Source organism: Castanea sativa, chromosome 5 (genome assembly GCF_040712315.1).
Source record: "Castanea sativa cultivar Marrone di Chiusa Pesio chromosome 5, ASM4071231v1".
NCBI classification, from domain to species: domain Eukaryota; kingdom Viridiplantae; phylum Streptophyta; class Magnoliopsida; order Fagales; family Fagaceae; genus Castanea; species Castanea sativa.
Genome location: NC_134017.1, coordinates 29101443 through 29173531, shown reverse-complemented (window position 1 = coordinate 29173531; position 72089 = coordinate 29101443). Strand labels below are relative to the sequence as shown.

The 72089-nt window shown below is 32.9% G+C and overlaps 5 protein-coding genes and 1 pseudogene across 12 annotated transcripts; 1 reads left to right on the top strand and 5 right to left on the bottom strand.

Annotated features, from left to right (window-relative positions):
- The first annotated feature begins 13925 nt into the window (after positions 1-13925).
- On the top strand, positions 13926-16677 carry LOC142637220 (putative expansin-B2). 2 transcript variants are annotated; one of them, XM_075811502.1, is made up of 5 exons: positions 13951-14186; positions 14298-14410; positions 15688-15881; positions 16148-16167; positions 16264-16677. In XM_075811502.1, exons 1-5 carry the CDS (start codon positions 14012-14014, stop codon positions 16473-16475), a joined length of 714 nt encoding a protein of 237 aa, XP_075667617.1. In that variant the 5' UTR covers positions 13951-14011; the 3' UTR covers positions 16476-16677. The 2 variants fall into 2 exon arrangements, with proteins under 2 accessions (XP_075667616.1, XP_075667617.1); XM_075811501.1 differs by having other exon boundaries at positions 13926-14186; positions 16148-16675.
- Positions 16678-18658: 1981 nt separating this feature from the next.
- LOC142635035 (putative mediator of RNA polymerase II transcription subunit 26c) lies at positions 18659-23902 on the bottom strand (annotated as a pseudogene).
- Positions 23903-28241: 4339 nt separating this feature from the next.
- On the bottom strand, positions 28242-31235 carry LOC142633857 (triphosphate tunnel metalloenzyme 3-like). 2 transcript variants are annotated; one of them, XM_075808107.1, is made up of 3 exons: positions 30422-31234; positions 28510-28945; positions 28242-28353 (listed from the first exon to the last, which is right to left on the bottom strand). In XM_075808107.1, exons 1-2 carry the CDS (start codon positions 31018-31020, stop codon positions 28915-28917), a joined length of 630 nt encoding a protein of 209 aa, XP_075664222.1. In that variant the 5' UTR covers positions 31021-31234; the 3' UTR covers positions 28242-28353; positions 28510-28914. The 2 variants fall into 2 exon arrangements, with proteins under 2 accessions (XP_075664222.1, XP_075664221.1); XM_075808106.1 differs by lacking the exons at positions 28242-28353; positions 28510-28945 and adding an exon at positions 29235-30317 and having other exon boundaries at positions 30422-31235.
- A 13881-nt stretch (positions 31236-45116) lies between these two features.
- LOC142637169 (uncharacterized) lies at positions 45117-47537 on the bottom strand. The gene is made up of 3 exons (XM_075811447.1): positions 47473-47537; positions 46218-46789; positions 45117-45319 (listed from the first exon to the last, which is right to left on the bottom strand). Exons 2-3 carry the CDS (start codon positions 46782-46784, stop codon positions 45206-45208), a joined length of 681 nt encoding a protein of 226 aa, XP_075667562.1. The 5' UTR covers positions 46785-46789; positions 47473-47537; the 3' UTR covers positions 45117-45205.
- A 906-nt stretch (positions 47538-48443) lies between these two features.
- On the bottom strand, positions 48444-57263 carry LOC142636351 (SAGA-associated factor 29 homolog A-like). Of its 2 annotated transcripts, none has more exons than XM_075810541.1 (10): positions 57029-57263; positions 56677-56865; positions 53015-53108; positions 52827-52903; positions 51685-51794; positions 51450-51535; positions 50344-50397; positions 49364-49517; positions 49167-49180; positions 48444-48755 (listed from the first exon to the last, which is right to left on the bottom strand). In XM_075810541.1, exons 2-10 carry the CDS (start codon positions 56792-56794, stop codon positions 48653-48655), a joined length of 810 nt encoding a protein of 269 aa, XP_075666656.1. In that variant the 5' UTR covers positions 56795-56865; positions 57029-57263; the 3' UTR covers positions 48444-48652. The 2 variants fall into 2 exon arrangements, with proteins under 2 accessions (XP_075666656.1, XP_075666657.1); XM_075810542.1 differs by having other exon boundaries at positions 51685-51791; positions 57029-57238.
- A 7775-nt stretch (positions 57264-65038) lies between these two features.
- Positions 65039-68627, bottom strand: LOC142633407 (F-box/kelch-repeat protein At3g06240-like). 5 transcript variants are annotated; one of them, XR_012843901.1, is made up of 3 exons: positions 67314-68627; positions 66259-66845; positions 65039-66154 (listed from the first exon to the last, which is right to left on the bottom strand). XR_012843901.1 is itself a non-coding variant. In XM_075807642.1 (2 exons), exon 1 carries the CDS (start codon positions 68545-68547, stop codon positions 67327-67329), a length of 1221 nt encoding a protein of 406 aa, XP_075663757.1. In that variant the 5' UTR covers positions 68548-68627; the 3' UTR covers positions 65039-66845; positions 67314-67326. The 5 variants fall into 5 exon arrangements, 2 of the variants coding, with proteins under 2 accessions (XP_075663757.1, XP_075663756.1); XR_012843902.1 differs by lacking the exon at positions 66259-66845 and having other exon boundaries at positions 65039-65415; positions 65479-65645; XR_012843903.1 differs by lacking the exon at positions 66259-66845 and having other exon boundaries at positions 65039-65374; positions 65479-65645.
- Positions 68628-72089: the final 3462 nt, after the last annotated feature.

Genomic DNA, 72089 nt, shown 5'->3' with positions numbered 1-72089 from the left:
GAACTTGCCGTGGTAGTGCTGCTCTTACACAATATAAAAGAATAATTCATTGTGTATACTAGAGAGGAAAGTCTCACACGAACCTCACAAGAAGAAACACATTCTCAATTCACAATCAAAACTCATTAAATAGTTTATCCCAAGCAAATTAAATGTATCATATACAAATGAGAAGTCCAAAAAAAGAGAATTAAATATTAAATTTTTTTAAATGAGAATCAGCCTATTAAAACAAAGACATAGTTCTAAATCCACTAGAAGCATTTGTCTACAATTATTAAATTTAGAATAACATCAAGCTGAGTTAGATGTATAATCCCTCCACATATTAGTTGCTATTGAGTTTCTTAAAATTGCTATTGAGTTTCTTGAAATCTCTCCTTGGGCAGCGTCCTCATTATTTCTCTCTTTGGGCATTAAGCTGTTCATGGGGTTTAGGAATGTTTAAAATTTCTTCGTCTACCTCATGAAGAATTCCATCATCCAGATCTGCAACAATCAAGTAATTGTGCAAAATGCCACATACTAAAATTAATTTTTTTTGGGTTTGAACTCCGTAAGACGGCTCATTTGAGCTTGCTATAATAGGAAACCTTTTCTTCAAGACTCCAAATGCTCTTTCAATCGCATTGCGTAAGGATGCATGTCGAAGGTTGAATAACTTTTTAGGATTTTATGGTGAATTTCTTGAATACTCTTTTAAGTGATAATGAACTCCTCTATAAGGTGCAAGAAGTGTGCTCTTTAACATGAATCCAGCGTCAACAACGTAATATTTACCTATAGGAATGACATGCATCATTATGTTGTTATACACTAATGGCTAATTTTTTTTTTCTAACAAAATTACCTTGGGGGACTTTTAGTTTATCGCATCTACCTAATGCATTTTTTAAAATTCTTGAGTTTGACGTAGTTCTCCTTCCCATCTAGGCAAAACATATGTAAATTTTAAATCAAATGTACATGCCACTGCACATTTTGTGTTGGGTAGTCCTTTCTACCATGATATCTTGGTGCATCTTTAATAGGAACTTTTGCCCGAATGTGCGTTCCATCAATTGCCTCAATGCAATCCTGGCATGGGAAGAACTAAAATTGTTGAGTACTTACTTCTATATATTAAAATCTTTATATATACCACAATTAAGCTATTAGAGTATAATACTTTTTTTTTACCTTGAAATATGGGAAAAACCTAGAACTATTGAGTATTTCTACTAAAGTTTGAGATCCATCAGGTTGTTTTAAAAACTTATCTTCTAGTTGTATCACAGATCTTAATACCTAATGGAAATGATGGTTTATAGTCTCACCAAAGTGATAGAAAAAAAGACATTTCTTGATGCTTTACACCATGTGATAATATGTAAAGAAATTTGGCAACTTGTTCTTCAATCGTTGCTCGTTGTGTTGGTTGGAGGCCACCTTTTTTACGTAGCATGTCACACAAATCTAAAAAAGCTTCAGGCCCCATGCATATAATATCACGACACTTTTTATTTCCAATTATCTCTCTCATTAGTTCATTGCGAATGCTTTGTTTTCTAACCTCAACTACTAATTGAGTAAGTTACTTGTCTCCTTTGAGGCTTCCTTCGAAGTAGTAACCAATAGGCAACTAGACAATCTACCTAAGCAATTGCCATTCAACATCTCCATTCCCAATCCCATAATCCACGTCTCCATTCCCAAATTTGCAATACATTTTCCTTTTATTCACTTGTCTATCCATCTAATAAAATTATCCCATGACAGCAAAGCTATTACAATTCATGATATGCATAAATACACTAAGCTATTACAATTTAGTGTGTTTTGTCAAAAATATTGGTCTATGTACACATTTTTTTAATTTTTCCAAAATTTTCATCATAGCCATGTTTAGATGTAATTGAAGATATAAGAACTGATAATGAATAATTAGAGAACTGGAAGGCATTTCGGAAAGTTAATGAATAATATAGTAGATAAATTATGCTTTACTTTATTAATGACTCATTGATTCTTAGTAACTACAAAGTGTGTAATCTATTATATAAGAATATAAAACTTAGAAAGTATTTGGCTTGCTAGTGAAATGCCACTTCTTGGTTATAGTAATGACTGAACGTAAAATCAACTGAAAGAACCAACTTCATAGCAACGAACAACATGCAAACACAAAGACATGTTCAATGCATGTGTGTGTGCACATGCTAGAATATACACACAATCAAAGAAACTCAACTGTGCAGTATGTACTATATCCAGCATCAACAACTTTACAAGACAAATAAAAGTGTCACCATTACTAATTGACAAACCATGTTCCCTATGAATCACAATATAAACTACGAAAAAATTAAAATCAGAAAGAATATTTAACATTAAAATTTTAATATAAACTACGAAAAAATTTATATGTTTCATATTTGTGATTATTAAAATAATTTCAAAAAGAAAAGGCATAATTTTTGTCATCCTAGCACTCAGGCAACAATTAAACCCATATCTTTTCTAACTTTGAAATGGTTCTAATTGACTTGAATGTTAAATAGGAAAAACATATAAAATATAATATGTATCATAAAGAAAACAAGAATAATAATGAGATAGCTGTATAAGCAGTGTAAAGCTTACATGAAAGTAGAGAAAAGGAGCAGAACCATTATTAAGACCAATATTCAAAGTTTTATTAATTCTTTAACAAAATATGATATTTTCTTTACTTAAAGTAGCCACTGTCCCAAATATGCATAAACACGCTTTCAGAAGCCAATTGCTGCACAAACTCATGTGAGTTTAATTATACACAATCAAACAAGAAATTTATCAAACACATTCTGAACAACTCTTTGAATCTTTAAAATTCTAGTAAAAAAAAAAAAAATCAGAAACCCATTCACAAAAAACAAGAAATTACCCAATAAAAATCACAAACACAAACCAATAATAAAAAACCTGACCATAAAATCAAACTTTCACAGAATAAACAAGACGGAAATGCACTTTTGGTCTTTACATTTTGGGTCAATTCCCATTTTGGTCCCAAAATTGATTTCGTTACTAATGTCATCCCTAAAAAAAGAAAATCGTTTTTAAAATGGTCATTGCCGTCAACCAACTAATGGAAAAATCCTACGTGTCTAACAGAATGCCCTACTTGCTGACATGACGCTGACGTGACCATTAAAATATTATTAAAAAAGATTATTTGACATTTTTAAATGCCATGTCAGCATTTGAATTAATAAAAAAAAACCAGATCAGAGTATTTAAACTAAATTAAAAAATAAATTAAAAAACGAACCTTAAATCTAATTAAAAAACAAACCTTTAATTTCTTAATTTTAATTTAAACTGAAAATACAAATTTGATTTAAACTGAAATTCTAATTTCTCAATTCTTAGTTTTAAAATTTTTTATCACAATCCTCTGCACCAAACCCCAATCCCAACCCCACAAACCCAAGTTCCCCAACGCAACATCAAATTTTCTTAGTCACCAACATCACAACATCAATTTAATCCCTCTCTTTACCCATTGTTCTCTCACTCTCTATCTCTTTGATTTGCTCCATACCCAGACACCCATGGCCAAATAAAACAAAACACTCTCTTTTATCTACCCATAAGCCCATGGCCGAAGACTCCAAGCTCTACCTCTCACGACCACGAGCCACCGAGACTCGATTGATGAGGACGACGATGAGACAAGGTGGCCGAGGAGTTGTTTCGTGGTCGGGATGGCGTTGTTTGACGAGTGGCTGAGGAGGTGGATTATGTCGTTTTGGTGTTGGGGTTGGTGGGGTGAAACGATGCTGTTGGTTTTGAGGAGGCAAAAATGGCACCATTGGTTTTGCTCCAAACCCAGATTTGCTCCTGATAAGAACATAAAAAAGGAAAGAAAAAAAAAACCATTCAAATCTGGGTTGGTGTTTCTGTACAATTGATTTTTGTGGAAGAATTTGTGTACAAATTTTGGAATATTTTGGGTTTCTATTCTTTTGTTCTTGGGGTTGAATATTTTGGGTTTGTTGTTCTTGTGTTGTTCTTGTGTGTTCATGATCAAGATGAATTTGGAATAGGAATTTGATAATTTGAATGTGAAATTTATGAGTTTATGGGGTTTATGAGTTTATGGGTTTGCTGGAGATTGGTTGGTTTGTTGGATTTATTTCTTGTTTTCTTGGTATTGATGGAGATTAGATTTGGTTGCTAGGTTTGTTTCTTGGATTTGGGAAGAAAGCGAAGAACAAACTGTTATGTTCTTACGAAAAGATAATGAAAAGTAAAAAAAAAAATTAATTAAATTAGATTTAAGGCTTTTTTTAAAAAATTTAATTTATTTTTTGTTTAAATTTTTTGACATGGCTTTTAAAAAAAATTAAAATGCTGATATGGCATTTAAAAATGCCAAATAATCTTTTTTAATAATATTTTAATGGTCACGTCAGCAAGCAGGTCATTCCGTTAGACTCATAGAATTTTTCCGTTGGTTGGCTGACGGTAAGGATCATTTTAAAAGTTATTTTCTTTTTTTAGGGATGACTCTACTGGCGAAATTAATTTTGGAACCAAAATGAGAATTGACCCAAAATGTAGGGGTCAAAAGTGCCTTTTCGCCAATAAACAATCACAAAGCCTAGGTTTGACCATAGTTCATCTATATATCATGAACTAATAGGATTGCAAGTGTTTAGATAAAAATAAACAAGAAACACAGATCCATATATAGCTACAATATACAAATTTATGCAAGTTCACAACTTAGACTCACTCAAGCACTTTATCAAACATGTTATGAGTAATACTTTGAAAATTTAAAATTTAATTTAAGTAAAAAAAAAAAGCCCTCAGATCGGAAACCCTCCCATAAATAACATGTTATTACCCCATAAATCACAATTAATAAGAAATTACCCAATAAAATTACAATTTTAAGAACATAGTTATTTGATCCAACTCAAAAGAAACCCATGAAACAAATAGAAAAACAGAGTTTACCTTTGAAAGAGAGAGCTAGCTGTGAGAGACAATTGAGAGTGAAGAAGTTGTGTGTGAGAGAGAGAGAGCCAGCGTGAAGAGTGGAGAGACTATTGAGAAGGAAGAAGTCGTGTGAAAGAGAAAGCCAGTGGAGTCTTCAGATTTGAGAGAAATTTGAGACTCTAAGAGAAATAATAATGTTTTACAGAATTTTTTTAGTTGAAGATAGTTTGTAATTTTGTTAATATGGTAAGAGTAAATTGGGTAATTCATGTGATCAATAATTTCTGTACTCTACTCTCCTTCAAAATCTTTCCAATTTGGGGGAATTAAAAATGAGGGGTTAGAAGTAGTTAAAACCCCTCCCCCCTTTCTTAAAAAACATTTAAACAAGGTAATTTAATTACTTTCACTCCCTCTACTCTACTCCCCCTCATTCCCTTTACATCCAAATAGAGCATAAATTCCATGTTAAGTTTAATTTCATTATATCATTACCATCTAAAAGATTAAAAATTAAAAAAAAAAAAAAAACTGAACTCAATTTGATGATCCATATCTTCTCCATCTTGCTTTTGGTGTCAACCTCCTTTTCTATTCACATCCTTTCTTGTTGTTAGGGTCATATTTTTCATGTGTTGACATATCCTTTGACAAAACACATTTTTCTTGTATTTGGGTAGCTCTAAGTGGTTTTTAAAATATCATGAAGAATGTCTTAGGAATTTATCAAGTGGTATTGTTAAAGACATAAAGACTGCACTAAGAAACAAGTGAAGAAGAGTTGAAAAAGTGAATCTCGACGCTAGCTTGACGCTAGCTCAATACAAGCTATCTATCGAGAATTAAAGAAGAGTTTTAATACAAGCTCGACACTTCTAGATCTAAGCTTTGCATATCCAGAATTTTAAGATCTGTTTTTCGTCCAATGATGACTTGGATTTCTAGGGTTTCATTCACTAAACATCTAGGGGATATAAAAACTTTATTTTAAAATCATCACAAGACACATACTCAATTAGAGAATCTATACACTTATTATGAAGCTAGTGCATTCTTATGCGTCTTAGGGTTTTGTGACTAAGTGCTTCCTTCTCTATAAGTATATTAAAGAACTTTGCATCTAACAACAAGCTTCAAGTTACTAGAAATTAGTCACGTACTAGGATTTGTGCAAAGGGAACAGGTCTCTACAAAATTAAGAAAAAACAGGGATTGACTTAAGGATTCAACTGTAGGTTAATACTTTGGATAGACTAAGTTTGGGGTTAGATTCTTTGTACTTGTAATCTCTTGATTTTGATTAGTGATTCTTGGGAGTAATGACTTGAAAATCACTCGGTGAAGTTTTTGGCTTATGAGAGGCTTTTCCCATTAGTTAACAAATCACCGTGTCAATTTATTTTCTGCTGCACTATAATTTATTTGGTGATTTGTTTATACCTCCACAATTTACATATAATTTGACTTAATTAATTAACTTGGGTAATTGAATTAATTAACTGAGGTCAATCTATAACCTAACACCTATGTATTGAAAGAATCACATCGAGTCTTGTGTGTCTCTTAACTTGTTCAAGCCTGACAAAGCCATCAAGACATTACCCACCAATTTCTTTAAGGTTGACCAAAAAGCCCTCTTTGACCTCATCTTGAGATTTTTTATTTTTATTTTTATTGATTATATTGTTCTTTTTTTTGGCTAAAGTAATTTTGTTTTGATAGGAGCCTTACTACAAAAAACTGGGGCTATAGTAACGGTTTTAAAACCGTTGGTATAGGTCTTGGCAGTTTTGAAATCCTATCATGACGATTTTTTAGAAGTGTTGGGATATCCTTTATCAGCAATTTCAATTTTCAAACCCCATACCGGCTTTATTAAAATAATGTAAGTTACTATAGTAGGGGCACCTTTAACAATGGTTTTAAAACTGTCGCTATAAGACTTTTTATATTTTTCTCATTTAACATTTAATGGCAGTTTTCGGTACCCTATTCTGGCGCCTTTTTGCTTCTTAAAACTGTTGTAATAGGCCAGGCCTACACTTGCAGTTTCAAAACCGCCACTATAGGAAATTTAAGGAAATAGAAATATATCGTACCAACGGTTTTAAAACCGTTGTAATAAGCCAGGCCTATACTGGCAGTTTCAAAACTACCACTGTAGAGAATTTAAGGAAATAGAAATATATCCTATACCAGCGGTTTTAAAACCGCCGCTATAGGTATAATTTTTAATTTTTTTTTTCTAGGCACCTATATTGTTTTCTTGCATTTTGCTTTAACATTGTGTTTATAGGTAATCAAAATACATTACCAAATACAAAAAAGGATCCACTCTAAACCAACCAACTATTTACATATACCATATAAGCTAATATATGCCAAAATAATACATTCCTCAAGTGTAGATTGTTATGCCCAAAATAATACATTCCAAATGTCTAGAATGTTATAATAAAGTTTCCAATAAACTTTATTATAAATATCAAAGTTTCCAATTAGCTAGTACCAAAAAAAAAAAACCCACAATTTACATATTTCCTAATGCCTATCCCCGGATGATAAATCCACATCACATGGAGAATGGACATCCACGTCATCATCATCACCATCCTAAAATATAATAAACACACAATGAATTAGTTCATTTAACAACAATGTTGCTAACTGAATGACATAATATCACTAGTCTATTAGCACTTGAACACATTAAATAAATACACGAATAACATTATATGTTATCGACAACTAGGTCTTGATATACAAGTCCAATCCTAGTTAAGGCTAATGTTCTTTATAGTGCAAATAATGTAACATTTAGTTAGTCTATGGTAGTAAATTAATCTAAAGCCTAGTCTATATTTCAAGCGAATAATGCCCATAATTCGTTATAGAGATAAATACAAGAGAGAAAATCGGCTAAGAATAAATAAGAAACAAATATAAGTTAACCATTTTTTTCTTCTTTTTCTTTATCTGTATAGAGGAGGAAGCATTTCCACCCGCACAACCTGACCATTGGGAGTTGGGACCACAGACCACCCTATGTTGGTGAAGGTTGATGCATGCATGGTTGTCAAAATCCTGATCTGGATCTTACAATCCTACAATTTTATAATCCCACCTGCCTAAAATGATCCGAATCTTTCAAGGATTTTTACGATCGTTCAGGATTGTATGATTATGACCATCCCAAACGACCTTGGTTTCTTGTAATCTTCTTTAACTAGACATGGAAAAATGGTCAGGTCAGGTCGGGTCGGGTCAATCGGGTTGCGGGTAAAAAACGGGTCATTTTAAGCTCTTTAAAAAGGGTTCGGGTCAATCGGGTTGCGGGTCAGGTTGGGTCGGGTTGATTCATATTTTTCACATGATTTATATATATATATAGAAAATAACATGTATTTGCCATTTGGGCATTACTTGAACTCACCACTTATATCATGAATGAACTGCGTTTATTAATACTTATTTAATAATTTTAAAAATATACAAATCCTAACATTGTTATCTAAAAAAAATAACACAAAGATAAGTAAAACAAATATACAAGTTTTATTTCTACACAATATCAACGTCCCAAAATATAAAACAAAATTACAAATGACTTATTGGATAATTCATTTGACAAAGAATAAAAACATATAAGATATTTACAATCTTGAAAATTAATCATATAATCTATTGTCAATTGTGATTGACACTCTATTTCAATTTGAGATATACATGAAAGTTTGATTGTTTACTTATTTATAAACAGTCTCTTTTATGAATATTATATCATTATTAAGTAACACACACTCTAGGAAATATCATCATTTATTTTGAAAAGTCGTTTATTTTGAACATAAATTGTTAAATAATATGTTTAAGCATTCATAATTTATGTTAATTTGATACTTTGGTTTCACTATTTCCATACTTGTGAATGATTCTCATACATGTCTATTATTTTAAATTTATATTTATAACTGTACTGTAACCATATTATCTTGGCATGTACTTTGCTATTTGATATCTACAAATCTTTACTCATTACAGAATACTCAATCATTCATCTTTCAATTAATTTGCTTGCAGTTATGTAAATGTCTCAATTGTTTCCTTAAAACTCACAACAAACAATTAAACAAATAGTCTTAATTTTATTTATTTTTTTTACCAAAAAAAAAAGTTTTAAAAAATGGTTCTGGTTCGGGTCGGGTCGAGTCGGGTTGACCCGCAAAAAAAACATTGGTCGGGTCACGGGTCAGCCTGTTTTTGCTTTGGGTAAAAAAAATCGGGTTCAGGTCAGGTACTTTTCGAGTCAGGTCGGATCGGGTCAAAAAATTCTGACCCGTTTTGCTATGTCTACTGGATCATTTGTGCATTCTAATTTTTTCATTCTTATTGTTAACTTGTTCATTTTTCAAAAAAATCCTATTAAATTAGGTGTTACCGAACCCATTCTTTTTTTTTTTTTTGGCTCTCGCGAAGTCAAATATTTTGCCTCATGTGGTTTCTAATAACCTCGAGCTGTAAAAAACTAGTTATTGCCCAACTCATGGCTTTTTGCATATTGGTAATACATTGAAAACCCTATTGGCACGTTTTCTTTTCAAAAAAACCCTATTAAATTAGGCGCTACCGAACCCATTCTTTTTTTTTTTTTTTCTCACTCTCGCGAAGTCAAATATTTGGCCTCATGTGGTTTCTAATAACCTCGAGCTGTAAAAAACTAGTTATTGCCCAACTCATGGCTTTTTGCATATTGGTAATACATTGAAAACCCTATTGGCACATTTTCTTTCTATGAAAATCCTTAGAAAATAAAGCTAATGACAGGTGCCTTAGCATAGAGCTATTGTGCGTGCATGACTAGAGAATCCTGAGATGAATTAAAATTCTGAGCTACTTTTCATTAAGCAATAAAAATACAGTATGGGTCTGTTTGGATAGAATTTATTGCTGAAAATTGAAAACACTGTAGCAAAATAATTTTAAAATGTGTGAATAGTACCGCGGAACCCATTTTTAATGAAAAAGTGGCTGAAAAGTGAAATTTGTGGGTCTGTGAACAGTGCATGAATGCACTGTTCATGGAAGACTTGATCAAAAACCGCGGCTGGGAAGAAAAAAAAAAAGGCTGAAAACGCGAAATGGCAAACGCAAAATGTAGACGCCGAATCCAAACACATTCTATGTCCACTACCGCTGGAAAAAAAACGCGGTTAATAGAACCAGTTTTTTAGAGGCCTCTTGCTCTAAATTTTTTTTTTGAAAGGTCTTGCTCTAAAATTTTATACTTTAGTCATTTAAAAAAAAAAATTTAATACATGATTTTTATATAAGATGCAACCATATATATAATGGAATAGTATTTCATTGACGGTGAGGATTATGTGTCTTGAGATGAAGGAACTATCATCAATAAGGATGAAACAATATCTTCAATAAGAAAGAAAATGAACAAGATGTAGAGATTAAGAAGAATGACGAAAAAGAGTACGATATAAACGAGGTGTTACATGAAAGTCAAATTATTTGATCAGAACCCAGGTTGGAATGTTGTTTAATTCCAATGAAGAAGTCAAGCATATATATTATATTCATTATGCTAAATAAGTAAGTTTTGGTGTGTCAAAAAGAACCTCTAGATCTAGAGATGAAGGGAAGTTAAGGTACTTCACTCTCACATGTAGGGCAACTAATATCCTTAAGCTGCAACCAGTAAAGAGAGAAGGGAGCAAGGCCAATTAGATATATCAATGTAACCATATGTCCTAATGGAATTTATAGACTATCTGATGTTGTGCTTGATCATATCTATTCTTTGAGCTGGGAAAAGCAAGATATTTTAGATGCAATAAAATGTGAAAAAGGAGACTTGAAATAAATGATAAAGCTGGAAGTTGTATGAGTAAGAACTACAAATCTCTTGTGATTGAAGCAGAAGGATATGAAAATCTTCCATTTGAAGAGAAAGATTGTCAAAATTACATTTGTCAAACATATCTGCTCTTAGTTCAATGTATTTTTCCATTCTACTTTACAGACTATGTTCTGCTCACCTACTAAAATTTTGTCCTGGAGAGGAATTAATGTCAGCTTCAATGTGATAATAGAATTTAGAAGTTGTATTAATGAGCAAATTTGTTACTATATTATTCTTTTTCATCTACTAACAATTTGTCTAATTGTGGGGTTTTCTTTCCTTTCTCTTTTTTTCTTTTCCTCCTATGAAACTGTGAAAGTGATTCCCATGTGAGGCTTCAGTCACCGGATAAGGAATTTAAGATTTTTCTCTTTTCTTATATCTCATCTTGAAAGTGATAACCATGTGATTAGCCTCACATAGCTTAATTAGTCAATTTAATATCCTCATAATTCTTTACATTAAATAGCAACAAAATGCGGACCATTGGATGATCCTTAGATGTTACATCAAAACAAACGTGTCAACTATCAGACGGTAAAGAAAAAAATAAAGTTTGACCTATGTATTCCTTATGTCGTAACATTCCCCTACATAAATAATAATAATAATAATAATAATAATAATAATAATAATGATGATGATGATTATCAACTGAATTACACAAAGTGCCTTATTCTATATACAAATTAAAGAACCCCAATCTATGCCAAATATTTCGTGCCTTTGTTTTTGAATGATGTGGACTCCCACCGTCCCACGTGCGATATGGGTATTATTTCTACCGTTGGATAAGCAAACAATGAGATATTCAATGGCTATAACCGTTAATAACGGCAACATTAACGAACATGTTTCTCTTTCAATCAAATTCCTCAAATCTCTAAGGAGCTTGAATACGTATCCCCTGAAAACGGGGTCTTTGTAAAACAACAAGCTAGCTAAGCTACAAATACAGTCCAAATTGAGTAATAATGTTAGGAATGTTGCAAAATTTATCAAGCATGTCCTACAAATTGATGTGTTAGCAATTATAAAAAACGTGTTTATTTTACTGTTTAAGCAACACAAATTATATTCTTCCTATGTTAATTTTGTCAATTTTTTATAATAAAATCTACCGTTGTTTTAGTATTTTTTTGGCAAAAATTATTTTTGTTAACTTATTTTACTATTTAATTTATTTTTGCTACTATTTATGAAGCTTACTACATTTTTGGTACTATTCATGAGTTTCAATGTATTATTTCAGCTAACTTTTATCTCTATTTACAGTACTTTTAATAAAACGTTTTCAATTTAAACAAAATATAATGAGTGGAATTTTTCAAACGATTCCTTAGTATTTTCCAACCATTTATTTTGAGAGGAATTTTCCAATAAAATATAATGAGACCGAATTAAACCCATTGAATATGGGATTTAGGAGTCATGTGGGTCCCTTCTCAAAAAAAAAAAAAGAGTCATGTGGGTCCAATGTGGTCCCTCAAGATGGCACAAATGCACGGGCACTTGTTTTCTAGTTGATGTAATCAGCCAAAAAAGAAAAAAAGAAAAAAAAAAGGTTTTGCTGTTGATGTAACTGTCATGCGAAATTCAACAAATATAGTATGGTCAGATGGTCGGGATCAACGGTTACTTGTACACACGCCAAAGGCATGTTAATCCTAAAGACTAAAATAGGACATTTGGTTTGTCGTAATATTATATTATGTTGTAATATTATATTATTGTAATTTTATATTAATATAATCTTAATACAAAAATACAAAATTATATTGTTTAAGAAGGTGATGATATTAAAATAAAATGATAAATTTTATAATTTTAAATTATGGTATAATGTTAGAAAAAAAATAATCTTATTATCATATTATTGTTATGTACATTATATCAAGAGCATATCATAGTAAACCAAACGCTCCCAAAGAGTAAGCTTGGATTCAACTCATCCATTCTCCATCCAATTTCCTTAGATAAGTTTGATTTCCTTCTCTCTCTTTTTCTTCTTTTCCTTTTTTCTTTTCTCTCTCTTTTTTTTTTTTTAAATTTTTTTAAAGAAAAGGAAAATTTGTACACACACTAGTAAATTCTATATGTTTAGGGTTTCACAGTAGTTGAAGAAGTGCATAAAGGTCAGGAGGCTGTGGTCTATGTGGGGTTTGATCATTTTGGAAAGTGCAGGAAGTCATTAAGTTTTTCCTTTTAAGTAATGGAATCATATATATATATATATATATATATATATATATATATATATATATATATATATATATATATATATATATAATCACTTACAAAGTCATAGCCCGTGTTTTACTTGAACAAAATATTATAGAAAATTTTATTAACAAGCTCAAAATTATGCTGAAGTCACGGTATGCTATGATATGGAATAGCCCATATCTTTATAACTTGTAAAAAACAAATTCAAGGGTACCCGACCATTGCACCATGGTGATAAATACGTGAAGGACATGTTCATTCAAATTCGTTGGCTTGTTGCTTAAGAAAATTGATACTGGACAACCTAGGCTTCCCACCTAGATTAGTCATACCGTAGACCTTAGGCCTCTCACCTAAGGTGTTTGGACTCACCACCAAACAATCACAATGTAATCTCTTCAAATAATCTCAATAATAATAATAATAATAATAATAATAATAGTCTCTGAATACAAAAGGAATCATTGGGAGTTTTATATGCAACTTCCAAGGATCATAAAAATAAAGATAAACTCTCCTAAACAAACCCTAAACAATTTCAAATACTAATTCGATAATCCTAAATAAAAGATAATTATGAACAACTAATCTTAACTCAAATATCAATCCAAAATAAACAAATAACTACCTTACAATTTGAAATTATCCCCTGAAAATCTAAAATGAAATAGTGAAATAATATTTGGTTATGCTCTTGCATTAAAAATGAAACTCAAATGCTCGTGTAATTAATGACACGTGGCATGTGATCATTGGAAGCAGTAGAAACCAAGCACTGGCCTCTGCCTATAAATACCACCAAGCCATTCCTCTCAGACACATTAACTCGATCAATTCAAGCCAGAAACCACAACTTTCATAGGCTCAACTGACTGGGTGTTCTTCGAGCACATTGTGATAATGGCTTTTGTTCCATTCTCTCTCTTTACTCTTCTAGTCCTCTTTTCTCTTTTACTGAATCCAACCTCTGCCTTCAACCCCAAGCTGCTTAATGTCTCTAAGCTTCAATCTAGCACTAGTTGGTCACCTGCGGGTGCAACCTGGTATGGAAGCCCCACAGGTGCTGGGAGTGATGGTAAATGAGAACAAATTAAGCTTACTATATCACATATTCATACAATATTTGTGCAAAATATGACATTTGTTCCAGACAATGTGCTTGATTTTTCATAATTTTGCCATGTAGGGGGTGCTTGTGGATATGGAACTGCCGTAGACCAAGCACCATTCTCTTCAATGGTGTCTGCTGGAGGCCCTTCTTTATTCAATTCAGGCAAAGGATGTGGAGCTTGTTATCAGGTGCAAGCCCCTATGTTTCTTTGGAAAAGTATAGATTTACTTGGATAAAGTTTGGCTCTAAACCTGCTTGGAGTTAACTTTTTTAACTTATTGCATGACGAATTATATGACTATCCAAGTATATTATCTAAACAAGATACATAATTTATTAAAAAATTTATGTGACTAAGACTACACATAAATGATCCCTTTAATTCCTGCATATTTAGTTGAAAGAATAAGGCTCCCAAGGGACCTAGGGGGCCATGGCCCCCTTGATATTTCAAAAATCCCTCTTCTATCTTTATTTTTGGAAAAAAAAAAGAGAGAATAATTTTCAATATAAATTTAAATGATTTTCCCCCTAAATTTTACTAAAAACATGTAACACATTTATTTATATGATTAATGCAGATTTTGTTTACTCTAATTATTTTTATACTATAAATTACTCATTAATTCAAACTGTATTTAATGTATTCAAATAAATAGAAACATTTATATATTATTTATGTAATGTTTCTTTTCTCTAATTACTCTTATACCATATTAGCACATCATAGAGATATATAAGTAAATATTTTTAGTAAAAACATTCTTTTTTCTTTTCATTTAGAAAATTAGAGATATGAACATTATTTTTTCCTTTTAGAAGAAACAATAAAGGTTGACTTCATGGTAAGGAATTAACAATATATTATATTTTATTAATGTTCATAGAGATATATAAGTGAATATTTTTTAATAAAAAACATTCTTTTTTCTTTTCATTTAGAAAATTAGAGATATGAACATTAATTTTTTCCTTTTAGAAGAAACAATAAAGGTTGACTTCATGGTAAGGAATTAACAATAAATATATATATATATATATATATATATATATATATATATATATATATATATATATATATATATATAAAGAAGAATATTTCTGACTCTGCCACTAATGACTCCAAGCATGTTTGTAATCTAACTTTTTCCAATTTATTATTATGCCTTGCCTTGTTTAAAAAAATTCAACTAGTTAAGAAGTATCATTTAATTTATTGTCTTCTACATGAAATAGTATAAGTTTTGAAAACTTCCTTTCTTAATTTAAATTCAAATAATTTAAGTTAAAAAAAAAAAAGAGTATCAAGAACCATATAGAGTTCAGTAACATATAGTCTTTGTTACTACCAAAATGGATTAGAGGACTAGAAAAAAAGGGTGAGAGTGAAGACGCAGGGAGTGAAAATTGTATACATGTGTGAACCTAGCTCACAATAAAATCATTTTGTATTGGTTGATTTCAGGTGAAGTGTACGGCGAATCAGGCATGCTCGGGGAATCCGGTGACTGTCGTTATCACTGATGAGTGCCCTAGTGGTCCATGTGTCGCAGAGTCTGTTCATTTTGATTTAAGCGGCACTGCTTTTGGAGCCATGGCAATTTCTGGTCAAGAAGATCAACTACGCAATGCTGGAGTCTTGCAAATTCAATATACAAGGTAATTGCCGTGAGAGAGAGGCTAAGGGAATAAATAAATAGTACATTTTATTTCTTGAAATGTGACAAAATGCTTCAACTCATGTCCTTAAAAGTCCACATTTTGGCATGGTCTACATGTCAAGTGCAAGAGATTGTTGCTCAATTTCAAATATTTTGACTTTATATTATCATTCTTTTAACTTTCTCAACATTTTCTTTTTGTCAATTGTCATTTCATTATCTTCTTGTCTAATATGACTAAAACTATGGTTTGGAATAATGCAGAGTTCAGTGCAACTATCCAGGTGTGTCGATAGTCTTTCACGTTGATTCTGGCTCCAACTCCAATTACTTTGCTTCCCTAATTGAATATGAAGATGGAGATGGAGACGTATCTGCAGTTGACCTTAAACAGGCACTTGACTCGAGCACATGGCTTTCCATGCAGCAATCATGGGGTGCAGTTTGGAAACTTAATTCAGGCTCAACATTGCAGGCTCCTTTCTCCATCCGCTTGACCTCGGCCGTGTCCGGAAACACTGTTGTAGCTAACAATGTCATTCCAGCTGGTTGGCAACCAGGCCAAACTTATCGATCAGTCATCAACTTCTAATCCTAAACAATATGCTTGCCTTTGGTCTTAGCTAAAGGAGGTGGGGGAAAAAAAAATGATAATGAAAAATAGTTGTAGCTTTATTTACGGTGAAGATGAATTAAAAGTCAGCTTATGGTTAAATGACTTTATGTTTGTCTTTGTACACCTACTATGAATACTATAGACTTACCTTCTGTGGAAAAAGATGACCAGGAATCTTTTTTTTTCTCCCTCTGATTATTTTCTTTTTCTACATGTATTATGCTACTGTGTCTTAGATTTTCTCCATTAGGAAATTTAAAGTGGTTCCCACTTCACATGGAGTTTATTAGAATTATTTAATTATTATATAGACCAAACTATACTATTGATTTCTCAAGTTTGTCAAGTGATCGTTTTAATTTGGTTCCTTAAGTTTCAAGTTAGCACTATTGGTCCATCAAATTTAAAAAACAAGGGTTATTAGTTATTCAGTTAATTGTCATTAGTTTTAATGCTTACGTGGCTAATGGACTGATATGAAGTATTTTTAAATGGTATGACAACATTTTTAATATTAAAAAAATTAAAATTTATTTTTACACATAAGCAAACTCATGACTTATTTTAATATCCAATAATTGACCCATTATGAAATGAGAAGTAATTCTTAGGTACTTCTGGAATATAGAATGCAGTGTTCATTCCTTTTATATTCATGGTGGGCTCACTCATTAAATTAATGGTGGGATCTATTATGAATGTGAGAGGAGGGAAGATCATTTCTCCGTGCTCTAGAAGTACCTAAGAATTTTCTTGAAATGGGTCTTCACTATTAATTTGATAATAGAGTATTAAATACAGTTTTAATTATCTCTTTACTCTTTGGCCATTTATTAAAAAAAAAACCAAAATAAGTTGGAGTGATAGCTTAGTGGTACCAACATCTTCTAAGATGTCTTGGGTTGAAAAGAGGTGGCTGGAGAGCGCACATTCTCCCCTCCCTATTTATCTAGAAGCCAAAAAAATTAAAGAAAAAAGAATCTCTCTCTCTCTCTCTCTCTCTCTCTCTCTCTCTTAGGGATTTTATTTGTGATTGACTAAGATTTTTTTTAATAATTTTTTTAATTTTATTTTTCTTTATAACTTATTTATGGGATTAAGACAATGTTGTTTCGAGAGAATTGGTTATGGATTAAGATTTAAGACAATGTTGTTAATTATTAGCATTGATGACCCTTTTTAATAGAGATCAATGGTTCGTAATAAGGTCTTGACTCTTTAACCTAGTGTTTCCATATATGGGTATAAGTATTAAATTATTAAATAGCATGCTCATTATATAGTCTTTTTTTTACTAGTCGCTAACCCGTGCGATGCACGAGACTATTTTAAATTAAATATTAACATGTTCAAGTTTAAACATTTCTCTAATTTCAATTATTGAAAGCTAAATTGGCTCTAATATAAAATGAAACATGTAATTACGATGAAACTATCAAAATATTACACATAAAATCATTAAAAATGAGATAAATACAAAGATTATGAAGTAATATATTACAATAATCATAATATGCTCTTACATTTAGTTTAATAAGTATTACAAAAGAACCAGTAAATAGAATAAATATACAATTGTACTTACATCTTCAAGCTTTATCCAATACTTTTCAAGAATCTATTTCCTCCCTTTCTTAGGCTCTTCTCTTTTCTCAACTTCTTCAAGCTACTTAATTTTTCGCCAAATTAGTATCAAGTATAACACCAAATTATACCAATTCATCAAAGATTTACAATTTAAAACCAAACACTCTTAATGTCAATAAATTTCATAATAATCACACCCCAACTATTGAATTATTAAAAAAGTTCAATATGTCTATAATCTTCATGAAAATAAGTATTCCATTGGATTTCAAAACTAACACAAGAGACCACCTCTCGTACTTGGTGAAAATGTGAATTTGGTGCACCAATTGACACTTAAGATTGTTGTGAATTTGGGTGTGAGTGTATGTGCCTCACTAGAGTTTCCCACTACTAAAAACCTCAAAATTTTTTAACACTTTGAAATCACTATTCCCAAATAAGTCATTTTAATTTTTGTTATTAAGTAAATTAATAAAAAACAAAGTGTTATTGCTTTTGTTTTCTTAACTCCAAAAAACAATGTAAGAGGCACAACCGGTTTTGGCCTTTCCAACCTCCTTCATGTACCCTTTAGTATGTATGATTTGGTGTATTCAGTCACCAGTGCCGCCAGTGAGAACCGCCACCGCTCCCACCTTTGTTCTTTCCAAAGAAGGCATTCTTGGGTTTTGGGATCTCATGGATATCCATCACCTGAATCGTTCTTTGCCTTTTGGCTTCACCAAAGTAAAACACACAAACACAAACAGCTTCAGCATAAGCCCAAATTGATGAATCCAGTAAAATTACAGTAGAAGCAGAAAAGAAAATAAGTGAACCATTTTCAGCTTCTTTGTAATTCTCTTGAAGCCTTTTTTTGCTGAAGCCAGTTTTTCAGAGACAACATCCTTTTGTTGTTGTTCTCTCTATCTCTGCAAAATCCCAATGAAGTGATTCAAATTCAGTTAAATAACATTCACAATCCGTTTGGTTGGCAAGAAATTAAAAATATCTCAAACTTCATACTATTAGGGAGCATCATGGGAAAGCTTACACCTCCCATTCAATTGAGCTAAACTAAACTATTTGATGCAATTGAGTTTAGTTTCTCATATTTTGGAATCAATTCCTTCAAAAACTAATTTTCTTACTCCAAATGATAATCAACCAAACATTGGAGCTAGAGACTCTTAATTTGGTATTCATAAATTTTGATGTGCCGAGGCAGACATAGGTGCTGCTCTAAGAGGAGGAGCTTCTCTCTAAGGAATAACTTTCGGCTTTGGCACAGATTTTGAATTATTCTTATCTGACCTAGAACTCCCATCTGTTCAAGCAAGTTGGATAATTCAAACTCCAAATAAAAACACACTCACACAAAGCTCAAAAGTTGAACTTGGAATCTAATTCTACTACTCACTGTGTGGATTTAGAGAGTAAGCAAAATCAGGAACCTACAAAAGAACAGAATATTAGAAACCTCTAAAACAAAACCCATTTTCCAACAGTTTTTTTCTCCCAGACAAAGCAAAGTAGTTGGCTCAAAAATCACAAAAATAAAGAACAAAACTTAAAAATAGTTCCTTAGATGCTATACGTTACATTTCCTAATTAATTGTCCTTCAAAAAATAACAATGTTTGAATTGCAATGACAAATGCAATAAGTGTTTGAATTTAACTGGGAAATCGTACAACACTTAAACAAACTATTCCTAAAAAAACTAAAAGATTTCTTCAACTTGGTGATAACCATTTTGAGTAACCTTTTGCTGAGGTGAGTCTCCATCAGCTATCAACAACAACAATTACCAATTTTAACTTACTTTCTATAATGCAATCTGCACTCGGTTACTTACTCAGAAGAGAAACTGAAATTAAATTCATTCCAGATAGTACAAACAGTGTTACCCATTAAAGCAGAGGATGTGTGTTCCCCAGGTTGATTCAACTTCACCCATTCATCCACAATATCCTTCCATTTCCTAACAACACAAACAAAAACAAACGAATTCAGCAAAAACCCCTTTATTCTTCACATCTCATTAGCCAATGACTTAAAAAGCATACCAGTACCAACCAAAAAAAAAAATTCAATAATTATCAAAAAAATTAAATCAAGCATTCCAATGATGACAACCAAAAAGCAGCCACACCCTCAAGTAGGGTTGTTTTGCCTCGAGGTGTTGGGGCTTCTCTGATTTCAATCAAAATACAGCCATGTATAAGTAGATATTCTCGAAACCAAACTTGAATTTCTCTACAAACTCACCCCAAACTCAAATTAGCTACCAAAAATAAAAATAAAAATTCGATAGGGGTAGAACTTACAAACCCGGTGGTAGAAACCCAGGTGTTAACAAGGTCGTGAGAGAGAAGAACTGAGGGTGAGAGAGGGGGAGAAACTATTGTGAGTGAGAGATGGGTAGCGCTGAAAAACATATAGTTGGAGAAGGGTGGTGCCGGAGAAGGTGGAGCCGTTGAGTTGTGGGAGAGAAGGACTGATGGTGGCCTGCATTTTGGGCGGAAGGAGGAGCTGCTGACCTACGATTTGCGTGTGGGGGAACGGCAGAGCGTGGTCTGCGTTTTGAAGGAAGGAGAAGGCAGAGCGTGTTGGGGGCTTATGGCTTCTCTGATTTTGCGTTTATGTTTTTTTTTTTTTTTTTGGGTTTTAGAAAAGTTTTTTTTTTTTTGTTTATGATTTTTTTTTTAATATTGCGCTGACGTGGAAAATTGTGGGAGCTTCAAAGGCTTCAGTTATATATATATCTCAAAAAAAAAATCTTCTTCTTTTTTTTTCTAAAAGTTAATAATTTTCATTCATTTGAGGTTACTTTATTTTCTGATCAGTGAAAAACCTAGGAGTGATGAGATTTATATATGTGTTTGTGGGTGTGAGTTTTTTTTTGTTTTTGTTTTTTTGTGTATTTAATAACTTACATGATCAACATTTTGAGAGTGGAGATTGGCTATTGATCAATTATGAGAAATGAAATTAGCTGAAGAGGTGAGTAGTGGTTTAATCTTTCAATGAGCATCAAAAGAGTAAGTCACTTTGTAGCTCAAATGATTTAAGTAACCCTCTCAACTATTCATTTATAAAATTTAAAAAAAAAAAGAAAAAACATATGATTTAAAGTCGTGTGGGAATCAAAAGTTTGAGATCTTATACCATTCACCGATGCACACCCCCTTCATGATTCATTTCTTTTGGGTATGTGATTCTTTTTTTTTTCTTTTTTTTTGAAGGCCAAAGAAAAAAGTACTTTGACAATAACACTGGTGGTGGTTTGATACTTTGTTATCATTTTTTATTTTGTGGTGAAATAATAGAAACTAGCCTCATAAACTGCATTATAAAGTTTCACATACCAATGTAAAAAGAAAAAAGTTTCTCACTTTAGTATCTCATACAACGAGTAACAACAATTATTTATTTATTTAAAGATGCACAACAATTGTTTTTGATAACTATAGACACCACCATTTAGAGTTAACAAAAAAGCCCACTATATACTATGTCAACTAGAGGATTTATCTTGAAAATTATGTGAATGATTTATTACAAAAAAGACTAACAAAAATTTTATTTTTTTTTTAAATGAGCACAAATTGTCAAACAGTTTGTTATAAATATGTAAAAATTGGTGGGAGGATCACCATCTTATTAGGAATCTCATGAATTTGATTTTAAAACTCTTTTTTTGGGGGTTTAATGTCATAATTTTCTATTCATCATAATTTGAGGGTTTATTCATTTATTCATTAATATTATGCATTTGAATATAAATTTGAAGAAAGTAGTGACCCAATTCTAAATCTATCTTTATAGTTGTTTCTGAATTCTTCTTATTGTACGGTTCAATAAGTAATAATTAATAAGTTTGATCAATTTTCTTCTCTATGTTATGACTTTTTAAACTTCCTTCTAAGCAAATTCAATTCCTTTATGTTTTGCATTGATTTTCGTTTTTGTTGATTCATTGAACTGGTTTGTGTTATATTTATAGGATCCAAATCATTGCCCACTTTCTAATACTATGAATCGTTAGGGGACTAAAACAACAATTCAATGGACCTAATTAACCGCTAACATTAACTGCAAAGTATTAATATTAACATATAGAAACAATGAAATTCATTAAGAACCAATTGCAATACAAAATTCTATACGAATTGAACCATTTCACCATCAAATTCATGTATAATCATTTCAAAATTCTTAAACACGTGATTATTATGTATTGTTATTTAATATCATGTTATGAATCTTAAAAAATGATTTTATTATAAATAGTAGATGAAATGTTATAATACTATTTCAAACAAAACAACAATATGAAAACTTTAAAAAACCTTCCTAATGACATATGGGTTGAAATCTTTTCGAAAGTGGGCAAAGATTCGGCAACACTCTTAGGAAACATTAAGTTAAGGTAAAAAAAAAAAATATATTTCTTCAATTTGTATCTACTTGTTCATTTCCCTCTATATAAATAATTCATTCTATTAATTTAATTTTTTCCTTTGTCTTAATTAGTTGCAAACGCTTCAAGAAGTTAATAGAAAAGAAATTAGTTCTCTAACAAATTGAGCTAACTCCGTATTTCAATCATCTGGCTCTACTACATGACAAAGAAAAAAAACTTAATATTTTCATGTTATGAAGCAGAAAATCCTTATGTGATACTGATAGTGGGAAGCTACCAATATTTTTCGAATGAAGAAGTCGTTGTAGGAAAAAAAAAATTTGAAAAAACTCTTCCATGTGGCAATTTTATTGCACCTTATATTTATGGAATTATGCTACATTGTGAGTCAAATAATGAAGGCATTGATAACCTTTTAGAAATTTTAAATGATGAACATGGGAAGCATTGGCTTGTCAAATGCCGAAAAATGCTTTGACTACTTACTGCAAGAACCGACATGTATAAAATTCCAAACTTTCAAGCATGCCACAAATTGGAGTGGGACATTGGAATCGAGATTAACCTTATCCTTACGGTTATGAAGAATTTGTAGTGACGTGCAAAAGATGTTCAATCGACCTTGAAATGTTTAAGTTGGTGCATAGGTTTCTTTAAGTCTCTTTTATTGTATTTTTTTACTCTGATTATAGCATCACTTAAATAATAAGATACAATATTATGTTCCATTGTTAAGTGTTTGTTAAGCTTTGCAAAAGTTTTACAATTATGATTTCCTTAATGGTTTGCCAAAATCAATGATTATAGATTGTGGAAAATTCAAAGTGTAATTAACCTTATCCTTGTGATTATCAAAAATTTGTAGTTAAATGCATTATATATTTTTAATGTTTTATCTAATTCCATCCTCTTTGTGATAAACTCAACAAGACAAAAAAGAAATTGACCAATAGTATCACTACAATTAACCATTTCCCGTGCGGTTATCAATAGTATTTAAATTATATATATAATAATTATACTATGCATCTTAATATGTATTTTTAGTAAATAATAAAATGCAATATTTTTTTTTCATTATTTTATTAAATGATATCCATTCCCGTTTAATATTTAAACATGAATTTATACTTAACTAAGTCTTTCAAACATGAAAAAACTCATGATTAATAAATAAATAAATAACAAAACCAATAGTATCACTTAAATAATAAAATGCAATTTTTTTCATTATTTTATTAAATTATATCCATTCCTGTGCGGTAGCACGGGTTACATACTAGTATTTCTTAATGACCATTACAATTTTTCCAAAAAGCCAATTTTACCCATCTACCAAATCACAAAACACAACTCATTCTCAAAAAATCACTTTTTTGCTAGACTCACCTTGCCAGACTCACCATGCCACCTTACGCTTTGCTGGCTTGTTTCGACCTCTCCATAATCATCTTAATCTTGTCACCTCACGCCTCACCAGACATGCCAATGGCATCTCTACCCCTCTCTCAAATAGTTGAATGTTCTTGAGAACTCTTTTTAAGAGAAAAGTAAAGTAATTTGGGGCTAATTAATTCGGAAATGAAAGTCTTAGAGGCCTATTAATGTTAATTGGTAGCTAATTATGGATTATTAATGTTAATTGTTCTGAAATTATTTTCCAACAAATGATGTATGTTCATTATTTCATTGATATCTCTCAGACCATTTTGAATTTATGAGTAAGGTTAATTTTTCTAGAAACTAGATATCTGGAGCTTCAGCTTGAGCACAAGAAAGAGACAATTTCGATCACAAATGAGTAAGATATATTTTTTCGAAATTGGCTATGAGGGTTGTTATAAAAGCTATGGGAAAAACTGAAATTTTAGTTATTTTGCTTGCTCAGCACTAACCTTCGAATTTAATGCACTAGCCTTCCTTAAACTCTGAAATTGAGTCTAAGTTCTTGATTTCTCTCATCCTTTATTAACCCTCATTGGATGTCATTCCATTCATATTTTCTCCCTTCTTGAGTTTTAGTGAAGTAGAGTTAGTTTTGTGATATTTTGGTCTTCTTGAGACTCAAGATATTGAGTGAGACTCGCTTTCTCTCTCTCTCTCTCTCTCTCTCGCTCTCTCTCTCTCTCCTAATTTTTCTTTTCTACTCCACCCTTAGAACATCCACCAAAAGCCTCCTCCACCGTGTGGATCTCGCATGCAAGTATAATCTCTTTTCCTAACTTGCTTTTCATTTTTCTATAATATTAATTTAAGATTAAATCATACTAGCTAATTATTTAAATTCTTTGAATGTTCTTGATATGCTTGAATGTTGTTCATATGCATTCTTCACACGTTCTTGATTGTTTAACACATGTCATGTATAGCACTAGCTTTGATCTTAAATTCATATCCAAAATATGAAAAACATGTTAATTTCATAATCATTTCAAATCCTTGAATATAGGATATCACCATTCACACATATTCACTAGAATTTATTTTTCATTCAAATGTAATGATGAATAAATGGAATTAGGATTTATCACATGCAGGCATATCAAGTAAAGTAATGAACATGCAATTGATTGGTAATATGTTGGATGATGTGATAAAAATGTTGGCCTCTATAGTCTAGATGACCGATTTCACTTAGCAATGTGGGTGCTTAACATCTTCCTATCCTGTAACATAACCTCTAAATTTAGGTCAAAGGTTAGTAAATCAAATACTTATCCATGTAATTTTCGATCTCTAGATTCTAACTAGGAAACAAAGCCATGTATTTTATCTTAGATTGTAACTAGGATCAAAGTCATGCAATTTCCTATGATAAATGTACATTCATTCTCAAATTAATAAAATGATGAATTTTTCAATTATGTTTTTTTTTCCAATAATTAAATAAGCAGCGACTCTATTGTAAAACTCTTAATTTAAAAGGAAAATGTAATTAGTCAAATGTCCATTTTGAGAGGCAATAACACGACTCCATCCATTCACGTGTGTTTAGCCCAAATCAATCAATCCAAAATAGGCTGGGGGCGTGGTATCTCACAGTTTGAGCTTCACTTGTTTAACAGTAGAGCCTGAACTTGGGTTTGAGCTTAACTCATTCGCTAAATAATAAAAGAGCATAATCAAATTTTAAACTTTTACAAAATGTGACGGAGTTCCATGAGATGGGATGAAGTTTGGTCACAACCTATACCAAAGCAAGACCCATTAAACATATTATCAAGGTCGCCACAGACTGATATGAATCTAGATATGTACATATCTTCCACTAAACTGAGTAAGCCCCTAATAAGCATTTCAGTCAATGATTGTTCACTTATTCTTCATAGATGAATTGGGAAACTTTGATGAATTAAGCTAGAATGGTGTGTAGCTGACCCTAATGCCTACTTCATTGTAGCTATTACTAACCATAGACGTTAATACTTGTAGTTTTTCATCCAAAATTATGCTGAAAACATCTATATTATTACGACCCAGAACTGGTTTTGGAGTCCCAAAAGTGTGGTATCAAGAAATGCGAAATGATTCGTTACAGTAGCAGCCCACACTTGTTCCAAATGGGTAGAGGACACTAAGAGATCCACAACTATTTCTGCATCTCAATGGGTTGAGATGTTGTTGCAATTGCGAGAATGTTCAACTAAAGTAGCAATTGTTGTGCATTCCAATAATATTTGTCATTTGGAAGGAGAAATAATTTAGTGTTGGAATTCTTCAACGATTGGCGAGGGGGGCACCAAATGGGAAATTAATGTGAATTGTTTTTGAGAAATATAAATCTCAATGAAAATGCTTAAATGCATCAACTAAATTTTGAGCTTGGCTTGAGCAAATAGTCGAGTCTAAACTTGAACTTGAACTTAGTTCATTTGCTAAATAAACAAGCATAAACATATCATATTATGTTTATTTAAATTAAGAATCAGATTCACACACTTGTCAAATAACGCATGATTATGTTTGAATTTTACTAGTTCAATAGTCGAGCCTGAACTTGGGTTTTAACTTGTTTCGTTTGCTAAATAAATGAACATAACAAATATTGATCTTCCAAAGAATGTGACAAAGTCACTTGGAATAGAATGGAATTCTAGCAACATCATACGTCAAATCAAGACTCATTACTCATATCGTCAAGCCTGTTACAAACTAATATGCATCCAAATATGTACATCTTTTACACTAAAGTGACTGAACCCCTAATAAAAACTTTAGTGTCACAGTTGATGGCTGATAACTTGCTCTATAGATGAAATGAGAAACTTTGATGATATGAGCTAGAATGGCTTGTGGCTGACCTTAAGGCTCGATTCATTGTAGCAATTACAAGCTACGAAGGTTGAGACTTGCAATTTGCTGTCCCAAGATATGTGAAGAACGTCTATAATAATATGACCCAAAAATGGTTTTGGAATCTCAAAAGTGTGGTGTGAAATGAAAGGAATAAGCTAACATCAAAAACCTTATTACTCAGTGACATTACATATTCTCTTTTTGGAGTCCCTCCCCCATTGTTGTAATTATCAAACTATAAAAATTAAAACAAAACAAATGATAAGTTAGCAACGATGTGGGTGACACTTGGCCATTGAACCTTTAACCACAAGTGACAAATTGATGAAACATGTGCCCCAAGCCTTCATACGAACAATCCCTAACAATTTTTTAGGTGAACAATGAACCATTGAGCCATAACAGAAACCTTACAAACCGCTCCACCTTGTGAACTCTTTTAACTTAGTGATATTTTTGGTTGAGATGTTATTTGGATATTTACTAAGGCATACAAGTCATTTGTGTAATATGTTCAACAATTGTCACATACCGACAAGGATGAAGTCGGGATGGCAATCCCATTGGCACTTGCCCAAATGGAATGGGTTTTGCCAGGCCCATTAGGGAATCAGGGCAAATCATGTTCAAATATTACCCAAACCCAACCTATAATAAATAGTTTTTATTTTTTTCAAAAATAAAATCAAACCGGCCAAACCATAAATTTGATTTCTCTCTCTCCCTCTCTCTATCATAACCATCTTTTCATTTTAACTCTTATTTTTCTGTTTTTAAAGAAGGTGAGCTTTCCTAGATCTAAATTTCCTTATTTTTCTTTGATTTGGGTTTCTTTTTGCTTAATCTTTAGAACTTTCTATGACAAAAATGGGCTTCTTGTATTTTTTTTTCCAAATAAAAAGAAAGATCTCTTTCCATTAGCCATTCATGAACACCTTGGTCACATTCCACCTTACTGGACAGTTGAGAAGTGACGGAGGTCTTTACTCAACTAAGCAACAAGTTAAGGAGGACTAGACAAGGTCAACTGCCGGTCACAAGTGGTTGGTTCTGTTGCCCATACCCCAACCGCAACAGAATTAGTAAACATGCCTCACTAGTGATAAGCAATACAACCTGAATATGCCAAAACTTCAGCTGTGGGGGGGGGGGGGAGGAGAAGAGGGATTTAGCAATGTCTTTGCATGCCAAAACTTGAGCATCTCAATGGTGGCTACCCAAGAAATTGAGTGCTGCAAGTGTAACTCTGTTCTTTTGAAGATAAGCCAAACTTAGTGCTACTTGAACTGTTATTTGCTATCTGAGGTGAATTTAATGCCACTCAAAAGAAACTTCCTTCTATTGATTATAAATTTCCACCTACTTTTAGCTAAAGCCAAAATGCTCTAAAAAATCATTTATTATCTATTGGAAACCAAAGTAAAAGAATGAGAGGAGCAAAATGACGATAAAGAGTAAAATTTGATAATTGAAGCTTCACTTGCAGCAATATAGTGGACAGCAAAACATAAGCACCCCAAAGTTCAGAGAGTACGTTACAAAGTTATTGAAACTCGAGCTCCTACAAAGAAATGCGAGAGAATTAAGAAGAGTAAAAAAAAAAGGGGAGGAGGAGGGGGGGGGGGGGGAAGGAAGTCGGTGGTGGACAGGAAATATCATGGGAGACTAGGGCCAAGTGCATGAGTTTAGTTATAGAATTAATTGTAGGAAGCCTTACCCCCAATTACTGACGAGGCTGATTTTCGAACTCAAATCTGCGACCTTTCACTTTTAGTGGAAGGCACTTGCCATTGCACCAAGGCTCAAACTCTTCATATCAGCACACATGCTAAAGGTAATTTTACCATTTGAAAGGAGGCCATTCAGAATTAATTGACTGATCAACCACCAGAAAAACTAATGTCAGATTTCAGATAAACTTGAAAGCATTGGCTCTTCTAACCCATAGGTGTTGACGAGGGAGAGGCACCTATGTGGAAGATCATCAAATATTACCATTTATACTCCCCCTCTCTACAACTGAAATAAGTGTACCTACTTCTCTAGACACACTTGAGCAATTCATATCCAGAGAATCAAAGGAACCACCAACAACTCAAAGTCATTATCTTAAATGAAAAGTTCAGGAATGTGTGATCTCTATAGTGATGAGTCTGCCAGTAGATTGACAACATGACAAAAAAATCATTGTTAGAGAATCTAATATCATGCCACCAAATAAGAAAATTCTAGGCTATCCTCATTAGAACTTTCCTTAGACCAGACTAATGAGTTTCATCTTTTATTGACTCGCTAATACAAAATAGACAATAGACAGAGTAGTAAACTTTACAACAATGACAAGAAAACAATCATGACTCACTTATTGTAGCCAAATGAACTAGGAATGAAATACTCATGATTTAAAACTACAGACAAAGATATACAAAGAAGTTAAATGTATAGGAGGGGAAAAAATATGAACTTACATTAAGCATCTGAAATAACATACATAAAAAGGATGGATACGCACATGAAAGAAATTGATAAATGGCCATGCCATATTCCAAGTAACAAATTTGACCTGTCTGAATCTTAAAAGGACTGCCCTTTTCAGCTACCAGATGTTTTTTCTTCTTTTTTTCTTTTTTCCTTATTTTAAAGTAAGCAGAAATTTCATTGAGCATACACACCACAGAGAAGTCAGTAGTACAACTGAGCCAACATGCCATACTCAGCAATTATTAGCATTATGCTAAACAATACAAATTATCCCAAATCAAGTCTCTACTCAGATATAAGCATTGCACATATGAGCTCTAATTAGAGTTCTTCTTCAGGACAGAAACTGTAATCCCCCAGCAGCAGCATGAAGCCCTGTTTAGAAATTAGAACTGTGTTTTTGATTCTCCCTCTTGCAACAACTCAACTTTATTTCCCATTTAATAGCTTGCAAAATACTCTTCATTTTTCACTCGGCCACCATGGATTCCTTTGAATCCAAATCCAAATCCAAATAGACTGTAACCCCCCAATTTATCTTGCAAATCACAGCTTTTTTAATCTTTTAATCAGTTTTGCAGAACCCAATCCACCACTCTGTCCCATCCAGTTTCAAGACTAAGGAACAAGCATTTTTTTCCATGGCTTCTTTCTATACTCTTTAATAGACAAGCCATCAAAAACAAAATGGTTTCTGCTTTCTATTTTCTACACAAATCCTCTGCAGAATACACAAGCTGTATCACCAATGTATCCCATATGTTTTTCAGTATCTTCACACGCATAACATTTCCACCTTACTACTAGGAACCTTAATCAAACATTAGTGACTTTGACCCCAATGAAAGGGAAATAACAATATTCACACCAATAACCTCTGCTTCACAAGGCATTATCTTTAGCAGATTGTATTATCCATGAGCTATGAGCTAAAACATTACTTCGAGTGACTTTACATATGCTTTGTTGATTCTTTATTGCTAAAAGTAACCCAGAGAAGAGGAAATTTTCTTCTTCTTTTTCCCTGACGTGGGACACACCAAACTAAACTCAAAAGCAAACAAAAACCTGTCCAATTCTAAGACCTATGATTCCATTAATACTGCATCACAGAACAAGAACAAAATCAAAACATTAGACAGACTTACAATGGCAGCTTGCCAGACCGAAACACCGCGAATTTGGACACCTGGGAATACTCAAACCCAATCCCATTCTCCTCCAAAAACCTCTCAATCAGCTTCTTGTCCCGTTCAGGATCAGCAGTCTCACATTCCACCTCATAACACGTCCCAAAATCAAAGTTAGTCTCATCCACCTCAATCTTTAACCCTTGCCAATCATACACCGACCTCACATTCCTAAACCCACCTAAGCAAACCAACCCAGAAACCCCAAACTCTTGCTTCACTCTCTCAACAATGGCGGAGTCAGTGAGTGACAAGAGCCGCCATGGCTCGGCTATGCAGGCGCGACCGAGAGTGGGGTCCATGGGTTCTTCCAGCTCCTGGGCACGGCTTATTCCTTGTGAAATTACGGGTTTGGCCTTGAGGGAGAGGACACAGTGGTCGGCAGTGGTGATGAAGCGGAGGCGGAGGACGGCGAGGTTGGAGGAGAGTTGGGAGTCGGAGCCGTCGAAGAAGACGTTTTCTTGGAGAAGGGTTTTGGTGTAGAATGGGGAGAGGAGTGTAGAGAGTTTTTGGTGGGAGGTTGAGTCTGGGAGTCTGACTTTCACTTCCACTTCCATTTGTTGGCAAGTGTGTTTGGTTGCTGAGAAAATTATATATATATAGTTTTGTTTTTCCTGCGTTTTCTTAGCAATTAAACGGAGGGAAGAAATGGGGTTGCAGAAAATCAGCAGAGGGGTTTAAATTTGTTGGATTTTGGATTTTATTTTATTTTATTTTATTTAGTGGATGGTGGCAAAAAGAATAAATAAAAATTTGAGATTTGACGAAATTTTCCAACCTCACTTTTTGAACCAGAGAAGGATAAGGGAGGGGCAGAGGGAACGTCCGTTTTATATGGATTTTATTTTACTATTTTTTTCTTTTCTTTTCTTTTTATAATAAAAGGTTGCTAACCCGTGCTATGTACAAGAATTTACCTATTTATGAGATTAACTAAAATAATTTTATAAAATCTTAAATTGATTAAGAAACTACACCATTATATAATTTGCTCTTATATGACTTCAATTTGTGTTATAATTTGATGAATAAGCCATTACTTGAACATGTAATTCTTATAAAACATTTGTTAAACAGTTTCAGATACTGCAAAAAAATAACTTAAATTGAATTTAAGTTGAACTTGTTTGAGAGACAAAGTTTCACTCCTTATTAAATTTAGAATAAACAAAAATAATTTTGTTTAAAAAAATGATAATGATGAGTTTAAGTTTAAGATGGACTTGTTAGAGAGATAGAGTTTTACTCTTTGTTAAGTTTGGACTAAATAAAAATAATTTTATTTAAAAATTTGATAATGATGAGTTTGAGTTTAAGATGGACTTGTTAGAGAGATAAAGTTTTAATCTTTGTTAAATTTAGATTAAACAAAAATAATTTTATTTAAATAAAATGATAATTTTATTTAAATACTGTGCTGACATGAAAAATTATAAAAGTTTTAGAGGTTTTGGTAGAGTTTTACTCCTTGTTAAATTTAGATTAAACAAAAAAAAAAATTTAAATGATAATGAAGAGTTTGAGTTTAAGAAAGACTTGCTAGAGAGATAGAGATTTAGTCATTGTTAAGTTTGAACTAAACAAAAATAATTTTATTTAAAAAATTGATAATGATAAGTTTGAGTTTAAGATGGACTTGTTAAAGAGATAGAATTTTACTCCTTGTTAAGTTTGGACTAAACAAAAATAATTTTATTTAAATAAAATGATAATTTTATTTAAATATTGTGCTAATGTGAAAAATTGTAGGAGCTTCAAAGACTTCGATTATATATATATATATAAATTAGTTAGCAACATCATAGTTAGAAATATATATAAATTAGTTAGCAACATAATAGTTAGAAATAAGTTAAATAACCACTGGACATCATTGAAACCATAACAATTCTAAACCAATCAATCAAATAGCTATACAAATTCATTAAGGAGAAAAACCATATACAAATTGTGAGTAGAAAAAGAAAGGATGAATTAAAGAGCACTAACAAAGCATTAATTAAGAAACTTCCCAAATTCCATCTCTAACTCTTTGTTTAATAATTAACAGCGGCTAAATTTCAGAAAACTAAAAATCAGAACCTAGAGTAGAATCACTCACTCACCAAAATCAAAAGCAAAATTCATTACTCAATCTGTGTGGAGTGTGATCAATGTTCTAATTTTTACACGGGTACATGATATAAGGATACAATTATCTTTTTATACAGAAATGCATAATGTGCTATTTGAATTTGATTACTTATTTACTTGTAAGCTCTAGACGCTGTTAAGATAAATGCCTTAATTTGATAATTGATCTACAGCTCACGTTGCCTCTACAGATCATGTTGCAAATCAAAATTCCAATTCAAATGCTTCTACAACTTTCAAATAAACTTGCAGTGGATTTGGTTCCAACTATTGTATTTTATTTAAATTCAAATGTCTCATCATTATGTTTTATCCTTTGCTTCTATCTAATAATCTAATAGTTTTCTTTTGTTTGTTTATATATAAATTCAATACAACTCATGGGTTGGTAATTTAGCCAACACCAATTATTTGGATTTTGATTCAACCAACTATTCTTTGAAAGTATACAGGAGTACAAATCATCTCCGCCACTACCAACCCAAATTTGGTTGGTTTTATTTTATTAATAGTCTCTTAGATGTTGAGTCGCTCCACCATAATTTTGTGGTGCCTTGCTTGACTACATATGACCCCATATTCACGTGTCCACAATTCTTTTCAATATACATTCAAAAACACTAACAACAGTAGCACTACCTATAAATCCCAAATTTCCAATAAAAAACTTCCTAATAGGCCAAAAAATAAAAAATAAAAACACTTAACAATAGTAGCACTACCAATACCAATTATATGCCAACACCGGTAAAAGAACTAACAAAAATTGGATACAGAGCATCTCACCTGTGTAAACTGGAGCTAGAGTTTGAAGCATTTGTAACTGTTGCCTGTTATGACAATGGAGATCTTGTGATGGCTTTGATGGGTAACGGCAGCTATGGCTCCGTCATGGGTGTCTGTCCTCTCTCTATGTCTTTGAGTAGACTTTCACGTTTGGAATGTATTTTCAGAAACTATTGGGGATATAGAGAGAAGAAGAGCTTAGAGAGGGAGAGAGAATGGTTAGCTTTAGAGAGTCTGTCACGTTAGCTTTAGAGAGGTAGGGTTTTGTTTTTGAGTGAATTAGAGTTTTTAATTTTTATTTGAGTCCGTCACGTTAGTTATAGAGAGGTAGGGTTTTGTTTTGAGTGAAATAGAGTTTTTAATTTTAATTTTAATTTTTTAAATATTGTGCTGACGTGAAAAATTATGGGGACTTCAAAGTTTCGGTTATATATATATATATAGATAGGTAAGAATGAAATTCAGTGAAATTAGCCAAAATTTTTGAAAAGTTATTTGTGGGGTCAAAAACAGACGATTAAACTCACAATTAATTTTTATTTAATGCTGCGAAATTCACAATGAGATAGCTAAGAAGGAAAATAAGACAATATGAACTAGATAGATTCACGGGTATTTAACTTATTTGATAGACCATTGCATACTCTTGGTGCAATGGTCATCCACAATTATAAGTATTTGTAAAGTGTTAGAGGCAAAGGCCAGGATTTAAGTCTCTGAGAGGGAGATTCACACATATACACTTAGATTAGGGTAAAGTAGAATTTCTATCTTATGTATAAAAAAAAATTTAAAAAAAACGTGTTCGATAGAGGAACTCTACATAGAAAAGTGTTCTCTCTCTCTCTCTCTGAGTTTTTCTATCCCCCTTTTATGGAGGGAGGAGGGTATTTATACTACTTTCCAACTCCTTTCTTCATAGATTTGAGATGTAGAGGAGGAAACATTTGTCCCATCAAAGTTTTCTTCTTCCTTTTTCAAGGAGTAAATGAAACACTAATATATACTTGAAATTGCCACTATATATCTATACACATTACAAGTTAGACCTATCACACTTGATTGAAGAAAGGTGAACATGTAGCTAGAATTTCATTAGAAAAACAAGCTCTCACTGCATAGCCTAAGGTATTTGTACGTTTTTAGACCCCTTAAAACACAAGTTGTTTAACCTAGTTATTTGGCCAAGTGATTAACTTAGGTAAATTATTCAGATCTAGGTTAACACAATGATATGATAACCCAGGAAAACCAAACTGATAAAAAACCTAGGAAAAATTTAACCTAGCTATCCTCAAGGTAAACAAGATCCACTATGAAAGAATGTTTATAAACTTTTATGGACCTTACATCTCATCTTCTCAAAGAACTTAATCCTTAAACATTTTTTTTTTATTAATTATTTAGTTACCAACCTTACATCTTCAATTTTGAGGTAATAGGTTTGTACACCAAAAACTTTCGTTGAAATAAACTCCAAATTTTTTAATGATAACTTTAATACAATGATATATATATATATATATATATATATATATATATATATATATATATTTTGTTGCAATAAATAATTTACTATTTCGAAATCTTGTAGGTATAGGCTATTACTTCACAAAATTTATTGCAATAAATTGCAAATAATTTACCAAAATAAGTCGAATTAAATTATTGCAATAATATCTTTATTGTAATAGATAATTACTTCATTTTTTCATTGTAATAGATTATGAAATAATTGATACTAATTTATTTCAACAATACATTCATTGCAATTTCGTGTTTGTCATTGCAATAGATTATAAATGAATTAATATCAAATTATTGCAATCATAACTTCGTTGCAATAAGCTATTAGTTCGAACTTTTTGTTGCAATAGATTGCAAAAATAATTTGTATCAATTTATTGCAATGATTTTTTTATTTTATGTTATTGCAAGAATTTTTCCTAATTTATTAAATCTTCTATTGCAACTAAAAATTATGCTATAAAAACTAGCAAGCATTCCAACTGGCTAGGAGCACTAGATGGGCAGAAGCTGAAAGTGGGGGATTTGATTTCTTATTAAGAGGGAATTTTGCAAAGATCAATGTTTTCCTCTTCGATGTGTTGTTTTGCTCATAATATTTTACGTCATGTTTTTAGTGTTAGTGCAAGCACGTTGGAACTGTTTAGATTGTCAACTTATTGCACCGACACTTGACAAAAAATGGACACATTAGGCTCATGAAATTGGAATGTGAGAAAATGGAACCTGTTGATGTGGCCTTCGATTTTCAGTGGCAGGCCTACGATATAAGACATTAAAATTATTTCTTTGATTATATTTTGAGTATAAATGCATTCTAATGATTTCTTTTTGCAAAAAAATGGCAATATATCTTAAGGCCTATTTGGTAAGAAACTTCTTGTAACGTTGTTTGTATTTTTTGAAAATACATATGGATAAAAAAGTGTGAAAATATGTATAATATTGTTTAAATACTGAAAACTGTTGTTTAAAAAGCAGTAAAAAACGGCCCTAAAGGATTTGAATTTACAGCTGGTGTATGCCCTAAGTTCAACGTTCCTAAAAGTGATACCACAGAGCAAGCTGTAGTGTTGGGCTTGAGGGGATATTTTGAAGTGATGAATGGTTGAAAGAGTTGATCTCATGAAATCTTTTTATATTACTACTACTAATCAAGTTTTGCAATATGACATCTTTCTCTATCACTAGCCGGACTTGGTGGACTGAAGCTATTTTAGATGATACATAATTGTTATATATAATATTTTTCAAGAAATCTCTATGTTGGCTTATAGATTCAGACTAAAGCTATTTTGAGAGCTTTTAATGTTATATTAATTAAAAGTAGGAACCTAGCTGCTATGGCAGCAAGGCAAACTCCAAATATTGTGATGTAATCCTTTAACTTCTTTGCCTGGTATTAGGAAGAAAAAAAAGTCTTGGAATAGTATTTTACAGTTTTTTTTTTTTAACCGTATATGATATGCAATAGTACTTTTGGACTGGAATGCATGAAACATAATTGTTTATGAAAAATCCCAACATAGTTTCATAAAAATAAGTGGAATGTATAGCTAACAACAATCAGAATCACCTCAAATATATCAATAATCAATTATATCACCATCTTCATTCTGTACAAAGTCTTGACCACAAGTACCAAAGAAATTTCAAAGTTTACAATCATTAATTGAAAAAATAAATTAAAAAAAATAAAGATATAGAGAGGTTTGAAAGACTAAATACTAAAAATGAAAGGAGGTTTTAAGGATACACTAAGGGTATGTTCATTGTAATAGCTCTTGTAATTGAATAGTTATTCATGTGTAATATCAATTCGGTCATTTGGTTGCATTTTATTACATTGATGAGTTATTACATTGGAATAACTATTATTTAGATTGAAGAATAACTATTCCTCTTTAAAATTGATGTAGTAGTTATTCCTTAGTGCATATAATAGGTTTTAAAATTAATATATTTCCAAAAATATAAAGTTTCCTTATACATCATCTTTTACAAGTTTTCCATATGTAACAACCAAACTTATGAATAGTAATAGTTATTTCATTACAATGTCTTTTATTTCTAATAATAAAGATTAATATTTTTAATATAATCTCCATTCAGTGTACCAAACGTACCCTAAATATAATCACATAATTATACGTTCACTTTTTTACAGCTCTTTTATTTTGCTTTACCAAGTACAAACTCTAAGGGCTTGTTTGGTAGGCCAACTTAAACTCATATTTTCACATTTTAAACAACATTACACACTTTTTCACTCACATGTACTTCAAAAAATTATAAAAAATTACAAAAATCTCATCTCAAACTACTCTACCAAATACCCCTAAACCTTTCCTTGTCCCAGTCCTTTCAAAAGCAAACCTATTGCTCAACACAGAAGATAAAGCTATCAAGAACGTTATGTAGAAACCTATTTTTGGTTTTCTAAATCCCAATGGGCCATTGAAATATAAAGAATTTCCAAGTTCTATTATCCTCAATTCACTGTGTTTAGAGCATTAAACATATAAATAGTTCACATTATCCAATGTGGGAAAGCATTTATTCCACGATAAATTATTGCTTCAGATTCTAATCTTGCAAAAGCTTAAGCCACCTCTCCATGCAAATGGTGATCTCAATCCAATCTAAATTGAATCGCATGATTTCTGTCATGGGTAGGCAATATATCAAACAATGTCTTGCAATTAAGAAGCCTCTCATCTTCAATCCCAGGAATACTGATGATCTTTGCTCCTTTTAAATGATGTCGCCAACATGGGTGAAGGATATTGTTTTGACAGATCATTTGGCATTTAATGCAGCATCTGTCTACTAGGTACAATCATTTAATGTCTATACTGGGCTTGGTCCAATATCCCTTTATCCCCGTTCTCTCTATTTTGTTGGGCATTGGGCATTTGGGCTAGTAATACCATTATATCTCTTCACATTATTATTTTTTCTTTCTTTTTATAATTTGATAGTTGAGAGATAAATGATTTAAACTTTGTACATCTTCGTTTGCAATCGATTTACAAGACCTTTGATTTGTAATGTTATCTCTACAATAGAGATAGAGTTAAATTTGAATTTTCCTTTGATGTAAATTACAATTATCTACATTGACTAAACCTAATAATGGATCCAGTTGGATTTGAGTTCAATTGAATCAAGTTGGGTCAAGACAAAATTATTTAGATAAATAGGTCATTAATTTTGATACCAATATGTGTTGGCTCAAGTTCAAGTCAGCCACCACCGCACATCCTTGGTGCGATAGTCACTCTACAAGTATAAGTGCTTGTGAGGTGTGAGGGGGGGGCAAGGGCCGGGTTTCAAGTTTCCAGGAAGGAGCTTCGCACATTTATACACTTAAATTAGGTTAGAGTAGAATGTCTATCTTGTATCAAAAAAAAGTTCAAGTCAACCGACACATAATACATAATTTCCTTTTCTTTCTACAAAAAAATTAACAATTAAATAATTTTTTTAAGAATAGGGGATTTGAACCTTCAATATTTCAATTAGATGCATCAACTTATGCCATAAAAATTAATAACATGAAAATAATAGATTAAGTGGTAGCATGAAAATTAATAAAACATGGAAAAACATTTTTATTGAATGGCCCATCACAAGGTTAATACAACTTAATACCATTTAAGTCAAACAACTTCAACAAACTCCTACAAAATAAAATAAAAAAATCTTCAACAATATAAAACAAAACGAGAAAAAGATTCTAAATGATTACGAGAACATATTTTTTAATATATATATATATATATATCTCAAACTCGTGCATTTGGGTCAAGCATTTGTGCCCTTAGCTAGTGTTGGAAGAGTTGCCCAAGTATTTGACTCATTTGAGGAAATTCCAATGCACTATTGGAAGACTTGGGCTATAGTACTCAAGTTGATTTTCTCATAAGTTTGATGAGGACTATAAGGTACACTTCACTTTCAAATTTTGTGTTCAAGAGGCCCAGACTTCTTTTCGAATGATTAGATTCAATTCAAGAGTTGTTTGCAAGCATGTGGTCTTGGTTGGTCTTTGAACGGTTTCAAAATGGGTGTCTACATAAAAACACCTAGGAAGAAAAAAATCAAGCGGAAGTGATAATTGACAATGAGACAAATCGAGTAGCGTAGGGAAGAGGTGATTTAGGCTGTGTTTGGCTTGACGATAAATAATTTTTGTCTATAAAATATTTTTTGAAGAATAAATTATTTTCAAGTGTTTGGCTAAATTCCTAAAAAGACTTTCGAAAATATTTTTCAATATTTGGTTGCATTCTTGATAATTTTATAAAATATATATATATTTTATACTACTTTCTCACATTTTTTTCATCTCCCAAGCATATATATAATAAAAAATTATAAAATTCTAGATAAAAAAATAATAATTGTGTTTGGGGACCAATGGTGTCAGCAGCCACTGGTATTAGTGGTTGGCCACCGTAGACATTAGTTGGGGGGTGGTGGTTAGGTGGCAAACAGTGGAAAGTGGGGGGTGGATGTCTGGTTGATAAGTTTTAAGTGAGGCAGAAAATGGTTGACAGAAAATAAAAGCGTAAACCAATTTACGTCACAAGCGTCTTTATTTTACGGTCAATCAGAAAATACTTTCCGTTGATCAACATTTTCTATTACCTCAAATACTTGTAAATGCGAAAAATATTTTCTAGAAATAAATTTTTGTCAAACTAAACACTTCCTTAATGAGATTAGGGGGTGGGAGTGAAAGAATCGGTTGATATAGATAGTTTCAATTTATGGTGTTTGCTCCTGATGATTTCTCTTAATCATCAGATTAAGATATTAATCAGTTTTTGATATACTCGAGGGATCAAACCCCGGATCTCTTATTCAACGACAAGAGACTTTTCTAGTTGAATTAACTTAAACTCACAGTTGAGACAAATTAGGGGAGAGTGAAAGATGAAAACACATTTACTTTTTTTTTTTTAAGATGCATGTGAGGCTTTAGAAAAATGCTTTTCACCAATAAAAACCTTTTTTGCTAAAATTAATGCTTTATAACCAAGCCCTGCATTTTTCGTTAACCTCACTTTCCTTTTTTTTTTTTTTTTTTTTTTTAGAGTTTCAACCTATAGCGTCCACTTTTGATAATAACTTTTTATTATCTGGCCAAGACACTAATCAGTTTTTGGTGTAGGCGGGAATTGAATCCCAGATCTCTTATACAACCATCAAAGACTTTACCAGCTAAGCTAACTAAAACCCACCCTAGACTATCAAACATTAGAAAACTTGGAAAAAGTTTTGAAACTCGAACTAGCCAGTCGAACTATGTTAATCAAGGACTAACCACCAATTCGATTTTTAAAACTCACAAAACCGAAAAAAGTCATTTTGGTTGGAAACTGTTCAAGCCACAATCAAACCTTCTGATTTTCAAACTTGTTACTAGTTTGCTGATTTCTTTCCCATAAAAAATTTGCTAAAAAATGGTTGTCGAATATTCAAGCTCTCTTTTTTGCCGGATCTGTTTGTTTGGGGAGAGACTAATGAGATTCCCGATATGGATTTGAGATGTTGGATCTGTTTGTTTGGAAAGTGAATGAAAGACAGTAGAGAGATTGAGGCTGGCCTAGAAGAGAGATGGGGTAGTGAGGTAGGGAGAAGAAGAGAGAGACTGAGGGTTTTTTATAGTGAGAGACATAAGGAGGTTAAGATTGAGATAAGGAGCAAAATCTAGAATATTGCACCTAATACAATAGTTATAAATGACTGAAATTTAAAGTTGAAAAAAACTGCTTTAAATCTCAGTTATTGAAAAAAATAAGTAAAAAGTTAAAGTTAAAAAGTGAGAAATTGAGAATAGTAAAAAAACAAATAGTGAGGAAAATGGGATAATTGCACCCGATCCAAATTTGGGAAGTGAGTACACGAATGAATTTATTATGGTTATTTTATTCATAAACTTAAAAAGTCATGTTGACTATTCAACTTTTTCTTTTTTAATTTATTTGTCTTGAAGACTTGAGCAGTTTATATATATATATATATATATATATATATATATATATATATATATAATTTAAATTTTAAAATATTATTTTCCTTAAGTAAAGTTAGTATATTAAACCATTGGAGATAGTTTCTCAAAAAAAGAAAAACCATTGGAGATATTATCTATCATGTACAATTTGTTAAAATATAATAAGAGAAAAAGCTATTTAGTTTTTATTAAATTTAATTTTTTATAATAAAAGTATTTAAACTCTTTAATTTTTTTAATCAATATTTCTAAATTTTTGTACATTTAATTAGTTTATTTTCATAGTAATTAATTCATTAATATAATTATTAATCAAAATGGTTCAAGCTCAGATGAACCTTTGATTCAACCTTAAAAACCTTGAGCCCGTCTTTTTATGATTCTTTGAATAGTTTAGTTTTCAAAACCATGATCAAAACAAATTTTTTAGGACATTACCCCCAGCGAAAGAGTTAATATTGTAGAGAAAATACTAATAGACATATTTGTAACAGTAGTTTCTTTAATTCAAGCAATTAAGGAGAACATTTTTTTTTTTTGGGTATAATTTGATAGTTGGAGATGGGAATTTAAACCTTGTATGTGTTTGTTAGAATTTTTTTTTTTTTTAGAATTGTTTGTTAGAATTTAAAAATATTAAGAAGTGCTAATTGTGTTACAAGACTCTTAACGAAGGACAAACAATTTTGAAGATCTCTCTCTCTCTCTCTCTCTCTCTCTCTCTCTCTCTCTCTCTATATATATATATATATCTTAAATGCACACCACACCCTATAGTACGATGTAGTTCATTAATTGTCACTTGTGGTGCAGTGCAATTGCTCCATTTTGCAAGTGGTTTGGGTTTGGTTGTGCAGTTTGAAAAACACTCCTACAGACTGTCAAAGTAATTAGAAACCATAATTCTTATCTTTTGACTTCCTCGTCAGTCAAGCAAGTGTAGTGGATAAGTAAAAAATGTGAACAAAAAGATAAAACAAACCCTTAGAAAGAATAAAAACAAAACACAACACAACTTTTAGACTCATGCTGTTTAACTCTCCATTTTGAAATAAGATATATATATATATATATATAGAGAGAGAGAGAGAGAGAGAGAGAGAGAGAGAGAGAGAGCAACATTTAGGTATAGTATTTCGGTATTGTTCCTTATATTCTTCATATGCAATTGAAGCTAGTTAGGGCAAAGAAGTCAATACCGTACCGGAGACTGTACCGGTTTGGCTAGCGGTACGATATATTTCGGATACCGATCAATACCGGTATACCGTTTCGGGTTTATCGCTATTTTTTACTATTTTATACAATATACAAAATTATAATGATTTTTTTTTATAAACATTTAGTTATAATGATTATTTTATTGGTATGTTTATTGTTTTATATAATACTTTAGAGTAAATAAAGAGAGGTTTGTTTTTTGTCTAAAAAAAAAGGAGGTTTTTTTTGAGAAAAAAAAAGTAAATAAAGAATACTTTTCAAAAAATTATATGGAAAAGTAAAAATACAAAATTGTCATCTCTTTAAAATCAATTCACTATCACATCATCTAGGGTCCTAGACTAAGTATTGGCCTTTTAAGTTTAAACTAAAGGAAATTTAAATAAACAATAAAAAATGTTATTTTCACAATGTTTTTCACAATATTTTCACAAGAATTACATCAAAATCTTATATAAAAAGTTGTTACTAGTTCTAATTTAAACCTACCACTGAAATTATTTTTTTACTCACCATTATTAGCTAATTACTTAAAATTTATTGTGAAAATATTGTAGTAATTTTTATAAGTGGTCATTTCCTATTCTTTCCTTTCTTTCATCCATATCCATACGTTTCCTTTTCTTTTTTTTTTCTTTTTCTTTTTTCTCTTGATTTTTCTCCACCACACACTTAAGTCTTGACCTGTACTCACATATCTCACTCTCTCCTTTCTTATATCCACTTTCCACTTTCCAGAACCTGCCTCTGTCTTTCTCCTCTTCATCCGTGCTTCCTTCTTCTTCTTCTTCTTCTTTTTTTTTTTTTTTCCTTTCCTCTTCGGCTCACTTCACACACACAGGTGACACAGCCAACCGGGATCTTTTGACTTCTCCTTTATGTTTGCATTTTTGTTTTTTATTTTTTTTTCTTCTTCATCTCACTTCACTCACACACACAGCCGATTGGCTCTCGTCTGTCTGTCTTTTTTTTTTTTTCCTTCCTTCTTTTCTTGTTCTGATTCACTTTGTTGTTACAATGGAGCTTAAATAGGCTTTCATGTTCTTAATCTGTTGTTTTTGTTTTAATTTTAGATTTGTTGTTCTAATTAAAATTTTTTTCTTCCCTGTTCTTGATCTGTTGTTTCTAAAATTTAGATTGTGTTTGTGTTTTGATTGGGTTACCATTTGAGAGAGAGACAGATGAACAAAGAAGAGAGGAGGATTGTGTTTGTGTTTTCTTGGCTAACTCAGATTTGTATTTCGGCCCGGTATCCATTTACCGGCCGAAACAGCCGGATTTCGCCGGTAAGGCCGGTATGTGGCCGAAACAGCCGGTATTTTTCCCAGTACGAAACAGGGGGTGTACCTGTACCGGTGCACTGGCCGGTACGGTATTTTCCGGCCGTATCGGCCGGTACGGTATGGTATCATCCACACTGAGTTAGGGTCATATTTTCTGTGTAATTGACTAATCTTTTGACAAAATACACTTTACTTGTAATTTGGTAGATCTAAGTTGGGTTTAATGTATCAAAAAGTATGTTATTCTAACATATCAAGTGGTATCATTAAAGACATGAAATTTGATCCAAGAAACAAATGAAGAAAAGTTGTTTCATTAAAGCTCGACACTAGCTGCTATCGAAGATTAATGAAGAAGCTCAATACAAGCTTGACACAAGCTCAATCTATCAAGAATTATAATTTCAGATTTCTCATATCTGAATTTTGGCCCATGATGACTTGAATGATTAGGGTTTTTCTCTCTACAGCTCTAAACGTATATAAGGCTTATTTTAAAAGTCATCAAGTACGAAAACAAAGACCTAGAATTCATATACTTTGTGTAAAACTACTGCATTTGTACACTTTAGGGTTTTGTAACCAAGTGCTTCCTGATCTTCATCATTTATGAAGTGGAGAATTTTGCAACCAACAACAATCAATCAAGTTACTAGAGTTAGTCTCTGTGCAAAGGAACTAATCACAGATTGGAAATTTGTGCAAAGCAAAGAAGCCTACTACAATATCAAGTTTAATTGGATATTGAATTAAAGGTTTAACTGTAGGTTGGTATTTTGGGATAGGCTAGGGTAATTGAAAGATTCCTCATACTTGTAATCGCTTAATTATTAATCAATGAATTCTTGGGAGTGGTGACCTTAAAGTCACCGGGTGGAGTCTTTTACTTATAAGATGTTTCTCCATTTGTCAACAAATTACCATGTTAATTTTTTTTTCCGCTGTATATTAGTTATTGGTGATTTGTTAGTACCTCTACGATTTGCATGTAATTTGACCTAATTAATCAACTTGGGTAATTGAATTAATTAATCGGAGTCAATTTATTTTAACCCAACAAAGCTCTTCATTAAATATTTGCAACCATCCACAATGAAGATATTTATTCGAACCATATAAATATGTATATGATATTTGGATATAGTCTCTTTTCTCTTTTAGCAAAAAAAAAAAAGAAAAAAAAGAGAAGCAAAAAACAGTCTCCCTTCTCTCTTGTATTTTGGTATTGTGATTGCCAAAATACAAAAAAGAATTTCCTCCCTCATCTCTCCTATTTAGGCACTTGCATTGCCATAGTTAAATTTTTTTTTTTTCCTTCTTCTCACCTATTCGGCAATGGTATTGCCACAATACAAATTTATTGAGCAGTAGAAATCTCAACAATACTATTGCCAAAATTTCTTTTCTCTCTCCTCCACTCGTCACATCATTTCTATCTTCTCTCTTTTATTTTTTCTCACAATTTCGGCAACATCGTTACCAAAACTCATCTCTCTCCTAAGGCAGTTAAATAACTTTGAACATTACATATATCACAAATAAACTCAATTTTTCCCAATATTCAGCCAAAAACTCATATTATTATATGAGAAACAGTTGATAAACATAGTGAAATTTATAGTGGACTCCAAAGACTGTATATATATGTATATATGTTTTTTTAACACACCAAAAGACAAACTAAAACAGGTGGTTGCACAACTTTCATAAAATTTCAGATTTAAAAAAAAAAAAAAAAAATCATCTCATTGAGAGTCCATGCACTACTTAAGCAGATTCTTGGAATTCTAACGTGCCAGCTCTAAGATCTCTGGTGACAAGAGACATATTTGGTTCTTGTAGAAAAATTTCTGTTATACCAGTCCCAATTATTCTTCCATCCTGTTTATACACCACAAACATGTAAAAGTTAAGCATACAAGTATTGAAAATTGATAGAGCAAAGCTTACACAAACCATCTAATTTTGTTCTCAGTTTCTTTTTGTTCAATCCCTCCGCAACCAAACAGTCAGTCATACCAAAGAAACTCTAGAGAAGTTAGAATAAGTCTTTAACTTGTAGAGTCTTGGGTCTCTTGAAAATGAATACTCTCAATTTATTGGAATAATTTGGGCGAACTGTTTGACTACTACAAAACTAATGTAGTGAATGCGATGTGCTTTGAAATCTGCCACTTTCGGCATGAAAAGAGCTGGAAGTAGGGTGTGCCGTGAAGACCAATTGCAACTTTATAATGAGACTTAGATGTTTTGTCATTTGTGTTCCTAGTTCCAAATGCATAGATTCTTTGAAAATGAGCGTTTATGTAGGAACTTTCCTTGTATTTCTATGTTTCAAGATTTAGACCCCACCACGGGCTGCACAAACACCATTTACCAATTACCAGACCCTAAGAGTTAAGAAAATCAAATACCATAAAAGTCGAATATTAAGTTGAAGGCGAAGCAAGTCTTTTTTTTCTTGGTATTCTTTCATAAGATAAATATTGTTCTTAATCTTCTTGGGTGAAAAACAATTAGTAAATGATTCATAGAAGGGTAGTGACATTGATCCGCAAGACTAGGATCAGGAACTCATGCTTCACCAATAACTATCAGCAAACAGCTTAACTTCTTCCCGGCACAAAAAGTAAAGACAAAGTGATGCCTTCAGTAACCAGAGAAGAAAAGACTAAAAGCAGATCTTTGCAGGCCAGGCACAACAAAATTAATTAAAGTACAACTCAATTTCTATATATAAGTGGATAAGACATATCACTATCATAGCAGAAAGAGTTACCTGTGGAGAATTTGCAATCAAAGTATCATCATAACTAGACTCTCCCATCACTTGATTTCGTACGCGAAGGTGACTATGTATAATCTGAAACTGCTCATATATATCATTCACCAGCTCTCTCCTTTCTTCCAGAGCCTCCAAGATATCTTGTTTCATAGTCTTAGTTTCTTCTTCAAGGATTTTCAGTCGGCCATTAAGGTGTTCAACAACACCAGCCTGCAAGATTCCCTTCCCCTTGCAAGAACTATTATTGCAAACCTTTCCTCCTGAGCAACTCACAGGCTTCACAATTTTCTTTGAATCTGAAGCCTTTGAATCTGTTAAAAGTTTTCTATCACTTGAACTATTCATTTCCAACTTGAGTTGTTTTTCCTTCCCTGTCATTGCATCTGCCTTAACACACAGCTTGTCAAACTTCTTGATGAAATCCCACAAGCTTTCATTTCCGGATCTGTATGCATCATTAGTGTTATGCTTACTCTTACCCTTACTCACCGTCAGGAAATTCTTAAATCTTGAAAGATCCATTGAAGAAGAAATTTCTAACACAAGTGAGGTGATATCCATTTCACCTACACAAAGTATATGGTTTTGTGAGTACATATTTTGTTTTTTTACTGAAGTCTGCATTACATTAAAATACCATTGTCTATCGGATGCAAAGAAATAAATATAATAATAATAACATATAACAATATCTTCTATCCTACTCTAAGTATTCCACTTTATACTCTATTAATCGTAATCTTTGAATACAAATCCTGTCTACTTTTTTTTTGTATTCTACTTTATATTTTACCAATCATAGTATGCTTTGTATTCATTTAACTTTCCTTATAAAATAATCAAAATTTAAAATTGAAAAATAATCAAACAAATGACATACCATAATTAGTGGAACATAAAATAGAATACAAAAGGTGATATAGAGGATTTGTATTCACAATCTATCGTAAATACTTATTTTTTTCTTATAAAGTAACCAAAGTTTAAAATGAAATTTTAAAAAAATTTAAAATTTAAAAAAAAAGAAGAAGAAGAAGAAGACATGGTATACTGTAATTGGCAGATTGTAAGTGGAACACTAAAAATGGCGAGGATTTGTATTCCACAAAACTATCTTAAATGAGCATACATATTTTTCATGAATGCAACCAAGAGTAGCAAAACTTCCTTCTTTTTTGAAGCAAATACAGAGTACAAAAAGAATATTATTGTAACATTTAGGTTTTTTATCAACGAACAATTTAGCTACCTATAAGTTTTTCTTCAAAGAGTGCATACAAGTTTAAAGAAGGTGTATAAATATAATATTCATAGATGGAAACTAAGAAAGTTGGCTGTCGAAGATGCTAAAGATAGTGAATGATAGTTGCTTGCCTGACAAAGTTGCAGTGTTCAAAAACACACACTAAATGAAGGGAACTCCCTTAAAGATATTCCACTCTTTGCTTTTCTTGTAAGAGAGGAGGGGTTATGGCAAAGGATGTGTTGCACTTTACAAAGGCAGGGAAAGATAAAGCAGGGGGGTTTCTTTGTCTAGGTGTATGTGCATATGCATAATTATTCAATTGAAAGAGAGAGAGAGAGAGGGAAAGGAAATTGCTGAGAACTTACAATGACAATGTCTTTACATATATAAATTTGGCCATATTATGTGATTGGCAGGCTGTTTCAGCTTAATTTAACAGCAAGTTAAGAAGAGTCGGTTCTAGGTAGTATGGGTAGTATATGCAGTTAGCAGCTTTCCATTTGGGTCACTGTTGGTTTTAGTAGGCAATTTTTGGCTCCATAATGCCGAGGCTCTGGCCATTTTGTTTGAAATTTGAAACTGTTCCAAGACTAGAAAGTAGAAAACCTCAACCTTTAAACAAAGTTACCACTTTGTTCTTTATTTTACTGAGGAACAAAACTTACACATACCACAAGTTATACGTGCTTATAATCATTCTTTTTCTTTTCTTTTTTTGCTGAATATTTCATTTCTTGGTAGAAAAACTTTTTCCCAAGAGAGGAATAATTTCAAATGACACTTGGGCATGTAAGATAAAAAATTAAACGGGGAATGGACGGAATGACAGTAAAGGTAAGGTCGGTTTGAGATTCGCTTATTTTGCTAAAACTGAATTTTTTTTGCTAAAAGTACTGTAGATAAAGGTAAAAGTTAGCTGAAATAAAATTGCAAGACCTACGAATAGTACCAAAAAGTGCAATGAGGCCTATGAATAGTACCAAAAATAAGCTGAATAATAAATTAAGCTGGTTTTTTAAGCGAGTGTCAAACGCACACTAAGTCTTAAGATTTTCAATAGTTGAGAGGGATAAGATATAAATATGATTATATAACATAAAAAAGTAACGTAAGGCACGTTAAAGGAAACTTCATAATGTTACATAACACTTGAGATTTATACACGGCTATAAACAGCTTGAATTCATTGACGAGATTCTTCAGGCAGAGGAACCACCTTTTGGAAGTGTACCGTCCTTTTAGGCAATGATCCATTTTCCTCATCATCATCAAATTCCAGTAAATAACTGCCCAACCAAATCATGAAATATGTATTATTGACAACATAATATAAAGATCTTAAAGCAAAATATCCTCATTTGAAAGCACATGGCAGTGTCATCATTCTTCTGCATCTTCCTTGTATGAAGAAATGACTTTGCTAGATAAATTAAGCTTATTTGTTTCCTTTAAAAAAATGTTAGAACCGTTTTCTTTTTTCTTTTTTTTGGTCATATGTTTATCATTTCGGTGACTAATGAAATCAAATTAGATTAGAATCCATAATCTACCTTGAAGAGAAACTAATAACACAAATTGAGGTTATCGTTTTTACTAATGAAATCAAATTACATAAGAAGCTATGGCAACATTGACAGTGCAATCTTTCCAAATATTATAGACAGTGAGTATTAAAAGACAAAGAATGATATACTTACTCATCCGTCTTCCTCTGAAAATATTTTGGAACAATTGATAGAAGGCCACAATATGCAAAATTACAAGAAGTAGTTAGATTCATGCAATACTCACAGGCATTTTCAAAAGGAAGTATAAGAACCTATAGAATATTGGATTTCAAAGGAAATGAATAATAACTTCTGTTCAAGTTAAAGAAAGTAGATAGAATTGTCACCTTGCGATGGCCATTAACAACAGTTGCCTTATAAAGTGCAGTTGTTCCTGGATAGACAGCCAAAACCTGACTTCCGGTAGGGAAATCTTGTACATTACTAAGATCATTTCTCTTGGGGAAAGGAATAATTCTTGACATGGGCAGCTTGTACTTCCTAAGAGCAGCAAAGTAAAAAGAATGTCACTTTCAGATGAAAATAGTTCAATTACATAGAGAAGTAAAATATATACATAGACCATATTATTCCTCTAAGCATTTAACAGTAGGACAACCAGCACTAATCATTAAGCCAAAGAAAAAAAAAATGGTGGAGAAAAGGCAACACTCAGCATCTCTGAGCCAATCCAGCTCATCAGGAACCATGTAAGTTCTAGTCTTCTAGTCATAAACCTGAAAGTCTTTATCCACATTCTTTAAATATTTTTAAAATAGAAATTTCTATCCAGCAAGTATCAACAAAAAGTGTCTCTTCATACAAAACTGACCTGCTGAAAGACCAATACTAAATCAGGCCAAAGAGAAAAACAATAAAGAAAAGCAATTTTAACAGTATAGGGCATAAGTCACAAAAATCAAGGAGGAGAAAGAACAGAGAGGTGGGGGGGGGGAGTCCAAACAATGGAAAAGCTTTTTTTTTTTTTTTGTTCCTTTTCTATCTCTCCCTGTTTTTCCCTTGGCAGAAAAGATGCAGTCAAAAGTCATACAACCCTTAGGAACAGTATTATGTCGAATTAAATCAAATCTCTTTGATGTAATTTGATGTCAGTAGAAATTATTAGTAAGCCAATAAACCCCAGATCACTCTACAACCTAAAACCATTAACATATAATAGAGTTCTCAATGCAAGTCAAGTAGCACGCATAGTTAAGCTAAGTAATTAATAATTATACAAAATTATGGAAATAGAAAGATAACATAGAAGTATCTAAATAGAATTTTAGATTGGGTAGTCAAATTACAGTCAATAAAATAAAGCTACCTTTGGCCACCACCCTCATCATCATCACCTGGTTCCTCATCTAGGACTTCAAATCTGCACATAGAGTTGCTTCTTCATAAGCAAGGAATAAAGTAATTTCTAAAGGGAAAAAAAATACCTAGAGTAGTGATGCAAGCAGCACAACCATAATAATTTTAGATTTTTTTTTTTTCAGATTTTTTTTTTTTTGAGAAACAGCGTTTCAATTTTGAATTTTGAATTTGGGCTTTAAAGTAGTGATGCAGGCAGCACAACCAAAAATTTTTTAGTGTTCATTATTTAATATATTTTTCTTATTTAAGATACCATATTTCTTTTTCATATTTTGAAGTAGATTTCTTATTAACTTTTGAATTTGGGCTTTAATGTTGTTGAGGATTTTAAAGAATGTAATTGAGGCTTGATGTAATCCTTGAAACCCATTAAAAAGAGACTCCAAGAATAGTTTGAAGCCTAGGGTTTTCTGTTTTTGTTTTCCATTTTCTATCCTACCCGTTCTGCATCAAGAAAAATTCTTCTACCCCTTTGTTCCATCACTAATTACTGGCAACACAAGATAAATGCAGTAACTTCTGTCTATGGTAAAAATATAGCAACCAGCTCACAAACAGTTTAATACTTTGATGTTATCTCCACAACAAGCTCATTCAAATTTGTATATTGATCCATTCTAGACTAACCCTCATGGTTTCATTCCTCACTCATCCACAAGCAGTCAAGGGCAACTTAGGCACATGAATATGGAGCATATAACATCTCTGAGCCAGACAGTTATATTCATATGGCATGTGTTTTAATGGTTATACATTGCACCAAATCATTAGAAAAGCTACATCTACACCATGCCATAATTCATTTCAAAATAATTTCATAGCTTAAGCTTCAATTTGACCTTGAGCTAGGCATTTTAACCAGGCTATGGCTCTTTTCTTCTTCTTTTTTTCTTTCTTGAGCTAGCCTGAAGCTCAAACAACACAATTATAATTTGATAAGCCAGCTCAAATAGGTCAATCAGTTATCATGATGATCTTGAAGAAGGGCTTTAATTCTTCAAAAAAGATAAAATCATGACATGGTGATGTCCTATTTACAAGAACTGAACTTACTCTCTTGTCTCCTTATCAAAATGCAGAACTTTTACAACGAACCACTCATCCTTATCAGCCTCGTCTAGTCTGACTCTAGCTGCTACCTGGAATAACAGTTCACATTAATAAAACTGAACTGCACAAAACATCATCCAAGTGAAAGAACTTGTTCGCCAAAAGAGTTAATTAGTTGGATGTGCTAACTCTAATGAAATCATGCATGACTAAAAAATATATCATGATATATGCATACCTGTTCTCCCTTTAAATTAGCACAAGCCTCTAGTTGACTTCGCACATTATTGGAAATCCTTGAAATATCTGAATCAGTCTTCATTCTTTTCCTTTTCGGATCATTGCCTTCTGTAATATATGTATCGTCAGCCAAATGAACAAAGTATATAATTTCCATAACAACAAGACAAGCATCTCGTTGGAATCAGCCACTAAAATGCATTTTATTGGCTTCATGTTTTATATTCACTAGCAAAGCTGTACAAGTTGATGAAACTTAAATGCTAATTTATGTGCCCTTTTAAACTTATTTGTGAGAAGTTCCTCTCATCCTAACATAAATTCAATGTCATCCACCAAAAATTGATAGCATGCCATGTCCCTTGATGCTGCTATTTATCACAATGAATTCGCTATAGCCAACACAATCAAGGATTAGTAACAGGATTCAAGAGTAATGTTGAGAACTGAAAAACATGCTTCAATCAACAAACCAATAGATCTGAGTTATTAGCTCGTCATGAAATGCTCAACATTAAATTTAAGAGTGCTGTTTAAGATGGCTATAGCTTGAAGTTCTTGGTATTTAATTCTCTTTAGAGAACTAAATAGAAATCTAAAGACTACATGTAATGAAAACAACATAACCTTTTTATTAAATGTACAAGTATGCATGAAAATAGTTAAGGACCTCACCTAAATCAAGAGAATTTCAATACAATAAGGACACGGATTCTTTTATCTCAACAATATATTTGGCATATGTGCCTATCTATACTCTAACTTCTTCCCTTCAAGTCCAAATGCATAACTTCACATGGCTAGTAGAATATGTATCGGAAAGTATCAATATATAAAATAAAATAAAATAAAACCCTAAAAACTTAAAACATGAAATCTTGATTAAAAGGATACAGATTCATACCTGCTTATGGCTAGTAGAATATGCATTACGAGATAAATTAAAAACAAACCTAGGCTAGGACCATTTATAAGATGGTTATTATTTTGAAAAAAATTTATGTATTTATATACACACACACACATATATATAAAAGCTTTTTATAACTGAAAAGCTAAAAAAGGAAAGATTGATCAAAAGGTTACAGCATTCACTAATTTTCCCATAATATATTATAGCTCAAAAATTCTAGCACAAACCCATCCTTCTTCTCAATTGTCCTGGAGGCCCAGAAGGAAGCAGAGCATCAAGTTGAGTTAACAACATGCTGGAAATGCTGCAGCCAAGTACAATACTGAGAATTATAAAAGGTGCAAAACATGTTTCTGTAATTATTTTTTTTTAAGTAGAAGATATAGATATCATAAAAGCTGTAGAATGGACATACGTTACTTCACTCTCTGACAGGTCTTTCGCATGAGTATACAAAACTTTCAACCTAGATAATGAATTATCTCCAGGCTTCTCAACCACCTCAGGAGCTGCACCAACATACAAAGAAAGATATAAAAACAAGCTACAAAAGAAAACAGAACTAGATTGTAATCAAGGAAGAATATTGGATCACATATAGTAGTGTACTCCTGGAGACATTGAGATGGTAGTGGTGGAATTCAGTTGCATGGTTGCCAACAATAATAGTGATGTTGGAATAGGTAAATGGTTGAACTTGAGATGATAATAGTGGTGTATGGGGTCAAGCTAATAGTAGCAGTGAGTTAGTGATGGTGGCAACAATGGTCTTAAGGGCTAGCAAAAAGATGGTGGAAAGGTTGTTCTAAACTAGAAGTGGAGTAATTGTGTAATAGTTAAGACAACAGTGACTACAGTGAGAGAAAATTATAGTGGTGGCAGTGGCGTTGTCAATTCACTGCTTTAGGTAAATAATTAACAAGAATCTTCATAAATTAAAGCATATAAGTTATGTTAGCATATTGTTATAATTTATGGAGTTATATTGGCATCAAACAACCATTTAGTTAGTGTAGGGACTTAGGCAATGCTTGCTTGGATGGAAGGCGGGGGGGGAAAAAAGGTGCGTAATGGAAAAGGGAAGGAGAAAAGTGGCTATCCTTTGTGTAATCGGGTGAAGGTGAAGAAGGATGGCAGATTGCATGAAGCCCCTCCCTCCAGGGCCCTCCATTTTCTATCCTCCCAACTTGGAGACAGGGGAAGAACAGACAAGAAAAAGAGTGTGGTTCAGTTGTTAATAACGATGGAACCAATGACATAAGTTCCTCCAATTCCAATTTTTCCAAGAAAGCCAAACACTTTAAAGGAAGGTACTTCCCTTCCCTTCACCATCATGCAATCAAACATAGTCCAATAGACAGCAGCAGCTATGAGTTGGGAGATGAGTAACAACATGAAAAAATTATCATTAATATGGTTAATAAAGTAAGTTTGAGATGTTTGGAAACAATCTCTTATGGAATTTAATTTTACTGACTTTTTATACACAGTTACAGAGATATTAAGCCAAGTGCACTTCTATCAAGAAGATTTTTTTTAGTTGATTTGTAGTAAAAAAAATTATCATTAATATGCTAAATAAAGTAAGTTCGCGATGTTTGTTAAGAATCTTTAATAAAACTTAATTTTACTGAATTTTATACACAGTTACAGAGATATAGAGGCTAGAGCGCTTCTAGGAAGAAGATTTTTTAGTTGATTGAAGCCTCCTTGCTTTATGTCATAGTTTTCTTTAGCTTATTTTAATTAAATAAATTCAGATCCAGAGAAATATTTACATATTCCACAATTACTATCCAAAATCTCTGATGATACCAACACATAGATGCACTGTTGTAACAATCTGTTATGCACATCTTATTTCTAAAATTTTGAGTAATATGTATACATATATAATATATTCCTCTCCACATTTCTCAAAGTAACAAAGCAAATTGTGAAGTTTTCCAGATTAAATATCCCCAAACACATTCCTATCTAACTCCCAGCATAGAAGATGAGGTCACTTTTTCCTCATGTGACGTATCCTACAATACTGACACTCATACTTTTTATCTTCCGACAGTAAGAAATGAATAATTTCAATCTATAAATTTGTTAAGTATGACTCTGCCAACTTGAATACATTTTACACGTAGAAAGGTCTACAAAAGTTATAGAAAGTTTGATCTACCTAGCACAGTTAATCTATATTGTGTCCCCCCTACACTTCTTTCCTTTCTTTTGAGCTGTATCTATGCCATGTCTCAATTTCCTACATCAACCAATTCAACTAGAGTACCAAACTCATACAGCTTATCTTAATTACTCAGGGTTGGCTGCATGCCACCATTTAGCTCTATTTAGAACCATATAACCTCTTTCGATAAACCACATGAGCTGGGTTCAAAATGTCATGAGACAGTTCGGTCCATATCTGGCATGGGCGTTAGAGCATTGAGAGGACCTTTCCCTAGTGCGAAAGGACTGAAGGACGCACCTCTGGTGTACTAGTTATCATGCCCAAGGTAAACGGTGAGCAGCCAAGTGTGAAGTGGATAACTGCTGAAAGCATCTAAGGAGTAGGCTTACATTGGCAACATCATGGGAAGTATTGTTATTCTTGAGTCCCAAGCATGCACCCAATCAAACAAAGTACCAACAATAAGCTAAGAGCTGGTCCGCCGTATACTCCAAATCCTCAAATGTTCGCCTATTCCGCTCATGCCTATCCAATATGCATATAAGACAACTACCCAATTATTTGACATAAACTTTCCAAAGTCGGCATAGGATGGTTCTGTTGAGAATTCAGGTGAGAAAAAGGAAATTACTAGATTGCTGAAGAAATTAGATTCCTAACTAAGCATTTTTAATATTTTCTATTACTCTCCTTCGTTCTTTAACAGATCCAAATGGATGCTTACGGAGAAATTATTGCATACTGTATTCATTTTCTACATGTACCCATTTATCTTAAGGTCGAGTTGATGTGCATAGATATTTTATTATAATGTTGCACATTACCCTTCCTTACCTAACATAAAGAGGTTAAGACTAGTAATACATAAATAGGTTAAGACTAGTAATAAAAGGTAACATATGATGATATAAGTACAATTTTTTTTTTATAAGTAAGAAAGAATGATATAAGTACAATGATATCAATTTTTTTTACGACATGGATTCTCACAAAGGCAGTGCCCTTTGGACCCACCTCTAGCGAGTAAACCACAGATACAAAACAGCACCGACCAGATACAATGATATCCTTTATGACAAAGAAATACATCGCTGAAGATAATTATAAGAGGTTCATGTGAAAAGGTGCATGATATGAAATAGTGACTGTATACATGCAAATAATCATCAGAGGATCTAACTAGCTGTCTTGCCTTGATGAAATATTCTCGATACAACCGATATCCCTATCAAGCATACTCAATAACACAGTGACCCCTCTTGTTGTCTTAAATCTAGGTTTATTTATCACTTAAGGAAACCCAACAAAGTTGAGCTTCTATAACCCATAAAGTTAATTTTCTACGAATTCTAATACTCCAAATTAGGCACCTCCACAGACTTAGAACAAAGCACAAACTATTAAGTTAAACAACAAAGTTTAGCTGAAGTGGAGAGCTCCTCATTGATCACGATCCAGTGACCAATTCTAGGTCCACAATATACACATTTTAAACCCATGATCGAATAATTCCCATCTTGGCTTTCCCAAAAATGAAATCCCAGACAGTAATTTAAACTTTCTCACACTCTCAAATTGATAAAAACCACCCAAACCATCCCTTCATAACATATCCACATTCAATGACACTAAAACCAATTGTCAGCAAAGCTCATGATCAGAAACAAAACCCAGCTAGCATAACTCAAATAGCAGCTAATTTCAACCAAACCCATCTCCAAAAACACAAACCTTAAACATTCAAACACATAAATATAAAAAATCTAAACCAGAACACAAACATTAACTAAATCAACACATACCCATTAATCCAAGGTACCAAAAGATAAAGACCGAACCTCAAGTTTCAAATTTTATTTTAATTTGGATCGATGAGTTAAAAGAAGAAATCTCACTGGCTTGGAGCTTCTTGTGCATCTTGTTGATCTCGACAAGCACCTCCTCTTGTTCTTTCCTTATCCGATCGAGCTCCTTTGAGTTCTCCAAGATTCCAGAAACCTCCGTAGACGACATCGCTTCTTGTCGACAAGTTTGAGAACTTTTACAACAACAATTTCAGTTCCATCATCTCCAAAGCTCTTCACCTGAAAGTTAAATCCCAAAAAAAAAACTAAAAACTAAAAGTACATGTATCACAGACAATTACAGTATTATAGATGCTGTACTAAACTGGGGTTTGGGAATTATTAATAAGGCAAGGAAAATTTCATATATATTATGAATTTCATCAATAAGATAACAACTTACAAAATTTTGAAAATTCCCATGAAGTAATTGACAATAAAACAGAACAGAAGTGCTTCAAAGTCGACGCCACCACAACCTCGATGATGACTACGAGGTTGCCTTCTTCGTCTGGCAGTAAAGAGAGAGAGTGTGTGTGTGTGGACACAATGTGAGAGCAAAGACAGAAAATGGTTGAGAAGGTGATTGATGTGAAGAAGAGATGATGATAATAACTTCTTTTATTAATGGTGTGTTTCTTATAACTTCTGTCTTGTTGCCACGTGTGATATTGTGCCTGCCTTTTCTTTTCTCTTTTCCTTATCTGGGGGCTTTGTGTTTCTGTTTTTTCCTTCGTTGGTCAATGGATTTCACACTATTTTTTGGTCTTGATGTCTGCTTTGATTTTGGACATTAAATAGGCCCTATGTTTAGGTTCAAGTGTCACTTTAATAACTGCCTCCAGCCCATAGGAAAAGCAAAAGGCTTTCTCATTTCTCAAATTACTAGTGGAGAGGAGGGAAGGGATTCAAAATTAAACTATTACATTTTTTTATATAATAATAAAATTATTACGCTTTGAGATTAAAAGGAAAGAAAGTTAGAGGAAATATTTAGCTTAAAAGAGTCTGGAGCATAATAATAAATTATTCCCTTTTTTTTAATTTGATAAATGAAAAAAAAAAATTTTCCCATGTTGATAATAAACTACTTCCCTTTTTTTATGATAAAAGAAGAAATTATTGACTTTGGAATTATAATCGAATATATGTGGCACTTTGTAGTATTTATTATTGATGATGCAGTTAATCAAGTGTTAGACTTGATTTGCAAACACCTGTAATAAATGAGAAATTATAAGGTCCTCACGGTGGACAAGTGGTGTGGTCCACCATTACCCTAAAAGATTTCTACCTGTTTGAAATTGCTGAGTTAGAACATTTTTTAAAATAGAAACTGATTACTGACTCAGCAATTTTAAACAAGTGGGAGTCTTTTAGTGGAATGGTGGACAAGTGACGTGGTCCACCAGAAGACTCTATAATTTCTCGTAATAAATAAGGAGGTTTATCAAGGTGCCAGAGGATTAGTTCGCAAACTCCTGTAATAAAAACGAAGGCTTGTGGGGGTGTTTGCAGGGAAGATCTGCTGATAATTAACTCAGTAGCAAATTGAAGAACAAAATTTCTTTTCAAACTAATTTAGAAATAAACTTTTCAAACTTTTTATATATCTTTATATTGAATGTAAATTTTAAAAATCTAACCGTTGAATTGAATATTTTTAGTACATTATTCATACTTACAAAATTTCAAGAAAATCAAAGATCAATTTCTATTTCATCACAAATGTTAAAATTTCAAGATTTTGTAATCTAAAGTTGTGTATAAAAAATAAGTTTATTGATTGAATAGTAAATAATATTAAATTTGAACGAAATTTGATGTGTGTGTTAAGAACATAAGGAATATGAAATTCAACAGTTAGATTTTCAAATTTGATACCCAAAAATGAATTATATGAAAAGTTGGAAGAGTTTCTAATTTAGAGAAAAACTTTGTTCCAAATTTAGGAAGAGTATCTCGAGAAAATTGATATGTTTGTACCTTTCAAGGTTGGCAATACTGTTATTTTATATTGCAGCTAAAGAAGTGATTACTTTGAGATTTCTAAGATTTGATTCCATCCAATCATCCCTTTAATTTTGTAGTTATTCCATTAAAGATTTTAGGAGTGTATAACTTGGAAATAATAAAAGAGTCATGTTAACGGATGCTTTTAAGGTAATTGTTAATAAACTATAATAGAAAAATTTTGACACCATTTTTATGGAAAATTTTAAAAGCTGCCAATATCATTTTCCCAATAAAATGTTTCTAAAAATAACGCTTAAACCAATTCTCTGAGGGCATTGGTTAACATTATGAAATTGTGGCAAAGTCAATGGACTTTATGAAGTTGCAGCCAAGCTCGTCAATACAAGCTGCCACGTCACTCCTTAAATCCAAGGTCAAGGTGAAATGCCATGTCATAAATATTTTCTATCAATTATCAACATGGAGGGGAATATATAAATATAAATAAATAAATAACATGTAAAGGAATAATCTATATCTATATATACTATAAAATCAAAGCGTCTGACTTTTTTTCTGACTTCTTTAGAGCTTGCCACGTAGGATTTCAAGCTCTCACATCAAACTTATCATCAAACTCCCTCTCTTCTTCTTCACGCAATACTGCCTCCCTCCTTCTTCACACAATCTCATCTCCTTCTCAAACACACAAGTTCCTTCATGCCTCTCTCTACATACACGTTCCCCTGCCTCCATACCTTCATTTCAAGCTTTCTTCCCTCGTTCAAACCAATATCCTTTGTAAAGAAAGGCCTGCCCCATCTCCATGAATTGGTACCCTTCATTCAAAATCTGTATCCTCTCCAATTGAGTTTTTATTTCTTAATTATATTATTCTATTTAATAATATATGTTTGCAATCCAATTTGGCTATCTTATTCTATTCTTCTCTTTTTTCATCTATTATATATATATATATATATATATATATATATATATATATATATATATATATATATTGTAAGGTTGAATTTATTCAATCATATGTTGGCTTTATTCCGTACCAAATTTGTCGTATTTCAGCAATTAGATACTCTGTATTTAGGTGGGAATAATGTAAGGATTGTGTATGAGGGAGTGTGAAGAATTTAAGTGTGTGAGCATTCAAAATGATTCTCGCAACTAGATCTCGCGAGTGACTCGCAACTGATGACTCGCCAAAATACCACATGTGTGAAGCATGCAGGAATCTGAAGGGACACAACAGCTGGAGCACTATAAGACAAAAATGGACAGTCTGGCCTGGCAGTTAACCTGTGACTCAAACTCTCAACTCATCCCAATCACGAGTGAGTCGCCAGAATGCCCTGTTTTGCAGAAAAGTGACTTTTCACATTCCTCACATACCTTGCTATAAATACCCTTATTCCCACGAAAGGTAAAGAGCTCCCAAAGAGAATTTTGAGAAAGAAACCCTAAAGAAAACCAAGATTGACTCATTCGCAATCTTAGACTTTGATTCTCCAAATTTCTCTACTCTCACCCTCTCCATTGACATATCCTTGAGAGGTTTATTAGCCAAATCATTTTCTCACCATACCTATATCAGTGAGGAGGCAACTTGGTGCTTAGGAAGCAATTCGAAGATGACCAATTTATTTGGTTGATGCAATGGGCTTATTGCGAGATCTAAAAAACTAAAGAAGACACGGTTAGGCTTTACCTTGTTGGAGCAAGAAGCTTGGAGGCCTTAGGTGCATTAGGTAGATTGGGCTTGAAAGGTCTATTGCTATTTGTGTATCCCAACTTTATTATTTAGTGGATCATTTCACTACTTGGAGGGTGGCAGAAAGGTTTTTCACCGAGTTCTTCAGTTTCCTCTTTGATAACACGTGTCGGTGTTATCTTTGTGTTTGCATCTCTCTAACCCTTACTCTTACCTTTTAATTGTTGTTGTGTTGTGATTAATTATGGTTTAGAGTTGTTTATTTATTTGGATATTGCTTGTACTTATCATTTCGCACATCTATTTTTTGAGTATAAGTTTGTATTGGTTTATTTGAAATTGAGGGTTTAAACATTCACTAGTGTTTTATACACCAAGTGAACTTTCATATATATAGACTATCTTCCTGTTTGAGTTGATCAAAACTAAAACTCAGGGCTCAAGGTCTCAAAAAATACAAAGACTTCCATATGTTATTCAAAATCCAATTTTGTTTGACAAATTCACCAGCTTTCTTGCTTTGTCTCTTTGTAATTCTCTCTTTCTCATGTTTTTGCTAGTATAATGGTTGAGAAAATGATATAAGAATTGGTATCCTTTGTGAAAATAGGTTCACCCTAAGTGTTTGACAAAATGTCCCGGTGAAATTAGAATCAATGAAAATTAAAGGCTTGGTAAAAAATTTATGTCTGTTTTGTGAAAAGCCTCTATTGTTGTTTGGATTATTTTTTGTTTCTTTTCATGCCAACATGGTATGTGCTGTGACCAATGGAATTGAGAGAATTTAGTCGAATTCAAGGCGACGGCCCTCCAAAAAATTATTAGACGAGAAGAGAATAGTTTTTCATGGAATAATATTTACTGCCTCTTATTCTATAGCCATAACTTAAATACAACTATGATAAATTCATTTAAAGCTATTAAAGTTGTGTGTTTGAGACTTATTATGTTACAAGGTGAATATTTTATATCAATATCTATTTGTTAGCATATGTTTGAAAAGTTTAGGTTAAATGAGTAAGTGAACTATAATTTGTTATTTTTTGCTTTCCAAATTACGAGCAGTGATTTATCATGTTAAATTAGTACTGCTTTCTTCTTTTTTATAATAAAATAATAAAAAAACTTTTGAAAAAATCTGTTCTTCCATTGGACCTTTAAAGCTTTCAATTTGAAACTTTTGTTGTGAAAATGACTGTTAGTGAAGTTTGTTGCAAGTTCGAATTCAAGATTGAGGTCAATCCCCATGCCATGGTTAGATTTCTATATTGTATGTACTTTGCGTATAATTTAATGTTTATGATGCTTTGTTTACTCAACTATTTAGAGTAACGTTCATGTTAAAGACACATATAAGAATTTGGAAGCTCATTTTGAAGAATGCTAGCACTCTAGTAGATAAGTTCTCCATGGAAGTCACACAAGATCTATGTCAAATTGCATTGCCTCCAATAGCAGCATAATTAAATTTCAAGGAAACAACTGAGTTGCATTTGCTGCAAAGCTATAATTAGGTAGGATTTCTTACTATTTATGTGTTAGTATAGTTGCTACATTGAAAGAATTCAATGATATATGAAGATTTTGTTATTTCCAATAATTACAAGCTAATTGCTAATTAGTAAGCCTACAAGTTGCGTAAGGACTTATTTGAAAATACATGGTAATAGTGGAAGCTTCTTTTAGATAGAAACTAACTTGTAATCTCATGCATATGCATGGATACAATTAAAGATATACAATAAGATGCATAATATAATTCATATATATATATATATATAATTTAAATACTATTGATAATCATTTTTATATTTTTTTAACTCTTTAAAAAATTTTGTAAATATATTATTAGGTAAAAAATGTAAATTATCCTTCTTTTTTATTATTGTGAAGCACTTTTTTTTTTTACAATTCATTTATTCTAAACTCTTTGGTTTTTGTACTCAATAACTCACTTGAATGAATATTTATAATGTGGTCTCACATTTGATTCTAAAATTAAGAAATAAAGCTCTTTAAGAATAAATAATTTAAGACACATAGAGCAAAATTGGAACTCTTATTTAGAATTTTAATTTGAGTTTCTCTAAGCTTTATTTATTATTATATATATAGATTATGGGAAAAATTTACTAATAATAGAAATTTTTCTACTGTGATTGTTTAATGCAAATAGTTGGGATGGGTTTTAGGGCCAGGAAAGTTATGAGTTATGGACACAAACATGAGTTATGCAGGATTACATGTATTGGTAGAATTGGTGGTGTGTTTAAGTTTGGAGTAGGTGTGTATCATAGTTTTTACTAATTGAATTTGAGACTCTAACACTAACTTGGCATTTGTTTAGAGAAATTAAACAATTACATGAAAGATTATGTGTTTCTATATTTGCTTTTGTTTACTGTGTGCCTTAATATGCATACAGGTAGGATAATAAATTTGTGCAATCCTACTAGGCAAGAAGCAAAGGCAACCATGAAATTTCAAGGGGTGATTGGAGATGATAATTTAAATGGAAGTGTTAGCATGATGACATGACTTAACAATTCCTATTAAGAAAAATATTTATAGTTCCATTGTTTTTATTATAGTCACTGTTTTTAATGAATTTTTTTCTTTTTTGAATAATGTAACAAGTCAATCATATATCAATGATACATTCTCCATGACTAAGTGTATATATATATAGCTTTTCAATTAGCCCTTACATCGCGCGGATTAGCGACTAATTTTAGTTATGCCCTAGTAGTCTCCATGGGACAACCAATCAACTCTATCATCATTTTTTACTCAACAAAATATAAAGTTAAATAGAATATTACCTTCTTGTAATTTTTTTTTTTTTTTTTTTTTTGAGAATCACATTCTTGTAATTTAGTTGGTTTTAATTTACTCCCCTAAGAGTATTTGCATCAATCCGTCTAAAAATTGTTTTTTATTTTAGCATAACAACTTACTTACTAATTATACACAACCACTATTAAAAAAAATTCGTTTCAAATTATCTATTTCTAAACATTTTTTTAATAAAATATTTCACTTTTCATTTTTTTTTATTACTTTCTTCAACCTTCTCTCTCTCTCTCTCTCTCTCTCTCTCTCTCTCTAAAGCTACCACAACTTTAGAGCAAAGCATGTCTCACTGCCACAACCACAGACTGAAAGAGAGAAAAGAAGGGTCTGAGAAGAGAGAGGAGAAAGGGAGAAAGATAACGGGTTAAATGGTGTTAAGGTATTAAAGACTAAATTGATCACTTTTAAAAAGTCTTGGATTAGGTTAGCATTAGCTCAAACCTCAGAGTAGTTTATTGGAATTTACCCTTAATAATACATTGCCCAGATTATCCAAATATAACAACAGCAAAACATCAGAAGTGGATTCAATTCAACAGAAACAAAAAATCTTGAGCTTGCTCTTGAGAAGGTCTCCTTGCAATCATCAACTAGAGAAGCAAATTCACCAAGTGATTCAGATGGGCTATTCTATTATAAGGCAAACTGCAACCTTTGCATCTAGTTCAATTTCGATGGCATCTAGTTGAAGTTGGGAACAAAGAATCAACCTATCTCTAAGACCCCACAGCACTGCAATTATACTGGTAGCAATACATATGGCTCTAGAATAGCTTTTAATCCAATTTTTTTGGTTTTCCACAGGAGGAGCCATCAGAGTTTAGTTTAGTAGAAGGTGAATTCCAACACATGCTTTTTCCATTTCAGAGTGGAGGGCAGGGTTTTTGTTCTCATTTTTTTTAAGTGAGAATTTATTCCTTTGAATCGTGTCTGGACCACTATTATCATTATAAATATATATATATATATATATATATATTTTTTTTTTTGGCAAATTAACACTAATTAAAACTCAAATTGGGATAAATGAAAATTCTTGATAATAACCAAAAATAATAATAATAAAAGACAAAAATGTTAAGAGTACTACAAGTTAAATCATATAAAACTTTCAAGATTTTTTTTTTTTGTTTTTTTGAGAAATTACAAGCTGATGTAGCAATAAATGTAATTTGTAAGCTTCAATCACCTCATAAATGAATATTTGAGTTGTCTTTTCATGATTGCTAACGCATCAATTTGTAAGTTCAATTAGTAAAACTTGTAGTACTACTAAAATTTAAAAAATTAATAGTCTTTGAGAACACATATAATGCGCGCAACAAGGCTAGTTTATATGTATAGTTAGTACATGAACAAATCCAGGAGATAATATTTGGACTGTATAACACATCAACATTCCCTCAACGACTTTTCCCTTGAATTTTTATTTATTTTTTAAAAAAAAATTGCATATGATGAGGTAAAGAAAGCCATCTAATAAGTGAAGTGATCATCACCCCGTCACTGTCACTTGATCTCATTATAAATTGCAATTTTCAGAGCATTGCTGCAATGCACTCAAAGTTCATCAGCATTTAATTATTTAAAATTTTGGATTTTTAAAACGGGTTAAAGCTTCCGAACTAAATTTTATTTTTACAAATCAGGAAATGCAGTAACAGTTTGAGATTTCCTAGAATGTATGTTGTGAGAATCTGCAGTTGAACCCAAAACCATGATGAAACTAAGTTGAATATTCAGCCACCCTGAAAAACCAGGGAGAAACTTGTTTTCTCTTTCTTTTTTTCCTTCCCAGCAGAAGATAGTAATAAAGCATTCATAGTAAATTGACCATTTCATACACGATAGACTAAGACATTCTTTAGCTGCAATTAATTTAAAATAATCCCATGCTCCCAAGTACCATATAGAAGTTAACACTTAACAGAAGTCATGAGCATCACCAGCAAGGCAGCCACAATATCAAGATTGATCAAATTCCATATGAAAAAAAGCTAAACTATTAAGAACAGATAAATCAACAGTAAATGCTAATCATCCAAAAACACAATGGGATTGGCAACCTTCTAAATATGTTAATAGCTACCTACTTTACTTTCTTTGGCTTCTTACTATTTGACTGCTTTGCATCTTTTTCCTGGATGCCTTCTCTCCCTTAGCCTGTTTAGTGGTAGCTTTTTTGTTGTCTTCTTTCAAACTTCATCATCATCACTATTACCATCAGCAACACCACTAATATTATCATCACCACCCTGCACATCAACCACAAAATAAAACAAAAAATATAAAATGGGTCCTGTTTGAGAATGACATACCCTGACACCAGCATTGATAAAATTGAGCCCAAATAGTTCTCAATTTAGGGCCGAAATGGAAGACCAATTTGACAAAAATTGATCCAGTCTCTATGTGTTGTAGAATCACCCATAATCGCAGTAAGGTGGCGATCCTATGCTCTGGCACACGATCCCATCTCGACATCCTATAGCAATCCAAATCAATTTAGGAGTGTAGGATCCAGGATCACAATTTTGATAATCATGTACACAACTAGGGACTATACAATCAATTGAGCAAATTACATAAATCTATCATAAAGGCTGACTATGCAAAACTAACATCCAATCAAGCAAAGTTCTGAGGAAAAATAACTGAGATCAAACATGGTTTTCTCTATATCTTTGAAACTTCGGTTGGTCCTCTCCCTCCACAGACACTACATCAAGCAGTGCGTGGTATCCATCCACAAATGACCATTCTGGTGACGCCAAAAAAAACCTGGCCAACAAGCTAACAACTCCACCACAGTCCTCCAAATTAGCCCAACACCTTAGACACACCATAGACCACAATTTTGTAGCAATAGGACAGTGAAGTAATAAATGGTCAAATGATTCACCATTGCATTTACATATATAAAACCAATCCAAAAGCCACACACTCTTTCTCCGTAAATTGTCAATCATCAGAAATTTCCCCAATGCTGCAGTCCTAACAAAGAAAGCAACTTTGGAAGTTATCTTTGGTATCCATATGCTTTTCCAAGGAAAATATTGGTTGCTATTACAAAGTAAAACCAGATATTAACCACTTACTATAAATCTCTTTTTCTTATCTAGTCTCCAGCACAATTTATCTTCATCACTTCCATTTACAAATGCCCCATAGATCATATCCATGCAATTCGACAAAGATTCCCAAATCCCAATCCTGCACAACCTGCATGAAATTCATATCCTAATGCAGGACTCCATTAGTGAGTTTCATAAGATCTACCACACTTGCCCACTTGTCACAGCAAATCCTGAATAACTCAAGAAAGCACATAGCAAAAGGGTTTTCCTCACAGCATAGATCTTGCCAAAACTTTTCTCTAGAACTATCCCGTCTTATACTGGAGATAGCTTGATAGAGTAGGCCAACCCTTTCTAACATACTTCCATAAATCACCCCATGGGAACTGAACACTGAGTTGGAACACCATCCCCCCCACTCACAACCATACTTCACTTCTATCACTCTCTGCCATAATGCATCCCTCTCAAGCCCAAACCTCCACAGCCACTTCCCCAATAATAATTTATTAAAGCACCTCAAACCCCTAATAGCCTAACCACCAGAGGGAAGAGGGGCACAAACTGGAGCCCAATTAACTAGATGAAATTTGGTCTCATTCCCCAACCTGTCCAACAAGCCAACCAAAATCAACATGTTAACTACTATTTTCTCCTACTTATCCCAAAGCTTTTGAGGGGAAAAAATTACTAATAATAAGACAATGCCCCCCAGGCTTTTGAGATATCATCATCTCCTCTCTATGCCTGAAAAGCTGATAGTAATATGGCTGAAATAAGTGTAGACTTGACAACATTGGACCCGGACCCATTAAACATGTATGTTGAAACCGTGACACGCCGTGTTCTAGAATATGCACAACATTCTCACACATTTATTTTTTACAATAAAAGCCATATTCCCCAAAGGGATAATTTTTTGTTTTGTATATTTATTTTTCTACAACAAGAGGATTACTTTCAAGTCTATAACAAAGGGAGAGAAAACACAAGATAATAACGGATTCATTTACACAAATACAAAAATGACTTGTCAATATGAATTTTAAAAAAAATGAAGGCCAACTAGAACTTACTGGTTTTCCATGTTTACCCATCAAGTAAAACTAAGCTCTCCACAAAATTAGCAGTATAAATCACATCTGCACTTGATAGAACTGTAAGAGTTTCCGTTTTTGAACTCTGAGGGTCAAGAGAGACAATCCGGTCCCTCAAAGGGCTTGAACGCTTAATAAGAAGTTCACCATCAACAGTGCAGCCAAGCAAACTTTCACGTCCATCCATTGCCATTGGTACACAAATTCGAGTCCAAAACTCAAACACACCAAACTCCTTCATCACCCATATGAAGCAAGTACCACTCCGGCTATCAGCAAGACTGAAACCAATGAAAGCCAGTGATCCCTTTAGCACTGCAAGACATTCCGAATGTCTTTTGCGTAAACTGTTTTCAGGCAGCTTTATCTCATGAAATTTCTCATCATCAACATTAAAGGACAAAATGAATCTGCGGCTATCCTCCTCCTCGTTCCCCACAGCCTGCACCTCCACCTCCACCTCAGACCATAATACCTCAGAACATACTAAAGAGTGCAAAGCTCCATTGAAAAACAAACAGGGTGATGGATATACACAAGTAACAGATGTCCCATATGAATCCATAGGTATTTCAATCTTTCTCCACGAACCCCTACTCAACGAGTAAACCTGGGCCTCAGCAGGGCATCCTTCAAAGCTATCAAATCTGAGAATCTTCAAGTCATTGTTTTTGGAGTCAGAGGCAAGTCCAAGAGTGACATGAGTGAAATTAGCATCCAAAGAGCGGTCAAGCAAGGTATCAGCAGGAACCGTGTTTAACTTTCTAATGCTTGGGTTCCACAAATACATTTTGCAATTAGGAGAGGTCATATCATCAGCGAGACAAAGGGTGCCATTACAGAAGCCAACCATGTTGTTAAAACCACCAAAAGAAGAAGGGATTTCAAGTCTAGAAACGTCGGTCAAAGTGTGGTTGCTATTGTAAACATCCGTACACAATTCTTTTTTGGATTTAACTCTAAATGAACGGTGCTGTGTATATAGAAGATAACCAGTGTGGGCGTTGTTGTTATTGGACAGTGATATAGCTTGGTTGAGATTTGCGGTAATGAAATTGGGGTTGGTGATGATTGAGTGAAAAGATTTAGAAACGCACCTGAATCGGATTAAGGATTTCAATGGCAGCCCAATCAGGATGTCGTAGAGGATGTCGTCCGGGACAGGCTCCTGGGACAACGATATTTTCTTTTCCTTTTTCACAGATTTAGACATTATTGATCACAGAGTTGGGTTTCTGAATTCTCCTCTAGGTTTCGACTTGTGTACAAGTAAAAGACAATACAAGAAACTAAGAAAGCCAACCGTATGTTAACCCCTATATCGTACAAGTTTTTTTACAGAGTACCAAACTACAATTTATGTTTTTCAACAACTACAATTAAGTTTATAAATAAATAAAATTCAATTTAAATTTCAAAATGAGATTCAAATTTGGAATTTGAAGTATAAGAGCATCCGCAGCAGTGGAGCTAAATTGTTAGCAATTTAGCTCCACAAAAAGTTACTTTATTTATTTTACCTATTCACTTTACAAAACATCTTCTGACGATGATCTATTTTAAACTTTCAACACAATAAAATAACATAAACATCACAATAAAATAATATTTCTACTACAATTAAATAATACATCTCACAAAATAAAAAAACACCACAAACCGATCCACCACCACTGCCAGCCAACCAAGATCAACCGCCCACAACCATCCACTGCCAACCAACCACTACAAAAATTACAAAGAAACCCACACCAACAAACCCACACAAATTACAGAGAAAAACCACCACACCAACACAGCCACAGAAAAACCCACGAACAGGTCGGCGGTGAGACGGACTGGGCGAGATGGGTCGACGGCGTGGGACAGTGACGTGGGCGATGAGAATGAGGATCGGCGGCAAAATGGAGGACTGGGCGAGATGGGTCGGCGATGAAAGTCGACGATCCAGAACTTATCGGCGGCGAGGCTCGACGATCCAGACCTTATCGGCGGCGAGACTCGACGATCCAGACCTTATCGGTGGCGAAGCTCGACGATTCAGCAAGAATCGGCGGCGAAGTTCAACGATTCAGCAAGAATCGTCGAGCTTGAGAGAGTTGAGACGACGTCGGCGTGGGTCTCAGCTGATCGACGTGGGTCTCAGCTGACGTTGAAGACGGCGTCGGCGGCGGCGGCGGTGGCGGTGAGCTTCAGAGAGTGACCGTGAAGAGAAAGAGAAGGAGAGAGTTCCGGAGTGAATGAAGAGAAAAGAGAGGGTAGAGCTTCAGCAAATCTATTGTATTTTAATCCCCTGTCCGAATAAAAAACTATTTTTTTTTATAACTTTCAACTACAGTGCTCATGTATTGATACATGAGCACTGTAGCGCAAACCTAAAAATTTTTAACTTTGCCTCCACTGCTGCAGGAGGGTTTTTGTGGTTTGAGTGGAGCTAAAATAGCAATATAGCTATTTAGCTCCACTGCTGTGAATGCTCTAACGGATGGAAAAGTCTACACTTTATTTCCTTTCACAAACATAGTTTAATTTCAAAATGGATTTCAAATTTGGAATCAAGATCTAATGGAGGAAGGCTAGTCATAGAAACTTCAATTTTGACTAACAATTGATCCTCCTTATTTCTTATATTAAGATCACAAACACAACTTTATATTTTAATTGCTTATTTCCCCCCCCCCCTTTTTTTTCTTTGGTGTATTTATGATTTTTTGTTTCAACGCATTTATCTTCTTCTTTTTTTGTCAACTTTTTTTTATTTTTTAATTATAAAAAGGTAAGCGAAGTATTATTAAGAAATTAAGAAAAAATCAGATTGGAATACAGCATCCAAATCACTAGACAGTTCTTCTACCCAAACATGTGTTTGCAGTTGAAACTGCTCTCCTGGCTAAGTCATGAGCCAACCTATTACCTTCCTGTCTAGCATGCAAAAACTGGCACTATTGCAATGATGCTCTAATCTGTCTAGTCTCCTCGATCACCTGACCAAATAATGCATTACATCGACCTGAGGCAGCCAAAGCTTGAGCAACCCAAAGACAGTCTCCTTCAATGATCACATCAAATAGACCACTGCCCTTCTCGTTGCCAAGGCCTCTACCATTTCTATTGATTAGGGCAGGTGAACCTGCTGACTCAGAGCAACAATAATACACCCTTCATGATCCCAAAACACCACTTCGATCCCCATACAGTCCAAGCCTTCAAATAGAGCAGCATCCACATTGGCTTTGTAGCAGCCGAACAATGGAGGGTGCCAGCAAGCTCAAGGTCGACGACACACCATAGGCAAGTTCAGTTATGCACCTTGAGGAATTCCTAAACCAACTCTTTTGCTCGATCACCAATTTCATGAAGGTGCCAAGCGGACTGATGAACTTTCATACGATTACGTCTCTACCATAATCCCCAAGCAGTTGTAGCAAACAAAGCAATACAATAATTCGAACCTTCATTGAATAGAGCCTCCACAAGGTCGTAAAAAGACCGACAACGTTTCTAGATCAAGAATTGAAAACTTGGATCAAACCACCAAACAGACCAAGCCTTATCACATAACCAAAGGCAATGCAAGATAGTCTCCAAAAAATCATCACAGCGGTCACAAGTGTCATCCACTGGTACATGTCGCGCTTTCAAATTCTGCTTCATTAGGAGGGCATCCTTGACAGCACGAATAATTTTGGGAAGTATTTGGGGTTTCTCCTTAAACATAAAGGAGCAATGAGGGGGCAGTTTAATTTTGTGGCTGATCGGGTCATGAAGAAATTGGCTGGATGGAAGACCAAGTTTTTATCCTTTGTAGGAAGGGCGGTTTTGGTGAAGTCTGTGATGTCAGTTATTCCAAACCATATTATGCAAGGAGCTGTTTTACCAATTCATTTGTGCAATAAATTGGATAAAATAAATAGAGATTTTTTATGGGGGTCAACCAATGAGAAGCGAAGAATGCATCTAGTTGGATGGGAAAAATTTATAAGACCCAAGGAAGAAGGCGGTCTGGGGATTCAGTCTGCCAAAGCCAAGAATTTAGCTCTATTGGCCAAACTGAATTGGCGTATATACCATGAAAAGGAGGCTTTATGGGTAAGGGTGCTGTTAACTAAGTATTGTTCTAATTTCAGAAACAGATCCAAAAACCCTAATAGCCTTCCTTCTTCTCCTAATTGGAATGCTATCAAGGTTGGCTTCCCTTATTTCTCTAAAGGAATATGGTGGAGGATTGGGAATAGCTCCAAGAAGAGTGTTTGGATGGACAATTGGATCTGTGGGCAGCCCTTAAGGGAGCTTATTGAGGGGCCTTTAACAAGGGAGGATATGCAGCTGACCATTGCTGATTTTTGGACTAACAATGATTAGAGGTGGGAGAGTTTATCCTTTGCCTTGCCTCCTTGCATCAAGGAGAAAATTTGAGCAATCCCAATTCAAGAGTTTGGTATTGGAGAGGATGTTTTATTGTGGAAATTTACGAAGGATGGCGATTTTTCCACTAACTCAGCTTACCTTAGTATTAAGGCTGAAGTGGGAGTGGAAAACACATTCAAGGGTGCTTGGATTTGGAAGTTGGATACTATTCCTAAGATCATGAGTTATCTCTGGTTATGTATGCACAATGGTGTCCTCTGAGGGAGGTTCTTGCGGGCAGGGGTATCAATTGCAACCCTCTATGTCCTATTTGCAGGCAGCAAGGTGAATCCATAGATCACTTGCTGAGAGAATGTTTATTTGCTCGCCAGTTTTGGTTAAAGATTC

Coding starts and splice junctions, on each gene's coding strand:
- LOC142637220 (XM_075811501.1), top strand. CDS start 14,012: ATGGCTTTTGTTCCATTCTCTCTCTTTACTCTTCTAGTCCTCTTTTCT. Junction 14,187..14,297: donor CACAGGTGCTGGGAGTGATG/GTAAATGAGAAC, acceptor TTTGCCATGTAG/GGGGTGCTTGTGGATATGGA. Junction 15,882..16,147: donor TTGCAAATTCAATATACAAG/GTAATTGCCGTG, acceptor GGAATAATGCAG/AGTTCAGTGCAACTATCCAG.
- LOC142633857 (XM_075808106.1), bottom strand. CDS start 31,020: ATGGAAGTGGAAGTGAAAGTCAGACTCCCAGACTCAACCTCCCACCAA. Junction 30,318..30,421: donor CGGTCTGGCAAGCTGCCATT/GTAAGTCTGTCT, acceptor TTTTGAGTTTAG/TTTGGTGTGTCCCACGTCAG.
- LOC142637169 (XM_075811447.1), bottom strand. CDS start 46,784: ATGGATATCACCTCACTTGTGTTAGAAATTTCTTCTTCAATGGATCTT. Junction 45,320..46,217: donor TGATTGCAAATTCTCCACAG/GTAACTCTTTCT, acceptor GTGTATAAACAG/GATGGAAGAATAATTGGGAC.
- LOC142636351 (XM_075810541.1), bottom strand. CDS start 56,794: ATGTCGTCTACGGAGGTTTCTGGAATCTTGGAGAACTCAAAGGAGCTC. Junction 53,109..56,676: donor GCACAAGAAGCTCCAAGCCA/GTGAGATTTCTT, acceptor ATGTTGGTGCAG/CTCCTGAGGTGGTTGAGAAG. Junction 49,518..50,343: donor GATGAGGGTGGTGGCCAAAG/GTAGCTTTATTT, acceptor TGCTGCTCTTAG/GAAGTACAAGCTGCCCATGT.
- LOC142633407 (XM_075807642.1), bottom strand. CDS start 68,547: ATGTCTAAATCTGTGAAAAAGGAAAAGAAAATATCGTTGTCCCAGGAG.